General features: G+C 41.3%; 3 protein-coding genes and 1 long non-coding RNA gene across 10 annotated transcripts; 2 read left to right on the top strand and 2 right to left on the bottom strand.

Moving 5' to 3' along the window:
* Positions 1 to 1,984: 1,984 nt before the first annotated feature.
* On the bottom strand, positions 1,985 to 23,267 carry LOC146577459 (NACHT, LRR and PYD domains-containing protein 12-like). Of its 7 annotated transcripts, none has more exons than XM_085254156.1 (15): positions 23,205 to 23,267; positions 21,300 to 21,389; positions 21,117 to 21,215; positions 20,864 to 20,962; positions 20,147 to 20,239; positions 19,885 to 20,034; positions 16,821 to 17,062; positions 14,919 to 16,704; positions 12,717 to 12,890; positions 11,555 to 11,731; positions 10,241 to 10,417; positions 9,107 to 9,280; positions 6,014 to 6,190; positions 5,687 to 5,854; positions 1,985 to 2,986 (listed from the first exon to the last, which is right to left on the bottom strand). In XM_085254156.1, the coding sequence occupies exons 2-15, from the start codon at positions 21,386 to 21,388 to the stop codon at positions 2,977 to 2,979; spliced, it is 3,615 nt and encodes a 1,204-aa protein (XP_085110282.1). In that variant the 5' UTR covers position 21,389; positions 23,205 to 23,267; the 3' UTR covers positions 1,985 to 2,976. The 7 variants fall into 7 exon arrangements, with proteins under 7 accessions (XP_085110282.1, XP_085110263.1, XP_085110302.1 ...); XM_085254137.1 differs by having other exon boundaries at positions 21,300 to 21,431; positions 23,205 to 23,265; XM_085254176.1 differs by having other exon boundaries at positions 14,919 to 16,701; positions 21,300 to 21,431; positions 23,205 to 23,265.
* A 16,502-nt stretch (positions 23,268 to 39,769) lies between these two features.
* LOC146577458 (uncharacterized) lies at positions 39,770 to 42,834 on the top strand. The gene is made up of 7 exons (XM_085254532.1): positions 39,770 to 39,873; positions 39,970 to 40,063; positions 40,405 to 40,759; positions 40,855 to 40,974; positions 41,049 to 41,140; positions 42,224 to 42,338; positions 42,701 to 42,834. The coding sequence occupies exons 1-7, from the start codon at positions 39,770 to 39,772 to the stop codon at positions 42,832 to 42,834; spliced, it is 1,014 nt and encodes a 337-aa protein (XP_085110658.1).
* Positions 42,835 to 43,109: 275 nt separating this feature from the next.
* Positions 43,110 to 43,945, top strand: LOC146577457 (uncharacterized). The gene is made up of 3 exons (XR_014889516.1): positions 43,110 to 43,168; positions 43,294 to 43,449; positions 43,684 to 43,945. It is a non-coding gene; the product is annotated as an uncharacterized LOC146577457 (long non-coding RNA).
* Positions 43,946 to 48,033: 4,088 nt separating this feature from the next.
* On the bottom strand, positions 48,034 to 51,386 carry LOC146577456 (uncharacterized). The gene is made up of 4 exons (XM_085254519.1): positions 51,183 to 51,386; positions 50,572 to 50,737; positions 49,090 to 49,560; positions 48,034 to 48,513 (listed from the first exon to the last, which is right to left on the bottom strand). Exons 1-4 carry the CDS (start codon positions 51,384 to 51,386, stop codon positions 48,308 to 48,310), a joined length of 1,047 nt encoding a protein of 348 aa, XP_085110645.1. The 3' UTR covers positions 48,034 to 48,307.
* Positions 51,387 to 61,503: the final 10,117 nt, after the last annotated feature.

The following is a 61,503-nucleotide window of genomic DNA, read 5'->3' as shown; positions in this document are numbered from 1 at the left end:
CTTATTTGAGTAGCTTTTTTGTGAGAAATAAAAGCCTTGTGACTGTGAACGCTGTGTCTGTCATTTTACCTTGTCCTGAGTGGCCCGCACCTCTTCAATGGCTTCCTGAGTGAAGAAATCCCAGCTTCCACAGGGTGAGAGGCGGGTACATCCTGGACAGGTCGTCACTCTGATGCAGGGCTAACCATTCACAGCTATGGGCAAGAACCACCAGTGAACCTAACCCCACCAACTGCATGTGTTTGGAAAATAATTATTTTGTGTTATCACTCATCCTGAAAGAAAGCTTAAAGTTGAATCTCTAACCATCCCCTGAATCCATCCTGGCAGCTCATTCCACATGAGCGGCGTCTGAAAGCGCTAAAACGTCTAATAACTACAAGTAAGTTGGCAGTGTGAGAAAGAAGAGCTCTAATGGGTGATATGGTTCTGTAAGTTTGACACCTAGGGTCTCAAAATAATGAGACACTGAAGAACATCTGGACACTCGCTCAAAGTAGGCCCATGATAATGATCAGCAAAATGAAATTAGCTAATACTAAAATATTCAACACTGCTACAATCTAACTGTAAAAACAATGGATATTTACAATAAAGGATGTTTGAGCAAAAAAAAACGAGTGAAACTCGATCTGTGCTGTCATATGTATTCATCAAAGAATCTCCATCCATCCATCCATCCATCCATCTTCATCCGCTTTATCCGAGGCCGGGTCGCGGGGGCAGCAGCCTAAGCAGAGAGGCCCAGACCTCCCTCTCCCCAGCCACCTCCTCCAGCTTATCCGGGGGAACACCAAGGCGTTCCCAGGCCAGCCGAGAGATATAATCTCTCCAGCGTGTCCTGGGTCTGCCCCGGGGCCTCCTCCCGGTGGGACTTGCCCGGAACACCTCACCCAGGAGGCGCCCAGGAGGAATCCTTGTCAGATGCCCGAACCACCTCAGCTGGCTCCTTTCGATGTGGAGCAGCAGCGGCTCTACTCTGAGCCCCTCCTACTTCTCACCCTATCTCTAAGGGAGAGGCCAGCCACCCTTCAGAGGAAGCTTATTTACGCTGCTTCCTTCTCCCATCACTCGCGAACAATACCCCGAGATACTTGAACTCCTCCATTTGGGGCAGGAACTCATCCCCGACCCGGAGTGGGCACTCCACCCTTTTCCGGCTGAGAACCATGGCCTCAAATTTGGAGGTGCTGATCCTCATTCCCGCTGCTTCACACTCCGCTGCGAACCGTTCCAGTGTGAGCTGGAGGCCCTCACCCGATGAAGCCAACAGAACCACATCATCCGCAAAAAGCAAAGAATCTCAAGTGCCGTTATTATTATTATGTGTGGGGTCACTGTTCTCTCTGAAGTCGTTCCATCTCGCATTAAACTTCACTGAAGTCCAGCTTCAAAATCCTCCGAGGAACTTTTGACGGGAATCAAAGAAAGAAACTGTAACCTGCTCAAAGTTCAGTCTTTTTTCTTTAAAGAGCAAAACTCAAGTAAAAAGAACATAAAGTGTTAGACTTTATTCAGTGCTCACATACATACACACACACACGTGATTGTGGGGTTTGTATAAAATATTTGTATACTAAATATAGATATTTGCAGGCACGGAGCCCTAGGCAAAGTGTGATCCACTCGTCTGTGGAAGAGACAGGGAACATACAAACACTATGATCGTTACAGTGTGATGATGATGACTGATGAAATATTCTGTTCAAAGTCAAATTTGTTTCATAGAGATTAAAAAGCTTAGCAAAAAACCTGCTGGATGGAATCCAACCGAACAGCTTGGAAACTACACAGAATACAAGCAGCAACATCAATCAATCAGTCTTTATTTATAAAGCACTTTTCATACAGAAAATGTAGCACAAAGTGCTTTACATAGTTAAAAGCAGCCCACCCCATCCCGCCCTCCAACTCACTCCCCACACTCTCATTAACATAAATGATGTGAATACACACATACCCCCCCCCCCCCCACCACCACACACACACACACACACACACACACACACACACACACACTTAAAGAGTAAAAATTGGGCTGGGTACGCATGTGCCAAGTGCGGAAACACTATAACAGGGAGCCGTCTGCACCGGGAGCCGGTCACAGACCGCAGCCTCCGGGCTGGGCACAGTTGTGTACAGCACCAGAGAGGCCCACCATGTGTTTCAGTCTGTTTAAAAGAATAGCGTGGTCTACTGTATCAAAGGCTGCACTTAGATCCAGTAGCACCAGGACTGAGAGCTTTTGGGAGTCCCAGTTACATCTAAGATCATTTAAAACCTTTAGAAGAGCCGTCTCTGTGCTGTGGTTCACCCTAAATCCAGACTGGAATATCTCCAGGATCTGTCTATCATTCAGAAAATCAGTAATTTGAGTAAAAACAAGTTTTTCTAAGATTTTACTTAAAAATGGTGAGTTGGATACAGGTCTGTAGTTATTAAAATCATTACAAACCAAATTGCAATAATAAAAGACAACACATGAACCAAAACACTAGGTTACAGAACTGGACAATCATTAGAATACCCATAAAATAAAATGATCACATTATCGTTATTATAGACCCCAAATCACATTAACTACTTCTCACAATATATGAAAATAATACAAGAAATAACAACAGGAAACCAAAGGTTCACAAACAAAACCTGAAAAACTCTAGAACAGTGAGACAGAAATGAATCAAGACCTCAGTGAGACCACGAAAGTGCAGTGATAACAGTCACCTTCCCCCAACAGTACAGTGAGATTGGAGGGTTTGTGAATTTAACAGCTCTCTTCAGCCTGACTCTTCATCTCTGTTAGCGTCATTAAACACAGACTAAAAGCTGCTCTAATCACCTTCGTCTCTACTCCACCTCTTAGACACCTGGCCCAGTCCAGAGTGTTTCTATACACATGCTGCAGCTGATTCAGCCTCTCTGCACCATCAGGACACTGCCCATCCTCATTCTGCACATGCTCCACCTTATTTATCATTTCCACCTGCAGAGAGAAGAGAAAGAGCAGAGGGGACAACAAGTGGCAGTTATGCAGTTTAAGTTAATTTCATGGTTTTGACTTACAATTCAAAATAATTTATGTTTAATAAATCCATTGTTGTTTTTAAACACGCATTTAAAGGTTCTACATAATGTGTCCAGGATGGAACCAATGTTCAATCTGTTGTTAAGGTTTGACAATATTTTACATGCCACACTCGGTAGAGGGCAGCATCTTCCCTTTCTCAGTCTGTGGATAGACATTTGGGGATGTGTGCAGCAAGGTTTGGGTAAAGAGGGTGTTTTTATTAACCTCTTCAAGTTAATGCGGCCAATGGAGCATGTAATTAGTATTTTATGTGCTGGTATGAAAATAAGATCTTTATTTGTGACAGACCTGTCGAGTTTATGTTATTTATGTGTAATACAGTCGTCATTTTGTAAAGGTCAAATGAACTGATTGTGGATGTTTTGTGTTGGTGAATAATATGTTTTAATGTTTACTCGCTATGACAATGCCTTAATGTGAAAATTGATTATTTTATGTTGCTTTGTACAGTTTTCATGGCATCTAATAAATGCCAGTAGGAGTCAAGAACACCTTGTGTCTGTCATTCTACTTGGAGGGAGTTGCATCCAGTATAAAGAGCAGCAGGGACTTTAGTCCCATTCAGGGCAACAAGGTGGCTCAGGTTTGCACTATGAATTAAGTTCAACATACCCAGGATATTTTTCCATTATCTGTCTTTACTTAACCTGACTTCTTTTGGAGTATTAGCTTAAAAATCTACCCCAGATTCCAGCCTTCATCATTCAAGTCCAGCCTATTTGAAGCTGGAAAAACTCTGGCTGAAATGTTAACTATGTAAATCAACATTTAACTCAGTATCATGTCTTTATCATCAAGTCAATAATTACATCATCATGTAATTATTATTCTATTAGATTAATATCACAGTTTTCAGTCGCAGCCTCTGTGATATGTAACAGGACACAACACTATGATTTTTACTAATGCTCATCAGATAAAGACAAAGACTTAAGATGGTCATCTGTTTCTGAAATATCATTGGACTAATAAACATGACCGAATGTACTGAAAGAAAGACACATGTACAAATGTGATTCGTGGATGTCGGGGCTTCTGGTCTGTAAATCACGTCTGACACTGTGGTCAGCAGCACAGGAGCACCACAGGGAACTGTGCTGTCCCCTCTTCTCTTCACCCTGTACACCTCTGACTTCTGCTAGAACTCTGAATTATGCCACATTCAGAAGTTTGCAGATGACACAGCCATCATGGGGTGTATCTGGGATGATCAGGAAGAGGAGTACAGAAGTCTGGTGAGGAACTTTGTCGCATGGAGTCACACAAACCACCTTCAACTCAACACCTCAAAGACAAAGGAACTTGTTGTGGACTTCGGGAGGTCCAGAGAAGGTCCACTGCCGGTTCAGATAGAGGGGGAGGAGGTGGAGGTGGTCAACAAGTACAAGTACCTCGGGCTGTGGGTGGACAACAAACTGGACTGGTCATGCAACACAGAGCACCTGTATAAAAAAGCCCAAAGCCGACTGTACTTCCTCAGGAGGCTGAGGTCTTTTAACATCTGCAGGAAGCTCCTGAGGATGTTTTACCAGTCAGTGGTTGCTGGAGTACTTTTCTATGCTGTGGTTTGCTGGGGGAGCAGCACAGCAAAGAAGGACTCATCCAGGCTGGAGAAACTGATCAGGAAGGCTAGCTCTGTGGTCGGCATGAAGCTGGACACTCTGGTGACAGTGGCAGAGAAAAGGACACTAAAGAAACTGCTGGACATTATGAACAATGCTGGGCATCCTCTGCACACGGCCGTAAACAACCAGAAGAGTCTGTTCAGTGACAGGTTGCTACTCCCCAAGACAAGAACTAACAGACTTAAAAACTCCTTTGTCCCACACGCCATCAGACTGTTTAACTCCTCTCTGGAGGGGAGAGGGAGGGGAAACAGGAGGACAAAGGAGGGGGGGACAACTAAGCTGTAGTGCCTCTTCACCTCACTGTGCAATACCTTTTGTGCAATACTTTTGTTAATAGTCAATGGTGCAATAGACTCCATACTTGAAATGTGCAATTCACTTGTATTTTTATTTTTATTCCTATTTATTCTATTTATCCCTTTCGTATATTTTATTTATATTTGTCTCTGTATTTATATATGTGTGTGTGTGTGTATAATATTCTGTAACTCTGTAACTTCTGTCGGTGCTGTGCTTTTTGGAAACCGAATTTCCCAGAGGAACCCACCCGAGGGATTAATAAAGTTTTATCTTATCTTATCTTAAATATCACATGGATAATAAATTTAATGACAGTTCTCTGATTTCAGGGCTGTGACAAAAATGAAACTGACCAGGTGTTTAGTTTTGAAATGAGAAAACAAAGTGTGAGATCAGATTTAATCCTCCCACAGTTTGATGAGTGAGGACCAACGTCTCTATAAATCTGTAATGTCAGTTGGATTTCAAATGTATTTCGTGTAGACATGAACACAATAAAAACAGTCATTGTTCTCTTTGTGTTCTTGTCTCATAGGTTTCACTGAGAAAAGAGGTACTGAGAAAGCTGTAAATTTACAGGAAACAGTGGAGTTTTTCTTTAATTCTTCACTGTGTTAATTATAGTACTGCTGAAAGTACCATGGACTCACTCCAACAATTTATTCACCTCAGAGTTTCCAGTCTACAGTGTGGGCTCTCCACCAGATCAGACAGCTTCTTCACATCTGAATCCTGAAGGTTGTTTCTTCTCATGTACAGCTGTCTCAGATAGGAGGATTTCAATGCTGATACCAGATAATCACAGGCAATCTTTGACAAACCACAGTTTTCCAAACTGAAGAAGAAAAAAAACATTAGTTCATTAGTAAGTTTCAGCTTGAAGTCATTCAGTGTTTCATCATCTGTTGAAAGATGAAGAAGGTTAAAAATCTAGAACTATATAATCTTCACACACACATATTCATCTCAGCACAACTAAAACATGCTGACTGACCTCAGAGTTTCAAGTCCACATCCTGGACTCTCCAGGAAAACACACAGATGCTTCACTCCTGAATCCTGCACATCAGTGTTGTTACTCAGGTCCAGATGTTTCAGATGGGACAGGCTGGACTTTAAGGCTGAGACTAGAGAAGCACAGCTGACCTCTGACAACCAGCAGTACTCCAATCTAATTTCAATCAATCAATCAATCAATCAATCAGTCTTTATTTATAAAGCACTTTTCATACAGAAAAAAAAATGTAGCACAAAGTGCTTTACATAGTTAAAAGCAGCCCACCCCACCCTCGAACTCACTCCCCACACTCTCATTAACATAAATGATGTGAATACACACATACCCCCCCACCACACACACACACACACACACACACACACACACACACACACACACACACTTAAAGAGTAAAAATTGGGCTGGGTACGCATGTGCCAAGTGAGGAAACACTATAACAGGGAGCCGTCTGCACCGGGAGCCGGTCACAGACCGCAGCCTCCGGGCTGGGCACACAGCAGGAGGGAGGCAAAGAAGCCCCCCAGCCAGGCTGAGAGGACCCCCAGAGACCCAGCAGCCACGGTGCAGAGAGCGCCCTCCGAGGAAACACTGGAGATATGACACAATAGGATATATACAGGGTAAAATGATAAAATAAATAAGGACGGGATACAATATAAATATAAATAGAGTAAGAAGATTAAAAAATGAATAAGAATAAAATCAATAAATATTAGGTAAAGCCTAAATTAATAATAGAATAACAGAATAGAGTAAATAAGCATAAAATAAATAAACGCTAAGTAAAAGCTAAATTAAAAAGGTGGTTTTGAGCCTGTTCTTAAAAACATGTACGTTCTCTGCGGCCCTGAGGTCCTCCGGCAGGCTGTTCCACAGACGAGGTCCATACCACTGAAAAGCTGCCTCTCCGTGAGTATGTGTCCTGACTTTAGGGACAATCAAAAGGCCAGTACCAGAGGACCTCAGGGTCCGCGAGGGTTCATATGGTAAAAGCAGATCTGAGAGATAAGAAGGCCCAAGACCATTAAGACATTTAAAAACCAATAAAAGAACTTTAAAATCAATCCTGAAACACACGGGGGGCCAGTGCAGCGATTCTAAAACCGGTGTAATGTGGGCCCGCCCTCTGGTCTTCGTCAGCACACGAGCTGCCGAGTTTTGCAAAAGTTGTAAAGTTGAAATATTCTTTTTAGGAAGACCAGAGAGCAGGGCATTACAGTAATCAATGCGACTGGTAATAAAAGCATGCATCAGCATCTCTGTGTTGGCCTGAGAGAGAATAGGGCGGACTCTGGCTATATTTTTTAGATGATAAAATCCAAATTTGGTTACATGTTTAATATGTGGGATAAAACCAAGCTCAGAGTCAAAAATAACACCCAGGTTTTTCACTTGTAGCGAAGGACATAGAGAAAATGCCTCTAATTTAGACAAGAGTTTCTCTCTCTGAGCCTCAGGACCGACGATTAAAACTTCAGTTTTGTCCTGGTTAAGCTGTAAAAAGTTTTCTGCCATCCAAGATCTTATATCTAAAATACAGTTAAAAAGGGCATCCATTGGTCTGGTGTCATCAGCAGACACGGAGATGTACAGCTGAGTGTCATCAGTGTAACTGTGAAAGTTCACTCCATGCCTCCTGATGACACCGCCGAGAGGGAGCATATACAAATTAAAAAGTACAGGGCCTAAAACCGACCCTTGAGACACACCACATGTCATTTTATGGATCTTAGAGGAGCATGTATCCATACTCACCATAAAAGTTCTGTCTGAGAGACAGGAAGTGAACCAGTTGTGTACAGCACCAGAGAGGCCCACCATGTGTTTCAGTCTGTTTAAAAGAATAGCGTGGTCTACTGTATCAAATGCTGCACTTAGATCCAGTAGCACCAGGACTGAGAACTTTTGGGAGTCCCAGTTACATCTAAGATCATTTAAAACCTTTAGGAGAGCCGTCTCTGTGCTGTGGTTCACCCTAAAACCAGACTGGAATATCTCCAGGATCTGTCTATCATTCAAAAAGTCATTAATCTGAGTAAAAACTAGTTTTTCTAAGATTTTACTTAAAAATGGTGAGTTAGATACAGGTCTGTAGTTATTAAAATTATTACAATCCAAATTGCTCTTCTTCAGAAGGGGCCTCACCACTTCCGTTTTATAGGCAACAGGGAAGACACCCAACTGAAGAGAGCAATTCATCATGTATAAAAGCTCAGCCTCAAAAAATCCATAAAGTGTTTTAAAGAGTGAAGAAGGGATTGGATCTAAAAGACATGTGGTGGGTCTCACTGTGGAGAAAACTTTCTGAAGGTTCTCAGCATTAACCAGGAAAAAGCTGTCCAGTGTCTCCTCAGGTACAATCGAGCCCTCAGATGTGTTTAAAATCATATCGCGATTAGATAAAATATCAGATCTGATGGCGCTGACGTTTCCCCTGAAGTGGTCTGCAAACTGCTCACAGAGTGAGTCTGTTGGGGTTCTTTGGGAGATGTTAAAATCAGGGTTAAATAAATGATCTATAGTGGAAAAGAGGACCTTGGGATTATTTTTGTTATTATTGATTATTTTGGCGAAGTATGAATTTCTTGAATTCCTTAATGTATTATTGTACATTTTAAGTTGCTCGCAAAATATTTGATGGTTGATAGTATTTTTATTTTTCCTGCATCTCCTTTCTGCTGTCCTGCATTTTCTTTTGAGTTTTTTGACTTCTTCATTTCTCCAGGGTGATGCATGTTTTACATTAATCTTTTTGGTGGTGAGTGGAGCAACGGAGTCAATGCTTTTCTTCAGTTTGCTGTTAAAATGATTAAAAATCAAATCACAGGGTGCAGGTAAAATCACAGGGTAGCATTCGTCTAAAACCCTGGTAAAATTTGCAGCCACTTCAGAGGTTGGATAGCGCCTCCTCACAGTTCGCACGAGGTCTCCCGCTGAATAAAACCGGCGATGTTAAAAAACACACAGTAGTGGTCAGAGACAGCCAAGTCAATTTAAGAAGAAAACATGTAAAAAAAAGTTTCAAACATAAAGATTTGAAATATAGTAAAAACCAGTCAGTGAACTGACCTCAGATTCTCCAGTCGACAGTTTGGACTCTCCAGTCCAGCAGACAAACACTTCACTCCAGAATCATGCAGCTTATTGTAACTCATGTCCAGCTCTGTCAGATGGGAGGATTTGGACTTCAGAGCTGAGGCCACATTGTCACAGTGAGCTTCTGAGAGTCCACAACCAGCTAGTCTGTGGTTAGAGAAAATATAAAATGTGTTTTTATAACAGCAGAAAATCTGCATTATAAACACAAGACTGAATGTATATGAAGATAAAACAGAGTGACATCATAATCTGATGAACATCTGCTCCTCACATCTGTGTTTCAGCTTCTCTTACTGTGTTTGACATGTGAAGCTTTAGGGGGAAAGGTGAGCTTAACGTCAGGTTTGCATCCTGGTAAATAAATTGTTGGAGTGAGTCCTGGCCAAACCAGTAGGTAGAAATAGTCTTACGATGTGAAGTATCTTCAAACTCAGTCACCTTGAGCTCCCATCTAACTTGGATTGAGTATGCACACAACAGCCTCAGCTCTTCTGTTAACAGTTTCTTTACATTTGTAGTTTCTTTAAATCACCATCTTGACTGTAAATTCCAGTCAAGATGGTGAAGTGGTCCCATCTGCTGCAACACCATCTGCGACACTGGCATTGTGCCTGGAAATCGATAAAGGCTGTGTTTCTCAGATTGGTAGATAAGAATTGGCGCATGGAGAACAATCAGAGGACTGTCTACCTGTTCAAGAAACCTGTTGAACCTGTCAGCGGCTGTCAGTGTCTGATCCTTGGCTCTGATTGGCGGTTAAACATGACACAGTACCACTGTATTAAATTAAATGACGCACAACTGTACAGTGTATAGTGTCAAGTGAAAGTGAGATAATGAAGATTTGAATTAATGTTAGAAATAAGATGCAGAAAGAAACCTGCAGTTTCTGGCCATTCTTAGATTGCAGTAATTCTTTGCAAGAATTATCTGAATTACAAATACTAAATTTATGAGAATCCATTAAATTATGTTAAAGACCCATAAACACACACTGAAATTCAAACCTCATTGAAGCTCAGATATTCAGCTTTGAAACAAACTTAATTTGGACTTCTTCTTCTTCACATGTTTATCTCAGCACAAATAAAACATGGTGCTGACCTTAAAGTCTCCAGTATACAGTCTGGACTCTCCAAAAAAACACACAACTGCTTCAGTCCTGAATCCTGCAGGTCGTAGTTGCTGCTTAGGTCCAGCTCTCTCAGATGGGAGGGGTTGGACTTCAGAGCTGAGTTCAGGTAATCACAGCTGACCTCCGACAATCTGCAGTTTGTCATTCTGAATGAAGAAAAAAAGATGTAGATATTTAAGTTTCATTTTTTGATGTCCTCATCAGTGAGGTTATTTTTTTAATCAACAGACTTATTATCATGAATCATCATCAAGCCTTCTGTTAACATTAAGATTGAATCAAACTTTAGACACAAACAGGAAGAAGGTCAGACTCCAAACAAACCTGACCACATGACCTCATCTCTCTGAGGTGACCAATAATTGGAGTATGAACTTTACAGAGGTATTCGTATGAGTTTGTTTTTATCTTAAATTTAAGGAACACAGGATTTTTGACAGTTTGGGATTAATAAAGTTTAACCTGACTCAGTATTAATGAAAAGTTAAACAGATAGATAGAGGTTCAACCAGTAATCAAAACTGTACAAAGTTTTTGGAATCACTTGTACCAGGTACTGTACATAGCATACATTTTCACTGCTATGCTGATGACACCCAACTCTGTCCATGAAGCCAGATAACACACCTCTATTAGTTAAACTGCAGGAATGTCTTAAAGACATAAAGACCTGGATGGCCGCTAACGTTCTGCTTCTTAATTCAGATCAAACTGAGGTTATTGTACTCGGCCCTGAAAAGCTTAGAAATATGGTATCTAAGCAGATTCTTAATCTGGATGGCATTACCTTGACCTCCAGTAACACTGTGAGGAACCTTGGAGTCATTTTTGACCAGGACATGTCCTTCAATGCACATATTAAACAAATATGTGAAACTGCTTTCTTCCATTTGTGCAACATCTCTAAAATTAGAAATATCCTGTCTCAGAGTGACGCTGAAAAACTAGTTCATGCATTTATTACTTCCAGGCTGGACTACTGTAATTCATTCTTATCAGGAAGTCCTAAAAACTCCCTGAAAAGCCTTCAGTTAATCCAAAATGCTGCATCATGAGTCCTGACAGGGACTAGAAAGAGAGAGCAGATTTCTCCTGTTTTGGCTTCCCTTTATTGGCTCCCTGTTAAATCCAGAACTGAATTGACAATGATGCTTGTCTTTTTGAAAACACGCATGAGACATACTTTCATTGTATACTGATCATTGTTTTATATCTGCAGTTTAGTGTCACTACAACTTCCAAATCATATGCATCTTAGCACCCAAATAAATTTGGTGTCTGACCTCAGAGTTTCCAGTTGACAGTGTGGACTCTCCAGAAAAGCACACAGAAGCTTCACTCCTGAATCCTGCAGGTTGATATTGTCACTCAGGTCCAGATGCTTCAGATGGGAGGGGTTTGACATCAGAGCTGACAGCAGAGTAGCACAGCTGATCTCTGACAACCAGCAGTCCTTCAGTCTGAGTGAAGAGAAAAAAAAACACACACACACTAGTAAATCATCGATTAGCTATTAAGATATGTTCTCATCAATGTGATTTTCTCAAACACCATGCAGGTCAGACACTAACCACACCTGAAGCAACTGCAATATATGACTTCATCTTTGTAAGTGCAGAGCACTAAAATCATAAATATTACAGTTATCTGAATGTGTTTCACTTTGTCTCAAATGTAACAACCAAAGCAGTTTGAGTAAATTTGAAAGAATAAATCATGTAAATTAAAATCTAATTAGCGATGCTATTCTTTCAAGTATCTGTAACATTATCTGTAACATATGGGGTGATCGTGGCTCAAGAGTTGGGAGTTCGCCTTGTAATCGGAAGGTTGCCGGTTAGAGCCCCGGCTTGGACAGTCTCGGTCGTTGTGTCCTTGGGCAAGACACTTCACCCTTGGCCTACTGGTGGTGGTCAGAGGGCCCGGTGGCGCCAGTGTCCGGCAGCCTCGCCTCTGTCAGTGCGCCCCAGGGTGGCTGTGGCTACAATGTAGCTTGCCATCACCAGTGTATGAATGGGTGGATGACTGGATATGTAAAGCGCTTTGGGGTCCTTAGGGACTAGTAAAGCGCTATATAAATACAGGCCATTTACCATTATCATCACATATTTTTCCACACAATAGCATTTACTAAAGCTATCTATACTACAGGCTCAATCCTAATCCGTACCTTAGTCTGAGGTTCAAGCTGTGTGTGAGGATGATTTAGAAACCTGATTTTAAAGACTCTCAGTAATTAAATGAATCCTGCTACAGTCTGACAATGAGCCAAAAGAAAAAAAACAGTTGTTTGGTCTTTTGGATTCTGCAGGTCGTAGTTACTTTTGGTAAGGAAACATTTCCAAAGCAGACACATCCTGAACATATATGAACAGAAATAAGTTTCAAACTTTCCACCAAATATCTGAACTATAGAAAAATAACAGCTGCAGTCAGTGTACTCACCTCAGAGTCTCCAGTCGACAGTTTGGACTCTCCAGACCAGCACACAGAAGCTTCACTCCTGGACACGGCAGGTCATTGTAACTCATGTCAAGCTCTATCAGATGGAAGGGGTTTGACTTGAGAGCTGAGGCCACAACTTCACAGTGAGTCTCTGAGAGACCACAAGAATTCAGTCTTCAATTAGAGAAAATATAAAATGTGTTAGTATAAAAGCAGGTAAGGTAACATCATAATATGCAAACATCTCATCTGTGATTGTGTGTGAACAATTTGACGACTGAGCTCTAAAATTCTGATAAAATACAAAATAGCACTTTATTAAAAATGTCCTACTAAAGAAAAAGTAACATATGGGATATAAACGTAGCACAAAAGAAAAGGAAATTTGTGTTGGTAGAATATTCCTTTGCTATAACTGCTTCTTGGCAATAGATCTTATACCATGAAAATCCTGATTATCTTTCCCTAAATGTGGCCTATTTCTTAGGAAATGAAGGACAATCCATTTGTGGGTAGAGCAGCAGATTTGAGTATGTCAGTTGCAACCATGAAAAAAATCTTGCCAAATCTTCTATGCCAGTGCCAAACAGCTTATTCTGTTATTGACTCTTCTTTTGAGCTTCTAGTAGCCCAGGTGATGCTAATCAGGTTCTTGATTGGTGCCTGTGAGCATGAACCCTGCTACGGTGGTCAGTTGATGTCTGCTCCAAGTATACCATATTTAAATGATTTGGTTAAGGAGAAACTATGCTGACTGCTGCACCAATCGGGTAACAGCTTTCGGTGGAAGCAGTGTGATAGTGTGGGGCAGAATCTTACTCACTGGAAAAATAAGGCTTTGCATTATTGGAGGAAATCTCAATGCAGAGAGATACTGAGATACTGTAACCAGTGGCAATCCCATATCTCCACAGTCTGGGCCTGGACTCTATCCTCCAGATGACAACACTTGCACGCACAGAGTGGGGTTTATCAGCGACTACGTTTGGGAGTGGAGAGGAAGACCTGTCCGCAGTCCTAACCTTAACCTCATTGCACACATGTGGAATCAGCTTGGTTGTGCTGTCCATGCCAGTAACCAATACAACCACATTGGCTGACTTGTAACAAATGCTATGCCACACTAGTGTGTGACCAAATTGGTGACCAGGATGAGGTGGAGCAAGGCTGTTGTGCCTGTGTTTGGTTCTTCTGCATGCTAATGAGCTTTAAATTTCCCCGAAATGGGCCAATTGTTTCTTCAAACATTCAATCCAGGAAATGACAGCGGAAAAAGTAAATACCAGAGCAAGCTGTTTGGCATTGGCAGAGAAAATCTAACAAGTGTTTCATGGATGCAAACCACATAGTCAGCTGTGCTGCTGTAACACCAAAAGTGTTCATTTAATTGAAATGAGGAGTGAGTGCATATTTGAAACAGGTGGATGGATCAGGAGATTTATACCTTTTAAATTTAACTTTATCATCTATGCCTCAAAAATTAGCCACCTGGAAACAATGGGTTATAGCTGGTTTGCTATTTCAAATGATTGGCCTGCCAATGATAACAGTCATAACCTGGCATTGGTGAAATGTTGGGGACTTGGAGCTGATCAGCCTACAGATAGAGTACTGGGGGGATTTACTGGGACCTGTAGCTACTGGAAGATCAAGACTGAATGCAGTCAGACCTGGCCATGGGCTACAGGCCAACAATGGACAGGTGTTATTGTTCCAACGTTTTTATCAACTTTTAGCCAGTGCTATTGATCGTTATGGCCCTCATTTGTTCTCTTTGTGGATGATGATCAAAGATTCTAAAGGAGAGGGCGTGTAAAAGATCCACATCTCGGGCTTGGAATATGTTTGTTTTCAGCACTGCAACTCTAGCAGTAATTTTTTTTTTTTTTGGTTTGGTAGAGGCTGGAGATACAAACTTCTAATTACTTTTCTGAGTAGAATTGAGTACTAAAACCTGGTACTAAAGAGGCCCTGAAATTAAATTATTAAAGACTGAAGTATCAATAAATTTTGACTTTGCAGAAAATTTACGGAGAAATTCAGTTTTCAATGCTCACTTCATAGTTCATCTATAGTTGTCTAAGGAGCTTGGATAGAAAAGCATCTGGACTTCCCCTCTGAGAGGTGAAACATGAAACCTGACACTAACTAAACTACTAATTAGCAATGATCAATAATGCTAATGATCAGATCTGGACTCACCGAGCTTTTCTGCAGTTCCTCACAACTGGAATAAGTCTGCGTCGTCCCTCCAATGATGTGTTGTACCACTTTAGGTCCAACTCATCCAGAACCTCCTCTGACATCTGCAATATGTGGGCCAGAGCTGAGCAGTGGATCTCAGAGAGTCTCTCTGATCTGTTCTCTGACTTCAGGAACTTTTGGATCTCATGATGTACTGAGAGGTCGTTCATCTCCATCAGACAGTGGAAGATGTTGATACTTCTGTCAGGAGAGATTTTATCACTGTTCATCTTCTTCAGGTTGTTGATGACTCTCTGGATGGTTTCTGGACTGTTCTCTGTCTGACCCAGCAGACCTTCTAAGAGTCTCTGGTTGGACTCCAGAGAGAGGCCATGAAGGAAGCGGACAAACAGGTCCAGGTGGCCATTTTTACTCTGGAGGGACTTTTCCATGGCTTGTTTAAGGAAATCATCCAGAGCTGACCCACTGTACTTTTGTCCCAGGAAGTCCTCCAACACCTCTGTCTTCCTGTTGGTGAAACAGTGGAACATGTAGACTGCAGCCAGAAACTCCTGGATGCTCAGATGAACAAAGCAGTAGACTGGTTTCTGGAAGATTACAAACTCTCTTTTGAAGATCTCTGTGCAAACTCCTGCGTACACCAAGGCCTCTGTCACATCCAGACCACACTGCACCAGGTCTTCTTGGTAGAACATGATGTTTCCTTTCTCCAGATGTTCAAACGCCAGCCTCCCCAGCTTCAGAAGAACTTCCCTGTCAGCCTCCGTCAGCTCCTGTGGACTCGTCTCATGTCCCTCATGGAACTTGTTCTTCTTCCTCTTTGTCTGAACCAGCAGGAAGTGTGAGTACATGTCAGTCAGGGTCTTGGGCAGCTCTCCTCTCTGCTCTGTAGTCAACATGTGCTCCAGAACTGTAGCAGTGATCCAGCAGAAGACTGGGATTCTACACATGATGTGGAGGCTCCTGGATGTCTTCATGTGGGAGATGATTCTGCTGGACAGCTCTTCATCACTGAATCTCCTCCTGAAGTACTCCTCCTTCTGGGCGTCAGTGAAGCCTCGTACTTCTGTTAGCCTGTCAACACATGTGGGAGGGATCTGATTGGCTGCTGCTGGTCGGGAAGTTATCCAGACGAGAGCCGAGGGAAGCAGATTCCCCTGGATGAGGTTTGTCAGCAGCTGGCTGACTGATGACTTCTGTGTGACATCAGACAGCAGCTTCCTGTTGGTGAAATCCAATGAAAGTCTGCTTTCATCCAGGCCGTCAAAGATGAACAAAATCTGAGAGACAGCCAGCTTCTCTGCTGTGACCTTCTGTAATGTTGGATGGAAAACATGGAGCAGCTCCAGAAGACTGTACTGCTCATCTCTGATCAGGTTCAGCTCCCTGAATGAAAGCAGAACCACCACACTGACATGTTGGTTCTCCAAGCCCTCTGCCCAGTCCAGAGTGAACTTCTGCACTGAGAAGGTTTTTCCAACACCAGCCACGCCGTTGGTCAGAACCACTCTGATGGGTCTCTGTTGGTCAGGTAAGGCTTTAAAGATGTCCTGGCACCTGATTGGAGCGTCATGGAGGGCGTCCATCTTGGAAGCTGTCTCCAGCTGCCTCACCTCATGTTGGGTATGAACCTCTTCACTCTGTCCCTCTGTGATGTAGAGCTCAGTGTAGATCCTGTTGAGGAGGGTTCTACTTCCTGTTTCACTTCCTTCAGTCACACGTTCACATCTCCTCCTCAGACTGATCTTATGTTCATCTAAAACCTCCTGCAGACCAACATCTGCTGAAAGAAAGAAAAACAATGAGACTAAAGAGAAAGAAAACTCTTCAATGTCTGAACAACACAAGAAGTCCAGTTTTCAGAAATGAGTCCATCAGCAGACAGATGTTCAGTCTTACTTTGTACACAGCTGCTCTGACTGGCTGTCTGCAGTCCAGCTCTGCTTCTGGATCTTTCTCCACACTGGGGACAGGAGGAGTCTCCTGATGAAGCAGACTGGTCCCAGTATGAGGAGATGCACTGTCTGCAGAACCAGTGTCCACAGCTGGTAGAGACTGGATCCTTCAGGACGTCCTGACACAAAGCACAGCAGGATGGCTGCTCCTCCTCACAAACACCACTCCTCTTCCTCTTCCTCCCTCTGTGAACACATTTCTTCATCACTAAAATCAGTGACTGTTAGTGACAAACATCCAGATTTGATGACACTGTGCAGAAGCTCTGATGGTGACACTGAAAAGTCACAGTGGAGATACTTCTGTCCACCTTTGATTAGACTCATTATAAAAAGGAAAACAAAGTTTGAACACAGTCATGTTTCCAGTTCACTGACTTACATTTATTCCATGGACACTCACTCTAACCTGAACCACAGCTACAACCCAACATTGTTGAGGCCTCATCTCCTCCTTTCCTGACTGTAGAGGTTAAATATGCAACAACCAACAAATAAAAGAATTTGGTTCATTTCAAAGAAATTCACACGGTGACCAAGTAAAGTAACCGTAGTAAAGGAGACAACATCCCGTTGATGGTGGGATTATTTGAAAGATTTGCTTTAGTCACGTCACCAAATGCAGTTGAACCACCCGTGGATCCATGTTTGACCATTCTACCACTCTGAGCTCTGCTTTTGAATCATTTTATTATTATCATCATTCATTTATTCATTCTTTGGAGGGGGGGTATTTCCTAAAGCCGCCCTAATAAGGTGATGTTCAAGGGGAAATATAACAGAAACTCTTTCAGTGTTATTCATTAATAAATTAACAGATAAACTGTGAAGAAGAAAAAAAACTGAGATTTAAAGGAGAGAGTGAGAAACTTGATCATCCATCCTCATAATACATGTTTATCAGTATCTGCTGTGACAATACTGCAGTAATAACTACAAGTCTACATTTCTGTGACTGTTGATCAATCACAGCAGGAATCTGAGCTCATCTCTGCACACAGAGCAGCTTCAGCTCTGTGATAAACTGCTCGCTTCACGTCCTTCTCAGCTCACAGACACTCATCCTGATATTTTCCTTTAACATTTGATGGTATAATTCATCTGAGTTTACACTTTATCTGCATGAATACAGAAAAACAGACCCAAACTCCATAAACCATCAGTTTCACCATGTAGAATATATTGTTGTTTCCTTGCTTTTAATTCAGAGAAAAACTCTGATTTTGATTTTCTCTGTTCTCTTTGCCACAGCCCATCCCAGCAGCAGCTGAAGCAGCTGACTGTCACAACACTGAATAACACTTTAGGAGGAATTTCAGAGGTCAGTAAAGCTCCAGTTTCAACATCAGTTAATTAATCATAGTTAATCATAAATGTTAACCTGGCTGGCACACACGTTAATGTTAGCCATTTAAATATTAGCAGTTAGCTGAGGCCACAAGAAGAAGAGGCCCTAGAAGAACAATGGATGATAAGATTAGATTTTCAAGACTAGGCAGAGACGTGTTTTCCTTTACTGTCTCTTACAGAGGAGGGAGCAGATACCAGACGAGGTCACGGAGGTACGGGGAGGATTCGCAGCAGACAGCAAGACTGCCACGTCCATGCGAGAGAGCGATGGCTACGATAATCTCTGTTTTTGTCTCCCTATATAATGTTGTACAGCCCATGTGAGGGTTAACACAGACATCAGTCCTTCTACTTAAGTATGTTTGACACTTTGTTTACGTCTAAATTAACTTTACTGTTAACGAGTTTTCATGTTTCTGTAATCCACCAGTGTGCTCATGCTTTTTTAAGTGAAAACATATTTTTAATGATCAAATATAATTATGTTTGGTATTTGTGGATTTTAAATGTCCTTGACAGAGACAGATGATGATCATTATCCTGCACTGTGGTCTCAGGTTTGGTCGAGCTAGCACAAAGAATGGCTATGTTGAACTTCCTCCTGGGATCTACACTAAGAAGTGAGTCCAACATTAGCAGGGTCTCGTTCCTTTATCTGGATTCACTTTAGCATTCACAGTCACGTGAAGCTTGTTATTAACTCGATAAGTCAACCCAGGGTTTCAGCTGAGCGCTCACATGAAACACATGGTGTTTGGCAGCATCTGATCAATCATATTCATGGAGACGTGTATCAGCAACAGAGCAGCTGAGTTTACAGAAGGAAGTCAAACTAAACCACAGGAACAATATGTGGAGATTACACACATAATAAAATACTAGCAGTAACACAGCTGCTGCAGACAAATCAGTCGTGTGATCGTGTGTGAGAGGAGAAGGACTGTAAAGGAGTTTGGTGTTAAAAGCTCTGTATGAATGTGGGAGACTTTGAAGGGCTTTAAAAAGGCCAATATAAAATAAAAGGCAGCAAAATTGCTGAGTGTGAAAGTCACCAGACTTATCAGACCTCTGTGATTAAGACCTATTTGTACTTGTTGGCATTATATCAAATACACACGTATATTAAGCCTTTGTTTGAACTCTGGTTGAATTTGTTACTTTCAGACTGTGAAACATCACAGAGGCTGCAGCTGCAGATCTTTTATTCACCTGGAAATTTACTTTAAATGTTAGATGGAAAATGTATTGCTCAGTTTCACCAAAGTAAGAACAATAATCCATAAACCTTCATAAAGACAAACATCTCCCAGAACATTGAGCTGCTGAAGTGTCACTGAAGGGAAAAACTATTTGTCCTCCTCCATCCAGCAACACCTGAAACACCTGAGTGGAAGCTCCTCCCTACACTGTGTTTGAAGCAAAGCACAAAGGAGACACCTGCTGGAGCAGCTGGAGTCCTACAGACACTCAGCCTCTTCACTACACAAACACCTCCTACAACATCCACTCTTTCCACTCTGACTGCTGTGTTTGTGGAAACACTCCAACACACACCGCTTCACATACCAACATAGAAATGTGTGTGAAAAAGAGCTGAGCTGATATTAAACATGAGGATTTATTCAAAAATACAGCAACAACATCTAGACACACATTACCTCTCAGCAGCAGAAGAACAGCCTTTAAAGTCTTCACCAAAATCCTTCGAGTTGTTGCTCTTTAAGGAAACACAGCTGGGTTCAGGTCCAGGCTCTGGATTAGTTTCAGGGTTATGTCCAGCTGAGCCTGGTACGCCCCACAGCTCTCGGCTTTAAAACAACACACACAGAGGTATGAGTGTGAATAATGATGGAGCAGTGATGTGAGTGCTGAGCTGTGACATGGAGAAGAGTCATGGACAGTTAGAGATGGTCATCTCACCTCTGAGCTTTGGTCTGGCTCTCATGTTCCCCACACAGAGTGCTTTTAGAGGGAGGGACTCCCTCCTCTCTGTCCTCACACTGATCCATGCTGCTGAAAACGTCCAGATGAACAGAATCAACTCTTTGGGGATTTACTGGATGATTGAGCATCAAGACACTTTTTAATATTTTACTAATTTCTGAAGCTTTTTACCAACTTTGTTCAAATTGGTCTGCTGTCATTTTATTGTTGACAAAAAGAGATTTTGAGTTTGAGTGTTGACGTTTCCATGTGGGACTGTTGCTGCAATAAAGGCGGGATGGAGACGTGACTGTGATGGTTCTCCTTCATCCAGCTGTTACACACATCTGGGCTCACACGACGAGCCTTTGTCTAATACAGCAGCTGCTCTCTGAACACTTTTCTGAAGAGGAGCTGCACAAACCTTTGTTTGCTTTCTAGAGCAGCGTATCAAAGTCAAACTACCCACTGCTAGCAGCTGTTTGTATCATAGTTTAGGATCCAGATGTGTGAGGTCTGAATTTACACCTCTGATTAAAATACATAGTTAAAAACAGCCAATTGAGTCCAAATGTGTCTTAAACCAGATAAACTGACAGTTACAGCTGAGCCTCTGTGTCCTTGGAGACACTGCTCTGCTACAGAGATGCATTTTAGAAACCAGGAAACATCAAAATCATTTAAATCAGAGAGTTCTTGTTACTAACAGCTCACCTCTCTGCAGCAGACACAGGCTGGGATTTAAAATTAATTCCTCGATGATTGGACCAGTCACTCTTTAAGGACACAGAGCTGGATGGTTTCTGATTGACGCTAAAAATAAGTGAACATGAAACATGTGTCACATCCAATGTGTCCAATACATTAGATAAAAAGTATAAACTATGTAAATAGTATATTATTTAAATCGTTAAATAGTAAAAAGCTGATTAAAATTTCAAACATTTTAATACTGACATGAACTTACTTTTCGTCAGATGACTTCTTTTGCCCTAAATTACGAAAGAAATGCTTCACCCGTTTGCTCTTAGAGGACACAGAGCTGGGTGGAGGTCCAGGCTGGTTCCTGTGAATAATGATGGAGCAGTGATGTGAGTGCTGAGCTGTGACATGGAGAAGAGTCATGGACAGTTAGAGATGGTCATCTCACCTCTGAGCTTTGGTCTTGCTCTCATGTTCCCCACACAGAGTGCTTTTAGAGGGAGGGACTCCCTCCTCTCTGTCCTCACACTGATCCATGCTGCTCAATTCACATCAGCTCACACACACTTTCTACCTTCACCTGCAGAGGAAACACAAATCATTCATGTGCACATCAACTGAGAGCTGCAGAGGTCGTGTCTGATGTGTTGGACTAACATCCATCTGAGACGCAGCTTTCATTTCAGTAACAGTGCCCAGGACCAAGCTGACTGCTTACAGAGAGTTCGTACTGTAACTGCTAGCTGCTCTTTGGGCTCTGCCTCCAAGACTGTGTTGTAGGTTGAATGGCTTCTTTGTGAGCACGGCTGCTGAGTTATTGCTTTTATGTGCAAGGAATTTAATTGTACCCTTGAAATGAAATTATTTGCTCGGATCATGTTTTTGCTAATGCTTGTGTTATGACATAAAAAAAACTGAAGGACAGGTGAGAAGTGGGAGGAGATTTTCAAATTAATTTGTAGATGTTTATATTTGTCTTGTCAGAGTTAAATGTATCTTATATCTCCCTTTTTTCACTGAGCAGTTTCAACTTTTATTAAAAATGGAATGATATTTTTTTAAGTCTGCAACTTGTGGATTATCAATAAAGTGCATTTATTTTTTCAACATGAATAGTGTACCACTCTTCAACCTTCTGCATGACTTGACTTTCTTTTTCTTTTCAAACATACTTTACTAAGAGCATAAACAGGACATAATGCCAGCATAAAGATGATGATTGGTGATGGGTCTGCCTCGCACAACCCCTCGCTGGAACAGAGACAATTCAACTACAACAGCAAAAAGCTTTGAACACCAGGCAGAGCTCTTTGAGTTTCTCGTGCATGAGGGAGAGAACTGGTTTTGTGTGTGTGGGTCAAGATGTGACCCCATAAACTACTTCCCCAAACCTGCAGTCCAGCTATTGTTGGGATTTAAATATATATTCTTAATTCTTATTTTCTCATTATATTTTTTTTATTTATTTTAATATGAGATGCCTTCAGAAACTGAGCTCAGAGGAGACAAGACTAGGTTAAGGCATAAAACAATAAAAGAAGGTATGACCTCTCTCATGATCCCAAGTTGTGTGTGCATGCCAGAGCACTCTGGAAGGCACACAGAGTCTTTACAGACTACTAAGGATCAAACCTCTATCATCATGCAATCGATTATAAAACTCTAAGCATATATGAGTAAATATTTCTAAGCATAAATGACAATCAACAATATTAACCTTACAATTGGCATCAGGGATTTACTTTTAGGCAATAGGGCAGTTTTACTTGCTGCTCAGCAAAAACATATTTATGTTACAGTTTTTTCAGCTAAGAAGAGCTTAAAGACTCTCAGCTTTTATACTCAAGCCCCTGTAAATAGTTGGACAAAAAAATAATTTTCTCAGAAGTGTTCATGTTCATGTTCCTTTATTCACAGATTATTTCACAGATAGAGACTGAATAACATTTGTAACCCGGCACTTTGCAAAAACCAAAGACTTTAAATAAGTATTGTATTATTTTAAAAGTCAGAATATAGTATAAATACTATGCCTAACCAGAAACTTGTGACTTTTATTAAAAAAATATTTTTAAAAAAATTGATCGTTTAAATGCATTTATCTTTAAATACTTTTTGTCATTAACCAAAATGCAGTGAGTTTATTTTCGAAATGTAAAACCTGTCAAACCCGTTTATGGTGTGAACAAAGCGGACATTTTATGACGCAGTATTTTAAAGCAGAGTCAGACATGAGAATCTAGAAACTATCAACTACATGTAGGTAAAAGACTAACTTGTGACTTTTTTTAGCTTGTGCTGTTTCCATGAATACAAAGACAAACTGTTAAAGGAGGAAACAAAGCAAACTTACAGTTTCTTCACACACCAACAAGCTCCGCTCCACACCTGGACACTAAACACAGACACACAGGTGAGCTTCTTCCGGGAAGGAGGCGGGACTCCACCTGAAACTCAGCACAGGCGGGAGGGGCTAAGCTCTGTGTGTGCTGATGTGTTAACTTTAAAAATATGCCGTCTGACTGCTCAGACTGAGTCAGAGTAAAGTTCACATGCTGACGTGTGGAGACATGAAACCTTGTTGTAGCTGCAGGTGTGAACACACTGATCCCAGATCAGCTCTGCTGTATTTGTAACATGAACATTTCTGCTGCAAAGCTTCAAATGTTCAGCATGTTTCTTTGTTTCCAGTCTATAGATCCAGTCACACTTTCTACCTTCACCTGTGCAGTAAAGACTGAGAGCAGAGCTGAAACCAAGCGTCCAATCAGTGAGCAGCATCAACACTTGAGCTTCCTTCAGACTATTATTGAAGATGTTGTTGGTACAAAGTTCATCTGCTGCTCACATGAATCCTGTGATGAAAGCTTTGTTTCACTGAATGTTTCTTCAAAGCTCATTTCAACCTGTTGAAGTCATGAATGAAAGTGCAGACTGAGAGTGGATCACATGATGTTTAAGGTGTGTCATGTGACATGTTCAGTATTGTCACACATGTCTAGTTTGTCCCTGATATCATAACTGCTCAAACACTGATGATTATATTTGAAGAATTATTCCTGATGGCAGCAAAGTTTGAATTGAGCTCTCTGTCTGTGCGGATTTGTCGCCCTTTGGAGGTCAAAACACAAACTGCATGATGTCACTGTAACCAGTGACATCATGCAGATATATACATATACATATACATATATATACATATATATACATATATCAATGACTTTCAGCTTGTTGTGTTTGTGGATATATGACTGACTTTAATTATTAAACATTCGCACATAAATAAGTGATGTCATATTCAGTACTTTTGACAGTTCACTCTTCGGCCGCTCCATCTTATTAGGGAAATTCCATATACATAAATGTAAATTTCAAAACTCAACCCCATCATTTAATTTGTTTTTGATTGAAATTGAATATTACTTAAACTCTCTTAAATTAACTTCCAATAAAAAAGGTTTATCATTGATTTAAATTCATTCAGAAATGTTTAACGAATGAGCTGTCACAATTTTCAAGTACAAAGTTGTTATGAAGTCTGTCACATTCCCCCTTTTTTTTTCTTTTTTTCTCCTTTATTTATTTATCCTTCTTATTTCATTGTACTGTATATTGTTACTCTTATTTGCCTTGTATGTCTACTGTACAAACTGAACTGGAATGACTGACTGTTCACTTTATAATTTCAATAAAGTTTGGGGGAAAAAAAAGAAAATTTCTTCGGCCGCTCCCTTCTGCCGTATTTTGCGAAGCGTGCGCCGGACCATGCTTGATATTTGGGGAAATCGACGGCGCATTTGGAGTATGCGTTTGAAGTACACTTCGAATTGGGACAGCCGTCGTCGCGTGGCGGTGACGTAACCGCACTTAAAATGCGTACTTCAAGCATGCAGACCCTGAATTGGGACAGAGCCATCAAGCCATCCTGTCACACTGAGCATGTGCAAACACAGCAGCCAACATCCTGTTGCACTGAGCATGTGCAAACACAGCAGCCAACATCCTGTTACACTGAGCATGTGCAAACACAGCAGCCAACATCCTGTTACACTGAGCATGTGCAAACACAGCAACCAACATCCTGTCATACTGAGCATGTGCAAACACAGCAGCCAACATCCTGTTGCACTGAGCATGTGCAAACACAGCAGCCAACATCCTGTTACACTGAGCATGTGCAAACACAGCAGCCAACATCCTGTTACACTGAGCATGTGCAAACACAGCAACCAACATCCTGTCATACTGAGCATGTGCAAACACAGCAGCCAACATCCTGTCACACTGAGCATGTGCAAACACAGCAGCCAACATCCTGTCACACTGAGCATGTGCAAAAACCGCTCTCAGCTTCAATCACTCACAAGCTCCACCCTCCACTTAAAAGCCCAGAACAAAGCTTGTGACCAACACAGCACAGACAAAGGTGATGTTCACGCTCTGTTTCTGGGTGGGAAACTCACCTGTGGGTGTGGCTGTTCCTCCCCTACAATCTCTGATGTCACAGCTGCTAAATTAGACTGAACTGAAGCCAGACTCAAACAGGAAGGACCCATCCCATCCTGGCAACAAACTGTTCCAACTTCTGCAATCTGGTAGAAGATTCCGCATCATCCGGGCAAGGACAGAGAGACTCAAGAGGAGCTTCTATCCCCAAGCCATCCGGGCCCTAAACACACACACCCGCCCTCTCACATCATCTATAATTGACTGAGACAGGACTCTCTTCCAGACACTCTAAACCAAGGCACAATGTACATTTCAAATTCCTTTAATTTTAAATATCCTGTAAAATAGTCAGATGTCTATTCATATTAATGTACAGAATTCACCTGCTTGCTGCTACTACTGCACATTCACCCAGTGTATATACTATATATATATATATATATATATATAAAATGTTCTTCCTCCACACCCCCCCCCCCCCCAATTTTTGCACATGTCGAGGAGCGTGTCAGGCTACATTTCACTGTGTGTTATACTTGTATAACTATGCATGTGACAAATAAAGAACCTTGAACCTTGAACCTTGAAACAGAAAACATCCTCAAAGACTTAGAGAGAGCGCTGCTCTATCTCTGGACCCAAAATATATGTTCTACCACCACGCTGCAATGCATCTTGGGATAGGGTGGGCCCACCTGTGCTTCAAATCCAGGGAGAAGGTGGACATGTTTGTGGGAGGCTAGGATTCTGGACGCCCTTTGCGGCCACGCTGTGATGTCATGGACCTTCAGAGGAAGCAGAGACTGAATTTAAACACACCTGCTGACTTCATGTGTTCTGCTCTGACAGCTGCCATGTGTCACAGCGTGGATAATAAATCCATCAAACTTCACTCAGCTCCAATAATGATGTCCAGAGGATTCATCAGCTTTAACCATGATAGAAGCAGGAAGTTAAGATGAAGATGATAAACCACACTGAGCGACACACTGCGAGCAGGTTCGCAGAGATCTGAGCAAGAGCGAATGAAAAAACTGAGCGAGAGGGGCTGTTATTAAATGAATGAAGTCCTCACCTCCCAGCTTCAGTCAGACTGGTTCACCTATCCCCACACCAGTCACACCACTGGCTGAGAACATGGATCAGCACTTGCACTTGAGCACATGGATAATGTGACTTGGAGCTCTTTTGGTTCAGAGACAGCAAGCAGTTAGGCAAAGAGAGAAGAACTCAGCCTGTGGGATTCACTGAAAGATGTCATATAAATCCTCAGCACCATCCACAAGCATTTGCATTATTTGCAAAGAACATGGAGAACATCGGTGTATGAACGCAGCAGTATTCGTGTATATTGGAACACCTGCATTAGGAAAACAACATTTACAGCTACATTTACCAGAGGATCACAGACCCGCGCAGTAAACACAAGAGAGATAAACATGTTTGTGAACACAGGTTTGTTCTTACAGATTTATGACTTAATGCCAAACTATTCTGATCTCATTTTAAAATGAAACGTGTCCATGTAATGACTGCATTAACCTGATGGGCCTGAGGTCAAGTTTAGAATATATTGTTCATTTCTTCAAAAGATATTTCAGATTGGTCATACCTGATAAGTAGAAAAAGTAAAAATTATCTTTGAATGGTGTTTTTGTGTTTATTTATTTCTAAATGCTTGGACTGGCCAAAATGAAAAGGATTAGCAATGAGTATGTAACACTGGTGGTGCAATACTAGTAATGGGCATGTAAGACCTGTTAGTGCTACTTCTTGCCTTCGTTGCCTGTAGTACGGCAGTATAGTTACCTTTAACCACAGTACGAGGACAGAAGGGAAATATGGACCAGATCAGACAGGTTCTAGATTTGTAGGAGCTAAGGGTGTATGACAACAGAGGACTTGTACACAGTAGGTGTAGAAAACACAATTGCATTTATTAGCAATTATTAAAGTTGTGCACATTTAACAAAAGTAGAGTGCGCTTCTTGAAAACAAAATAAAATAAAATAAACCCCACAAATGGTCGACCCAAGGATATATTGTCTTTTGTGTCTTTTTTAAAGTCAATTTCAGTCTTTCAATGTTCAATAGTCACTCAGTGTGTTTGTAACCAGTCGGGTTACAATCTACCAGTTCATCCGGCTATTTGGGCTGGGCTCGCCATCCAGTACTGGAAAAGGGATCCTCGATTCTTCTCAGGTCCTCAAAACCAATCCAATTCAAATAAGCAAAGGGAAAAAACCTGACCTGGGGACCAGGCCAGAACACAGTAGTTCAACATTTAAGCTATCATGCCTGTAACTTATTATTACTACTGGTTGCTTGTAGTGCTTCTAAATTTCTTTCAAAATATTCTATGTTGTACAACAAATTATTCTCATTTCAAAGGGAAAAAGTGCATAGGAAATACACATTTAAAACAATACTAAATAGCTCAGCAGTGCATTAAAAATACACATTGGCTTGAGACTTATCAAGTTTCAGCTAAGTACAGTGCAGGTGAAGGCACTTAATTTCACGTTGCTAATACTTAATTGTGCAGAACTATAATTAGCACCATGAGAAAAGTGAACATGTGCTAACATAACAACTTCGCACAAAACCATACATCAATACCACAGTAATGTGACATAAACCTTTAAAGAACATCTCGTATAAAGTGCAGCAGACTCAGTGCTAATTGCTTTAGCCTCGGAAAAGGCACATTCATTGCAAAATGGCTAACGGAAGTTAGCATCGGAGCTAGCGGCAAGTAGCATGCTATGCTAGCGCACGTGTTTTTTTTTGTTTTTTTGCGATCAACTTTTTTTTTTTTTTTATTAACAATTGAAACAATACAGTCACAAACAACATAACACATTATAGTGCAAATGAACTCTCGTGGAGGATAAAAAAAAAACAGTCAATACAACAAAACTAACAGCAAGGATATGGGGGGACGGGGGCTAGACAAAAAATCCACAGTATTAACGGGGAAGAATTAAAAAAAGAGCACAGGTTGATACACAATAAAGGTAATAATCAAAACAGTAGCAAATGGGAAATGTCATCATAGATTGTGGCAAATTTGCTTGACTTCAGTTTTTTAAGTGACATGAAATAATGTTTAAAGTCATTGATGAACCATGTAAAGGATGGTTTTCTATTCCTCCATTTACAACAATGTATATGGTATTTACCTGACAGGATGACAATGTTAATCACAGTAGAGACAGATGGGTGTTGTTTAGCCATATAGAAAATAATATCAAAAATATTAAACTGGGGAATATCGTTGATCTTGAGGGATAACCAACTGTGTAGTTCTAACCAAAAGGCAGCTGATACAGGACATGAGAAAAACAAATGGTGTAATGTTTCACAGGCTGAATCACAAAATGCACACTGATCAACCTCAAATTTAAACCTCCTCTTCAAAAATTCAGACACAGGATATATATTATTAATTATCTTGAAATGAGTTTCTTTTACTTTTGGGGAGACAGGCCACTCAGTGAATTTTGAGAACGCCTTTTCCATGAGTGACTGGTCCCCATGAAGGGCCTGCAAATATCTACCTGAGTTAAACCCCTGGAAAAGAATAGATTTAAAATTCACACTGATAAATTTATTGTTACATTTACTATCATTTAGGATGCGGTTACCAATTTTTAAGTTTGGCAGCGCTGGATTGACCACAGAGAGTAGCATTGTGTTGCGTATCAGCTGCCTTAGGGCCAAAGGGTGTCACGGTCTGGCTGGGGCAGACCGTATGTTGCAGGGAAGGACTCAAGCGCAGACCGAAATGAGATATGAATAACAAAAACAAGCCGTTTATTAAGGCAAGAAACGAGGGTACAAAATAATAGGGAATCGATGAAAACTAAACAATGACCTAAACTGGGTGAACTAAAACGAAACATACAAAACTCTAAACATAACGAACTGACAGGGATACCTGGAGCGGAGACATAGGAACAACGGAGCAGTACAACGGACGAGTACAACAGACGACCTGACAAAGAATGACGGAGAGCACACAGACTAAATGGACACAGGAGGATAATGAGGGAAGTGGCAACACATGGGGACCCAGCTGATACATGAACATAATTACGTCACAGGGGGAGAGTAACTGAATATGATGAACACAGACACGCCAGACCTCTTCACAATAAAACAGGAAACACAGTGAGATATTGACATGACAACCTGAACTTGACAACATAAGCCACAGACATGAAATACATGAAAAGCAGGGGAGACTTAACATAGTGGAAACACGAGGGGAAAATAACTAGGAACACCTAGGCATGATAGACTTAACATAGTGGGAACACGAGGGGTAAATAACTGGGAACAACTAGGCATGATAACGATGAACTTAGGAAACCTGAAGGCTACATAAACTAAACACAAAACGCTGGGTCAGCAGACCCAGGATCATGACAAAGGGATAGCACAGCAAACTTTTCTGTATTCTTTTAATGGACAATTAAAGTCGTGTCTTTTTGAGAAAGACACATAATCCAATAGAGCACCACTCGAATCCAGCAAGTCAGTTACAAACAAGATACCACTCTCAAACCAGTTCCTGATAAATAGTGTCTTTTTGTTAGCAGTTATCACTCTATTGTTCCATAGGGTCGACATGTGAGGAGAAAAGTTGGGTGTAAACACCATTTTCCAAAAATGAAGAATCTGTTTGTGAAAATTAGAGAGTGTAACAGGTATTTTACTAGTCTCAAAGTCACATTTTAATAGAAAATCAATTCCTCCTAATTCCTTAAATAAAGATCTGGGTATATGAAACCACATGGAATCAGACTGAGATAAGCAAGCTCTGAGCCAGTTGATCTTAAAAGTTCCGATCATTGATTCAAAGTCTAAGGCTCTGACACCATCCTTCTCATAGTCTTTAACCAACTGTGATCTCTTAATATAGTGGGTTTTGTTTTTCCATAGGAATTGAAAAATAATTGAGTTGGCTTTCCTAATATTTTGGGGAGAAATATAAAGAGAATGACATGGGTAAATTAATTTAGAGATACCTTCAGCTTTGGAAAGGATGACTCTACCAAATATAGTGATATCCCTGGTTAACCAACGACTAAGGGATTTCTTCATGTCGATGATACGATTGCAGATGTTGTCTTCTCTTCGGGACATATTTTTAGAAATCACCATACCTAAATATTTAACTTCCAATTCAACTCTTATAGAAGCTATATTAGAATCAGAACACGTGTGGATAGGTAACAATTCACATTTGTTAATATTCAGACACAGTCCTTACGCCTGGGAGAATAATGAGATAGTGTTAAGCGCTTTAGCTACCATGGATTTATCTCTTAAAAACAGTGCAGTATCGTCAGCAAACTGGCTTATTTGGAATTCCTTGTCAAAGATGTTAATACCATATAAATCAGGGTCTTTTTGGGTGATAAGTGCCAGCAGTTGAGTGGTTAATATGAACAATTTGGGGGAAATAGGGCATCCCTGACGGATACCTCTCTGCACATCAAACCTAGGTGTCATTCCAGGGTTAAGTGAGACAGAGCTAGAAATGTTACTGTAAAACATTTTGATCACATTACAAAAGTTTTCCCCAAAACCCAGGAAATTCAAGGCTTTAAGCAGGAAGGGATGTTCAACCGTGTCAAAAGCCTTATAAAAGTCCAAAAACAACACTAAGCTTTCAGTCTTTATATGCTGGCGATAATCAAGCATATCAAAAATCTGTTAGGGGGTGGTGAGTAAGAGAACCCAGACGCGGACCGCTCGTTAAGGTTGAACAGTGTCTTTATTTACAGTGAAGCCAATCCAAAGTAATCCACAGTGCTTAGTCCCTTCCGTGCTCCCCTCGTGTGTCCATACGACTTTCATGAACAGTGACGTCTCTCCTCTCGTATCTCCATCTCACTCGTAGCCTGGAAAAAAGGCAAACAGACGCGGTTAGCCTCCCTCCGCTATCAAACGTTTGTCTAACACTCGCTGAATTCGAGTCACTACCAGGCTTGGTGGAATTCTCCAGCGCTGTCTGTCACTCAGCCACACCATTAAATAGCTCTGTCACAATGGTGGATGATTGGCAGCAGCTGGCGAGGAATCAGTTGCAGGTGGGACCGCTCAGAGTGGCGGCACTTCCGGGTCGGACATCTCCCGTTGCTACGCAACCTCGTAACAACTACAACGGAGACAAAAACAGAGGGGGAGAACAAACACACATACACACACACAGGTCGCCGGTCGGGGCACCGTCGGACCTGACAAAATCAATCTAATGTGATTGTGTATATGTCTTCCTTTTATAAACGCCGACTGACATTCATCCACTAAATGTGATAAACAATCATTTAAGCGGTTCGCATATACATGAGCCAGTAATTTATAATCATTACACAGAAGGGTTATGGGTCTCCAATTATCCAGAAGTAGTTTGTCTTTGTTGGGTTTTGGAATTAAAGTAATTAGACCTTGTTTCATTGTAGGTGAAAGATTAGTTGATGAGATACATTCTAAGTAAGCACTGTAAAGAGTTAATCTAATGTCATGCCAGAAAAAGGAGTAAAATTCCACTGTTAGCCCATAAATACCTGGTGATTTGCCCCTGGGCATTTGTCCGATTGCCTTGTCCAGCTCTTCGATTGCAAGTTTACTCTCCATACAAACCTTTACATCCACATCCAATGTCCCATTAAGGCCTCTAAGACTTTCCAGAAACACAGTGCCATTCTCCATTGAATAGGTTGACTTGTAAAGGTTACTGTAAAAATGAAGTATTTCCACGTTTATTTTGTCATGGTCCTCAGTCAAAACCCCCTTGATATTCAGTGATTGGATCTTCTTATTTGATTGTCTGTATTTCTCTAAATTAAAAAAGTCGGAAGAGTTTTTCTCACCCTCCTCAATCCACCGGGCTCTTGAACGAACATAGGCACCATTGGCTTTCTCTAAGAACATTTTGTCTAGTTGAGATTGAAAAGTGTTTAGTTGTATATGTTCGTCCAGAGATAAATCCTGTTTGCAGCATAGCCTGTTAATTCTTTCTATAATGCTTTGTTGCTCCTGTCTTTTCTGTTTAGCAATGGATTTGCTAATTTGAATTGCTACCTGTTTAACTTGGAATTTAAACCATTCCCATTTGCTCACATGTGACATATCTAGTTTAACAATTTCTACAATTAAATTTCTCACTTCAAGGCAGAAGTTGTCATTATGCAGGAGGTTGTTGTTGAATTTCCAAATAAGGGATTGATGTTTCACCTTGGTTAATGAAATGAATAAGGAAATCAAACAGTGATCAGTTAGAGTGGAAGCTGAGATTTCACACTTGGAAATGTTGTTGATCAAATTGTTAGAGACTAACCAGTAATCAATCCTGGAACACTGACCATTATTAGATGAATTAAACCAAGTAAATTGAGATACAGATGGATTTTTCAGCCTCCAAGCATCACAGAGACTAACTTTGTTGACCAAATTAAGGATACTTTCATCGTAACTGTGGCATGAGGTCCCGGATGGAAGACGATCAACAGAGGGATCAGGAGCTAAGTTAAAGTCTCCCCCCACAACAACTTTGTCAACAAGATAGCTCAATTTCCATTGCTCTAACTGTTTGCAAAGGAAGGTTAGAAGTTTCTTATTCTGAGCTCTATTAGTATAACCATATACACACAGCAGAATGTATTTTGAACCATTAATCTCTGACACTATCATCAGCCAATGACCATCAGAATCACTTTTACAGTCTATGACATTTCCCGGAAACCTATTAAATAAAATCATTACTCCAGCTGAGTGAGACGTACCATGACTAAAGAAAACAGATTCACCCCACTGTGTTTTCCAGAACTTTGTGTCTGCCTCTGCCGAATGGGTCTCTTGTAGAAAGACACAGTTAGCCTGTTGCTCCTTGCAAAAAAGAAAGATAGCCTTACGCTTCACAATGTTTCTTAGCCCCCTGACGTTCAAAGAAATAACAGATAACATATAACACTATTACAAAAGTATTGGGGGAAAAAAAAGAAACTTAAGAAGACACGCAGGAACGAGCAGCCGTGTCCTGTATAAAACAACTATTCAGTGCAATAACCCATAACAACCAGGAAATTTTTAATTAAATGACATGCTAAGCAATAGGCTTAATCAACAGCAGCATACCTGAGAGGTGAAAAAGGTCACACAAAAGAAAATCAGTTCGGGTCCACTCTTTGGTTATCAATCAGAGCGTAGCCGTCCTTCAAAAACGCTCTCTTTCCCTTACTCCTGGCGTCCTGGACCAGCGGCCACAGCTTAACTCGAGCCTCCCGATCTTCCTTGGAGAAGTCTTCCTTGAAGCAGATGTTCATCTCCTTGCAAACCCTCGCATGCCTCGATTTCTTCCAGACGTCGTCCCGGACCGTTCTCATGCCAAACTGGATAATTATGGCTCTCGGGGACCCGGAAGATGCAGCGTTCCCCTTCTTTCCCAGCCGATGAACAGTATCAACAGTCTCTCTCAGTTTATCCACCGACAAGGGCACAACTCTGGTGAGAATCCCGATAACTGACTCTCTCGTGTTTTCATCATCTTTCTCAGGAAGACCAGTCAGCCTTAGGTTCCATCTCCTCTTATATCGAGCATGTTTTCACAGGAGCTGCGCAGGGATTTGTTTTCTTTCTGCAGCTCACCAACTTTCTCCTGGAGTTCTACTATACTCTCTTTATTTTTTCTTATTTCCGCCGTGTTCATATCAATGCGCTTTTCAAACTTATGCAGCAACGCCGTCTGTTCATCCATCTTATGCTTTAACACATTGACTGCTTGCAAGATAGCTGCGGCGGTGTCCTCCTCCTCCAGCGGCTGCGCTCGCACCCCTCTTGCTTTCTTCGGGTTAGGGCTTTTCGTCGGAGTGTGAGCCCAGTTGATTCTGGAGTCATTGGAAGTCATGTCAGTGATCTCCAAATCTTGAATATCCTCCTCGTCACACGCCTCTCTCAACACCGAAACGTTGTAGTCATGATCCATCGTGGTCATAGGACAAGTATCAAAATTAACCCCGGAAAAATTACAACTTAAAGCTGGTTTATAGTTAATTCTTCAGTGGCTGGTTGAAGTGCACAAAAAGCGCAAGAGACGGGTTATTGCTTTTAATAAATTCACAGTTTCAGGACAAAAGAAAGCCAAAAAAGTTCGGACGCCTGCAGTAAAGTTGCTGCACACTCCGCCATCTTGTTTCCTCCCCTGAGGGAAGAGGTCTCTCAGTCCTGACAATCCACATTTTTTTTAATTTATTTTTTTAAGGAACTTTATTTACAAACAACAGTATAACATACAAGGCACCATCATTAATCCGAAAATGTAACATCCTCAGTTGAGCATTATAGCAAGAAAGAAAAGGAAGAAAAAACAAACAAAAAAATAAAAAAAATAAACACAAAGCGAAAAGAGCTAGCACAAAAAGAAAGAACAGTCGTTGAAGGATTTGAACCAAAGGCAAAAAATAACATGAACAAAAAAGGGCAGTCAAGATCATAAATTAGGGAGGTTTCTTTTTTAACATAGATTAAACTCTTTAAATAAAACAACAAGTTTATGAGCTTTCTTGTTATTCACAAGTTTCACTGATTTAGCCCAGAGTTTAAAGTCATTCAGCCATCTGTTTATACATGGTTTAGCTTTAAAGTATCTGCATTTCTGAATAAAAAAGATTTCCCATTAACAAAAACGTCCTAATCAACAGGTCAAAATCTGCATTCTCAGCAAGTATTCCAAACTTTATTACTGTCACCGTCAAATGTGGTAACTGAATTCTCCTGGACTGTAGCCAGCTCCACATGTCAGTCCAGAAGGAGTGCACTGATTCACAGTAGAAAAACAAGTGATCCAGACTTTCAATATCATTTTCACAAAATGTGCAGGCGTTCACATCTAAGTTTAATTTCCGTCTTAAGAATTCATTGGTTGGATAAACCTCATTAATGATTTTAAAGTGAACCTCTTTTACTTTAGGGGAAAGAGGAAGTGAAATATACTTTTTTCTTATCGCCTTAACCTCCATGGTCTCAAATTCTTTAAGGATAAAATTTCTTTTAACCGGATTAGGGCAAATTTCATTTATCAAAATATAACTGATCACTTTGTTTGTAAACCTGCTATCACCAAATTCAACTCCAGCTATGCAGAGCTGTTTGACAATCCACATTGATGGTACATGAGCATCTGGCTGCAGCCACAGGGGAGCGCCATACTGCGACCGGAAACACGTCACTTCAGTTAAATCGACTTTGACAGCGAAAACTAAATTGTATTTTTGTTACTATTGATGCTGCTGATAAATAAATTTGAGTCTAAGTGTTTTTTTTAACAATCTGGGTTCATTGAAAAAAATCACCATCCCTTCAGCTTGTTCGTGGCCAAAAGTGTCCATGTGTTATGTTTTTGTTTCTTTGCTACTTTTTCTGCATAAAGTTTTTTCATAAATATAAAATAGTCATTACTTTTTACATTTTTAATCCTTCAAACACCCTTTTCTAGTACAATGCATTTGTTTGAAGACAACCTCAAAACTCACCATTTCATATACCAGCAGTGCTACTGGAAATTATTGTACAGTGGTCCCTCACTGTAACGCGGTTCACCTTTCGCAGACTTGCTGTTTCACTGATTTTTTTTTCTTTAACAGCACATTGTGTTGTGCGTTCTGATTGCTGTAGACCATTGTCAATCAATCTAGTGCCGCGTATTTTTGTTTTAATTATTTAAAATTTTAACTGAAAATTTATGCGAAGTAACGGTGCTGTTAATTCTCATGTTGCAATGCTGATAATGTGGGTGATGACCGCGGTGAATGCAGTCACACACCATCCTCTACAGAATGGTTTGATGAAATTGGTGATATTGATGCCACACCTTCTGAAGGGCATTTTGACATTGATGAGCTTCTTTCACAATCTGTACTTTGGTATCAAGCAATTGACAGTGTTAATGACGACCTCCTATCGTCACCTACTGGCAGGTTTTGTCGTTTTACGCTTTTGAGTCGGCGGCGTATCACGCATGCATGCAGTGGGAGGGGTCTTAGAAGGTTTGGGTGTATACACATACAAGCTGTTGCCATCCTGCTCAGTAGATGTTGGCTTGGTTATGTTGGATATCACATCAGACACTATGCCTGATGCTGCTGTTTTTAGGTGGGGTTTGACTATGCTGACTCCTTTTTTAAACAACGGTACAGCAATTCTAAACAGGCTGCGGAACAAACTTCCCAGACCTGCGCCATATTGCGTGCTGGTCCCAATATAACCATTCAATTCTCCACCAGCCTGATTTAAATAATATCTTACATATTTTGCTTCATCTGTGTTGTAGACAGACATCCTTATTTTTTAAAAATGGTGTCTTATGGGTCGGAAGTGGAGTTTGACAAACACCTTCCCGTATAAAAAGGGTATGTGTTGATTTTGGTCGTCTTTCAAATCAATTTCTATGTCATCGATTAAGGATTTCAAGACTGGTGTGTAGTGTGGGCTGTCAAATTGAAGAACGGCTACCCGACGGTCATCGTCTGTTATATTTATTGCTCGTAATAGCCGCGCATGGGCGTCACCCACAAGCTGGTAATCAACGATATCTGCATAAATAAAAATGTTCTATTTTCCGCCGTATATGTCTGCAGGATGTGGTGCGTATGTGTTTTTACAATGAAGTACAAACGGGTCTTCTGATTTGAATCCTAAGATTCCTGCCAGTCTCCCTCTAAATGTGAGAACTGTGCCCCTAGGGCCCATAACACTAACATAGTTACTAACTTCACTGTATTGTGTTTTAATGTCGGTGTTATGTTTTAATGTTTTATTATCTGCGCCACAGATGCATAATGCCCCACAGACAGCTCAATCACGGTTATGGACAATGCTCCATCTTTGACTGGATCATAAATTTCCACTCGCAAATCTGATTGTGGAAAAGACAACCATAGTCTTGGGTATTGAAATTCTATAACACCGACCTCATACGGTTCATTTAAAACAATAGGTTTTGCTAGCTTTGTTCTAAAATTAGATTTCTTATTGCCTGGATAAACATGTGCTGAAGCATTGGAGAAGAGGCTCACATAAAAGCCTGCGTTGTTGTTGTTCGTTTTATCCATTCCTTCCTTCCTTCCTCAGTCTTTGTCTAGTGCAGAATGAAAGTATGCAGAGCTGCGGCGTCTCTGTTAATCACACTTCAACGATGTCTTTTTCAGGGATCCATGAATTCAAATGAGAAGGCCAACCGAGCCATTTGACCAGCGCTAACTTTTTTCGGTCCTCTTTTTTCCTGCCAAGTTATTTCTCTATTTTAAACCTTTTGTTTTTGTCAATAGTCACCTGCTGTATCTCAGGTTCATAAAATACACCTTTCACTGCAGCTCCTGTGAGATCCTCTAGTTTGTATACGGGAGGGTCTCTTCCTAAACGCTCCTTTATGGTAAAGTACTCGTCTGTGTAGGTCTGATGGTAACCCTTTCAGAATATGCCTCGTAGTTTAGATATTTTCTCTGTATCGCCCACATTAAATTTAAAAGTCACCGGTTTTTGGGGTTTCATTTTGTACAGGGTGTTAAAGACTGCTTTCTCATTAGCTTTGCACACCTCGGTGGGGGTCATTTTGATAGAGCTGTGATAAGACATGTTATAGGACTGTACAAGATCTTGGATCACATTAACATATCTTGGCGAGTTAACTGATGTTAAGTATTTCCACATTTTCCCCTTTAAGGTGCGGTTAAAACGCTCTACCACACATGATTTCATTTCACTAAAGGTTGAAAAATGTGTGATGTTATGCTGCTCCATTAGTTTTTTAAATGTTTATTATAAAATTCCTTCCCTAAATCTGTTTGGAGTTTTTCAGGCACACGGCCCTCTCTCAGAATATCACCAAAAGCCTCAGCAACAGCCTGTCCTGTCTTGGTTTCAAGGCACCTAACCCATGCATACTTAAAAAACACATCTATACATGTCAATAAGTACCTAACATTATCATTATATTTCTGTATCCTCTATCCTTGCAGGTTTATGAAGAGTATATGTGTCATCTCCTTTTAAAAACGCTCCACGTCAGGTAATGACGGCTTTAAGCCTGTTGCCTCACTGACAGCGATACGGAGCTTCTTTACACTTCCTAAACCCCCTGGGTGTGCAGGGTTGTGATATATTTTTCTCAGCGTGTTTTCCATAATCACTTTGACCAAACACAAATACAAATGACCAGAAAAAAGTGTTAGCATACGTTTTTATTAAATTTTCTGTGTAGTGCACAGTAAGGTTTTTATAACAGATGTACATTAAATCTTGTGTCTCCCAGACCAGTAGTTTCCAATCATGTGGAGCAGCGCTGATTTAACTCCGCGGGTGTGATGATTGGTATTTAGCAGGTATCCGACATTCTCATCAGTGGTGCAAACAATGTGCGGCACTGATCTCAGTTCACACAGAAGACGCTCTGCAGTGCTGATGATTTGTGCTTTAGCCTCACTGACACTGAGCATACAAACCGACGGATGGCCGGGATGAATCGGGGCGTCCGGAGCTTTTCCATCACCTCATCATAGTAGGTCTCGAAGAAAAACACAGGCAGCTCAAACAGGCAACTGTGTTGTAACTGGCTGGGGTGACCGGATTGGCATCCATAACATATCTCCTGCACATACTCATTCAGTGCCATCGACAGCAGGTGGAAGGTTGCGAGTTTAATGTTGAGTTCCGTTTTCTCAGACGGGTGTGATCCTGCAGAGTCCTGTGAGCATCCTGGAGAGGGGGGAGGAGTCGGTGGGGTCTGGATTAGCAGTGCTGGAGGGGGAGACTCTGAGCGGTCCACAATATGGCAGATGTTGTCTGTAAAAGAAATCCACACATTGCTTTTTTTTAAAATATCGGGTATAATGCCAACATCTCTCACACAGAGACAACCTACCATTTTCTTTTTTCTTTTTTCAGTCCTCAGGGTTTTGGATGATTTTTGATTTTGAAAACAACATGAAATCTTCACAACATGAAACAAATGAATGTCTTTGTTGAGCCATGACTGGATTTCTCCTTATCCTTCCTAAAGGCCGTTATAACCTTGCACTGCCAGTGGTGAGCTGCACCAGCTGTGACCTAATGTGGTCCCCCTCAGTTAAGGACTTCCAGGGTGGTGGATATTGGCCTGGCACCTTAAATTTCTGCACCCTGTTTTCAATGGATGTCTTTCAGTCTTTCTATGACATTAAGAAGCTGCACCAGGGATGTCACTTAAGGCATTTGTCAAAGTGCTGGATGAACGAACAGCCCATTTTGGAAGGGTGAGTTTCTAAATTTGTCAAGTTTAAGGAAATTATGCAAATCAATGTTTATGATGACTGTCCTTGAATATTCTGTTGTTTGTCCTCTACTTAAAAGACTGGCAGAATATCAGCTGATGCCTTCAGTAAATGTTTCTTGGAGTGGAGTGCTGTAAAGTGTGAGGTGGACAGGATGTGCAAGGAGCCATGCTTTAGCTGCCCTGCCTGCACTCCAGACATGCTCGCCGTGTCAGTTGATGGAAACCGCAAGCTTTATCGCTTTCAATCAAATGCAAGGTACGTTATGCATTGTGGACATAAATCAAATATGGATTTGTACAAAAATTGTATTTTGATGTTTCTTTTCAAACAACTGTCACTGTGTTCGTTCAGCACTTCAGAGCAGGGGAACTTTGAAGGTGTCTTCATTGAGAAAGATGAGGAAGTTGCTGAGTTTGTGAAATACATCCAGAGACACACAAATGATGTAAGATACACATATATATCAGTGCTGTCAGCGTTAATCTTGTTAAAATGACGTTAACGCCATAACCATATACTCATACGTGTGTGTGTGTGGATACATATTTGGATGGGTGGATATTTATTTTGTTTCTCTCTTGGTGTTGTTGTAATACTATTTACTTGACTTTATCTTAATGCATACTTCATTTTGTCACCTTGTGTATTTAAAAAAAAATAAAAACGTGGTTTTTATGAGGTGTTGTGTGAACGTGACTTAAGGCTAATTCAGCTAATTCTTTTGCATTTGTGTTAAAAAGTTTGTCCCTGATAGGGCGCAATCACGTCGTGTCTTTGAGTGTCTAGGTCCCAGGGAAAGGGTTGTGTGGATCTTCATCTTGGACTGCAGCAAAGGAGTCGACCAAAAAGTCCACTGGGAAGTTGGATGAAGAGGGCATGGAAAGAGCTGTTTGTTTGCTGTTAGTCCTCCTGGCTGCATTGAACATGTTTCGAGGGGAGATCTTTGCTTACCCCCTTTTTCTCCAGAGGAAGTCTGCAGCTGGCGTCCCAGGACATATTATGTTCCTTTGCTCCGATGTGGCCTGTAAATATTTCCCATATTTAACCAACGTGGCTCAGCAGTGCCCTGAGCTGAGGAACCTCTTGTCAATGCGTCCTTTTCTCTCCGTCATGCATGCTAAAGCTCACACTTGGATGTGCGAGCTATACTACAGCTTGTAGTCTTGGATAAGTTTAAGGCATTTTGTTATAAGGTTGAATGAATTCAGCAGTCATGTATTGTGACCTCCTTTCTATAGATCAAATGGGGAGGTGTGTTTCAGGATGGGGCCGGTTCTACAGTTGGAGAAGAGGTGGAACAAGTAAACAGTTTCCTGTCTAGGGCGGCCATCACAACGAAGTACATGTCTAAAGCAGGTGTGTGTCTGTGTGTGAGATTCCACTCAGTCTCCTGCTCATTCATTCTTATTTGTATACTAACTGAAATGCAGGGCGAACAGACATGCTGACCCTCCTGGCTTTGGGCTGGAACAAAAGGAAAGTGGAACAACTGGGCCGCACTTTGAGCCAGAGATATCTAAAGGTCATTTTTTCAACTCCCATTTTAATGTGTGTGGTAATCAGACTCGTTACTTTTTTCGAGTAACGAGTAAAGTAAGGGATTACTATTGCAAAAACGGTAATTAGATTACCGTTACTTTCCCGTAGGAACGCTGCGTTACTGCGTTACTAAAACCGTGATTTTTTTTTGCGAGAATGTCTCATGACAGTGACGTAAGCAAGGGCGACGTTTGTGACAACAGCTGTGTGCAGATCAACAATGGATCATATATCGAGTACTGGAGAGAGGATGAGCGTGCAGCGTTTAAAGCGTGGAAGTACTGACCTTACTTTGAGTTTGATTCCATAAAAAGTGACAAAAACAGTGTCCGTTGTGCGTGGGAAGAAAACTTCTTTTTACAGCGAAAAAAACCCCTAAACTTCCAAGCAAGCACTGAGTGCGCTATGACGTAATGGGAAATTCACAGAGCTGCCATATCCTTCCACTGACCGCTGCGGCACACCTGCACCAGGGTAAACCTCCGCCTACCCTGCTCCTGCTTTACAGGTGAAAATAGAGTAACAGGACCGCTAGTCTTTGACTTTATTTATTTTCTGCTGTGTTTTACTTGCATCTATTTGAAAGACTGAGTGTAAACACAAAAAAAAATAAATTTATGTGCTGGAATGTGCAGAAAATAGGCTTAAATATTAAACAAATTTCTTCCAGTCAGTGAATGTTGCATATAATTACATTTTTGCTTGATGCATAAAGTAAAAAGATTAAAACTAATAAAACAAGTTTTAAAAAGAGACTTTTCCATTTGATTACATTTTGTATGATGGATTATGCAGAAAAAGTAGAATTGGGGTGAAAGATCTATCGCTTTATCACCTATTCAGGTTGTAAATCGTGTTTTTAAAAAGTAACTAAGTAACTAAGTAATTAATTACTTTTGAAAATAAGTAATCAGTAAAGTAACGGGATTACTTTTTTGGGGAAGTAATCAGTAATTAGTTACTGATTACTTTTTTCAAGTAACTTGACCAACACTGGTGGTAATGGGGGAAAACACCAGTACTATAAAAATGTCAATATGAATGACATTTATTAATGTATTCTTAGATCATAAGGATCCTTAGAGAACAAGTGGAGAGCCTGAATGCGAGCAGAAATGAGCTGGGTGTGGATGACGACACACTGCAGCAATGGGTGGCCGATGTGCAGCAATGGGCTGAAGGTGAGTCTCAATATAATGCACTCGTGTATAACAACAGGACCCACCATGGCCTCATTAAAGAACTTAGAGTTAAGATCTTTCTGACAGTGTCAACAAACAATGAAAAATAAGCCTTGTAAAAGCAGAATTGATGGCAGAGTTGTTGCGTTTGATCAAATTGGATTGGACCTGGGTTGAAGTGATGTCGTACTAGTTGGTTTTATAAAGCTGAACACCAACATACTTGTTATCTCATGATAATGCAGCACATGAAGGCTCCAGATGTCTTATAATGAATATCATCAAGTCAGTGATTACAGAGTCCACTGTAGTTTGGTGACTGTTACTCATCCTGTGTTCTGATTAATATTCCTCTCACTTAGAAACGGATCAAACTGATGGCAGCCTTGGAGCGTTGCAGGCACGAGTAGAGGAGCTTGTCGTCATCATCAGAGTGCGAACACAAAGTCTTTACAGACAAAATGGTGTCACAGTTTCTTTGAAATGGACCGTTTGATGCTCAGTTTGTACAGCTTGTACAGCTACTTTGTAAACAGAATAAAATCAGATCCAGGTTTGTTTAAGCTGGATGTGATTTGTTCTAGCAAACAAATTGATGAGTGTAGATTAAAATGTAAATATATGCATTATGTGAAGGTGTTCCTTTTTATGATTATTTACAGATAGCAACAAGAGGCGACACAGAATTCACAAGGTCATCTTAGATGAGAAGAAACGCTTGGCGGCTGCTGTTGACGACTACAATAAGCTCGCTGAACCAACAAAGCAAATCGTATCCAGTGATGCTCTCATGCAGACCGACGTTTGGCCCTGGCAGAGCACAAGTGAACGTAAGCTCTTGATTTCTAAATATCCTTTTTAAACAAACTCCCAGTATCTGAGCAGTAGTTGAATGTTTTGTTCTTGAATCATAATATGCTACTATGTTTTCCCATCTGATGTTGTTAAACTGTAGCTGCTGCTGACCTCCGGACAAAGAGAAAGGTCTTTGAGAAGGTGATGGCTGTGAGGCGCCTGAGAGAGGAGGAGATGATCCTTTGCAGGGAGATGCAGCATCACTGGACAGTGTTGCGAATGCGATCTGTGGTGTTGGGGACAATCTCCTCAGACTGTAAGCACATCTTTTATTTATTTATACATTTGGTGATGAATTGATTGAAAATAATAGCAGATGCTAAAGTCTTACTGGATCTTTTACCTATATTTGGGTTGCTAGCTAACACTGCCTTCTCCCTTAAAAAATTTTTTATTACATGATCCTAACTCCTTGTGTTTATGAGGTAAGTTTTTTTATTTGTTTGTTTGTTTGTTTTACTTATATTTAATAGTTTTGTTGTTTTTACAGCCTCCCTTGTTGGCATGTCGGAGGATGCACAGAAAGGACTCCATAGCCTGGTTTAAAACAACAAAGTGAACTGAAAGCTGAAATGCTCAAAGTAAAGGACGTGTACAAGAGAATCCTCAGCCACCAACCACTCCTGGAAATGGACTCGGAGGAGGAGGAGGACGTTCCAGACGATGCCGCTGAGAGTGATTTGAGCACTTCTGATGAAGACTGATTGTGTCATCATTGATGTTATGTTTGATAGAATAAAAAGTTAATCACATCTGTTTAATGTGATTTTTATAATGTCTGTTTCAGAAATTGCTTATCAACAGACATTTTACATGTTGAGAAGAAAAATGTAATTCCCTTGGTGCAGTTGTTTACCCTGAATCATTCTTTCCCATCTAATTTAATGACTAGTGCACATGTTCAGATACGATAACATAATTTAATTCATGGGATGCTTTCTGGGCTGCTCAAATTACCACAAAATGTAAAAGCACCAGGCAGCACACTCACAAGGACATTTTTTGTTCAGTGTTTTGTTGAAGAAAGCAACAAGTACAACTGAGATGTTTGCTGTAGTGGTGTGTTTGTTAAGAAGCATGCCAGCACACTGGTGAACTGACAGTCCCAGAATGCACCCGAGCCAGTGACTTGCCCCAGAACAAATGACATTAATTATCTAGAAAGACAACTGTGATCAAAGACTAAGTAAAAGAGTAGGAAACAAAAGATAAGGAAAGGTACTGTGGGGTAGGAAAGAAAGGCCAGAGCTGTGCAAAATGACCTCCAGCAGGCCACAAATATGCACGTCTGTTCAAACGGTCAGATACTGACTCCATGAGGGTGGTATGAGGGCTCGACGTCCACAGGTGGGGGTTGTGCTTACAGCCCAACACCGTGCAGGATGTTTGGAATTTGCCAGAGAACACCAAGATTGGCAACTTTGCCACTGGCGCCCTGTGCTCTTCACAGATGAAAGCAAGTTCACACTAAGTACTTGTGACAGCGTCTGGAGACATATTGGAGAACCTTCTGCTGCCTGAAACATCCTCCAGCATAATGGTTGGGCAGTGGGTCACTAATGGTGTGTGGTGGCATTTCTTTGGGGGACCGCACAGCCCTCCATGTGCTCGGCAGAGGTAGCCTGACTGCCATTAGGTGCTGAAATTACATCCTCAGACGCCTTGTGAGACTATATGCTGGTGCGGGTGGCCCCGGGTTCCTCCTAATGCAAGACAGCGCTAGACCTCATGTGGCTGGAGTGTGTCAGCAGTTCCTGCAAGACGAAGGCATTGATGCTGTGGACTGGCCCGCCCATTCCCCAGACCTGAATCCATTTGAGGACATCTGGGACATCATGTCTCACTCCATCCACCAACTGCACCACAGACTGTCCAGGAGATGGCAGATGCTTTAGTCCTGGAGTCTGGGAGGAGATCCATCAGGAGACCATCTGCCACTTCATCAGGAGCATGCCCAGGTGTTGTAGTGAGGTCATACAGCCATGTGGAGGCCACACAGACTACAGAGCCTCATTTTGATGTGTTTTAAGGACATTACATCAAACCAGATGAATGATTCTGTATTGCACTGATCAAGGAACCAACCCAATAGGAGCTAAAGGCATCCTCTTCACATTACTTCACTCAGTAAGTTTATACTATGTTTAATGTGCATTTTCTTCATCAGTTTAGAACATAACATGTTAGCGCTCCCTGGTTCTTTTTGGAGACAGATCCTGAGACAGCAGGCAGCTTTGGAGAACTCATGCCAGCTGTGGTCATTCAGGAATACTTTGATTTAATATTGATTTTTCCTCAGGCACATATTCCTGGATATACACAATGACACGAGTAAACTCCCATTTTAGAATCATGGCCTTCTTTGATCTGACTTACTGCCTCAGACTTTGGCCCTGTGTCCCCAAAACTACAGAGAATCCATGACACTGGGTAAGAGGCCTTGATCATGTTATAAGTGAGAGAGTTTGGTGTAACAGTGGTTGAACATGCCAAATCAATCCACAACATACTGCCATTCCCCAGCTGTAACCTGCATATGCATCAAACCAAAACCCAGTACCACAGCCACATGATAGACATACAGATGAGGTTAAAGGGCTGTGTCATGTTGCCAGATAGCTTCATCCCAAAAAAGATCAGCATTCTTCAAAAACAAAAGTTTGTGAATATTTGCTGTATTGCCAGGCCTGAACCAACCTGTTAAACTTATCAAATTATTGTCATAGATATGAACCTATTGACTGAAACAGAATAATCCATTCAAGCCTCCATCATCATCCAAGATCACTGTTAGTATTCAGATTATTTTATCTCTATTTTCCTCTAGAATGTTTTGAAAATCAGTATTTGATCAACAGACTTTTTCAAAGTGTATTTTGATCCTATTGTTTACGCGTGTAATTGCATTTTTATTGACATTTTGACAGGAAAACCCTTAATCAAATTGTATCTTTGGTATCTAATAATAATATTAACAATAAAAGTAATGTTACATATGCAATATGCACACAATAATGATGTGCAAACAAACAAGAAAAATAGAAAAAATGACAATTAAAAGAAAAAAATAATACCCTGTATATAAAAACCACATATGACCACGACTCCAAATGTGCAATTGTCACTGCATCTAAACATGACAGATGACATATTACAAACAGGTAGAAACGTATAATATACAACATGTTGTGAAGCTGGTACTGGTGCAGTTAGCTTTGCTTTAGGCTCCCATACACAGCACTGCTGACCCTAATCACCTCATACAAGATGTTACTTACTTTACGTGCAGTGCAGTATTGCTTTAACTTGCAATATGTTATAATAGCCAAGTCACTTCTATATTTATGAGCATGTAGACAATAATGTTGGCTGATATGTAAAACTATGAGATATCGAGTGCTGGGAAGATATTATTGATGGATCAGATTCATGAGTGTTTTATGTACTTAAGCCACAGTTAGAGCGTGAAACAGAGACTGACACTGGTTAGAATTGTACAGTAAATATTTTATTTTGAACTTTTATGTTGAACTACAAACTGTGAACTGTGCGATCTCTGCCACCTGTGGTGCCTGGTTTACTGTGTGTAAAACTGCGCAGGTTCCCATGTGTCATCCCACACTTTGCCACTGACAGGAGAAAAACACAACAAACAACAACCACACACACAAAATAGGATCATTTAGGTTGTGACATATGACAATTTTTTAGGATGAAATATCTTCTATATTCATGTCATGCTTTATACACCTTCATTGTAATATAAATGAATCAAATCAAGTCAGAGAGTAATAATATATGAAGCAGACGTCAAGCAGGACCACAGCAGCAGCCACGATCCTTCAGAACCTGCTGGATGAGCGCGCACAGAAACTCCAGGGAAGAAGTTTAGTTAGTAACATGCATGAACTGCATTACTGAGACATGTGTGTTTACAGATGGTGGTGAGGGAGAGGGGGAGAGTTTTTAGTAAAAGGAGACGTGACTGCATCTTCAACCAATACTGAGCCTGCATAACCCTGAAAGAGACAGACAGAGAGGGGGGGCACTAACCCCCAGCAGTCTGGTCCTATGACAGCATAACTAAGGGCTGACCTGAACCAGCCCTAACTATAAGCTCTATAAAGAAGTAAAGTCTTACGCCAACTCTTAAAAGTCTTGACCATGTCCACCTCCAAAACTCATAATGGACTTTGGAGGTGGACAGCTATCAAGCTCCTCACAGAAGAGCAGCTCGACAGCTAAAAGCTCCCAATTTACTTTAGTCCAAATACATGAGTTCAAATTGAGGTGATAACTATTTATCAACAGTATGAATGTCTGTTCCCGTCCAACAAAGTTGTTACTACATACCATGTTGAGCAGGGCTTCCACTTGACTTTAACTTCTTCTTTTTCCTGAAAAACATGATATAAACAAACATTTAGTTAAGAAAGACATGCAAGTTGCATACAAAAAGGAGCCTACAAACATTTGTGTACTATTGAATGGCTCAATATATTATACAATTAGTTTACAAAAACATAAGAACCACTACAATGCTTGTACTGCCAGCATCGAGTGCATGTCAGCAAAGCAACACTGCTTACATTGTGGCTCACAAGCAAAACTAACTGAAGCAGATGTTACTGAATGGGAAGGAGCACCTCCACATCAATCACTCCTTCTGAGCATGATGTCAGGAGGACTTTAAAGAACGTAAACATCAGGAAGGCAGCACGACCAGGTCGTATCAGGTGGTATGTTCCTATTTAATGTCCTATTTGGAGCGAAATCCAGACTCAGTGGCTGAATTAGTGAAGATTCATCAAATACAAAAGCTTATGGACAGTCAGTCAGGCACAGTTCAAATCCGGGAAGTCCAAAGATGCAAACAAATCTGCACAGCAGCAGGCTAAATTACTTACATTTACAACTCTCCTGTCTACTATCTCTTCATATTTGAAAATCTTCTGTGTACGGTGTTTTCAGCATTCTGAAAAATAACAAAGGAAATATTTACATGAGGTCTGTAAAACTGGAGAAAATGAAAGAATGAAACAAAATGAAAAAAGAAATCTTATCAAACTTAACGAACCTGTCATGTGTTTCGTACATTTACAATAACATAACGTCTAACCTTTCCTTTTCCTTTTTTTGGTTGGGACATCCGAGGTGTACGCCGTAGAAATCGAGGGAGATGCAGGAAGTGGAGATGGAGAGGAGGATGCAGGAGGAAGCAGAGATGAAGAGGAGGATGCAGGAGGAAGCAGAGATGAAGAGGAGGATGCAGGAGGAAGCAGAGACGAAGAGGAGGATGCAGGAGGAAGCAGAGATGCAGGAGGAAGCAGAGATGAAGAGGAGGATGCAGGAGGAAGCAGAGATGAAGAGGAGGATGCAGGAGGAAGCAGAGATGCAGGAGGAAGCAGAGATGAAGAGGAGGATGCAGGAGGAAGAACAGATGAAGAGGAGGATGCAGGAGGAAGCAGAGATGAAGAGGAGGTTGCAGGAGGAAGCAGAGATGAAGAGGAGGATGCAGGAGGAAGAACAGATGAAGAGGAGGATGCAGGAGGAAGCAGAGACGAAGAGGAGGATGCAGGAGAAAGCAGAGACGAAGAGGAGGATGCAGGAGAAAGCAGAGATGAAGAAGAGGATGCAGGAGGAAGCAGAGATGAAGAGGAGGATGCAGGAGGAAGAACAGACAAAGAGGAGGATGCAGGAGGAAGCAGAGACGAAGAGGAGGATGCAGGAGAAAGCAGAGACGAAGAGGAGGATGCAGGAGAAAGCAGAGACGAAGAGGAGGATGCAGGAGAAAGCAGAGATGAAGAGGAGGATGCAGGAGGAAGCAGAGACGAAGAGGAGGATGCAGGAGGAAGCAGAGATGAAGAGGAGGATGCAGGAGAAAGCAGAGACGAAGAGGAGGATGCAGGAGAAAGCAGAGACGAAGAGGAGGATGCAGGAGGAAGCAGAGACGAAGAGGAGGATGCAGGAGAAAGCAGAGATGAAGAGGAGGATGCAGGAGGAAGCAGAGATGAAGAGGAGGATGCAGGAGGAAGCAGAGATGAAGAGGAGGATGCAGGAGGAAGCAGAGATGAAGAGGAGGATGCAGGAGGAAGCAGAGATGAAGAGGAGGATGCAGGAGAAAGCAGAGATGAAGAGGAGGATGCAGGAGGAAGAAGAGATGAAGAGGAGGATGCAGGAGGAAGCAGAGATGAAGAGGAGGATGCAGGAGGCTGACAGAGGGAAGATGTTGGTTCAGGCTCTAAATGAAGAATAAATTCCTGGTTTAGAGCCTCTGGGTCTGGGACTGGTCCAGCATCCACACTGTCAGCAGAGGATGGTCCAGCTGCTGGTGGAGAACTTTTAGCAGGAGGTGAAACTTGTAATTCTGCAAAATTTTAAATATTAAATATTCATTAAAAGGGGTTGAAAATGTACAGTACACATAAACACATAATAAGTAGTGATTTGCATGTTTTCAGTTAGGTTTTTACTAAAGTTACAACTTGTAAATATTGGCATCAAGTAAGTCATCTCACACCCTCACTGACCCAAATCATTCAGTACAAGTGCCCTCGGGGGTAGTGTGACATCTGTAGTGCTTTTCTACATTGTACATTAATAAATTAATGAGTGTGACTATAAATCCAGAGAGCTAATGACTTTTATCCTCTGATGACACTACTTTCCTGCATTTGTAGTGCACAACATTTGACACTTCAACCTAGTACTGTGACTTAAGAGTTTTGTACAGTGGTGATGCTAACGACCTCAGGGAGGTAATCAGGTGACCTCTTAAGAAGTATATAAGTGTATAAGAATCTTTGTGTTCATATTGGTAACATGTTTACATATGTACTTGTTATACTAGAAAGTCTCAAAGAGAATTATCAGGTGTGGTGTTCGAGAAGATTTGTACAATTACATTTGTATAAACATGAGTGTGAAAGACCATAATACACACACACACACACATATATACAAAATTGTTAAGTGAGGTAACAGCAGAGGTTCACGGTGGCTAGCTTTGGTGATGTGAACGCCACATGGGGAGGTAATAAGGCATATATAACACTATTTTCATGTTAGCCACAGGACATGTAGGGCAGCTGTCACCTCACAGCAAGAAGGTTACTGGTCTGAACCTTGGCTGAATAATAGAATAGAACAGAACAGAATAGAGTAGAGTTGAATAGAATAGAACAGAATAGAGTAGAGTTGAAAAGAATAGCTGGTGACTCTGAACTATCCTCGTCTTCACCATCTTGTTTGTCTCTATGTACCTCGTGGTGAACTGCCTACTTATCTAGGGTGTACCATGAGTATCACCCAAAGACAGCTAGGATAGGCTACCTGATAAGGACACCTGGTTACAGATAATGGACAAAGCATATCTTACTTCTCAGAAGGTGTTCATAAAGCTTCCTCATCTTCATGAGGATGTCACGTGCAGCACCTTCCGCTGGTTCGATGTGAGTGATCACGTCCCCTACTATACGGCCCTTACGGTCAAACTGTCCAAGAAACAGAATTGGCCGGTAGCCCAGGGCGTGTAGCTTTGAAACCTGCAAGAACAACAAAGAAAAACATGCAGCCAGTCTTTCATGTAAGCAAACGGATGTATAACAAACCTTTAAGTTTCACATCTTTGTTGTTTTATTGTTGTAGATAGTTAAAAAGTATTTATGGCGACCAAACCTGTAAATGTATGATCAAATCCATCTTGAAATGTTTTGTCTCTCAGTTAATAGCTGATTAAATTAAAAATCAGAAGTAGCTTAAATTAAAATAGTTGAAGTTTTTTCTAGTTTGATGTCTTTAGTGTGATGATGTTATTCTGATGTGAATAACTTTTTTATTTATGCTCTTTTATAAATTAATATTTAATGTGTATATACATGTCTTGTTAGTTTCTTACTTCATGATATACAAGAAAACATTGACAACTGTGATTAATAAAGAATTGTCTAGCAGACCAACCACTTATTAGATCAGAACTTTTAAACTTACTGACAACTGGGCTGAATTAACCACCCTGCTCGCATTTCTGTTGTTTTTAACAGAGGCAGCCCAGTTGCTGTTTTTAAACTGTTCTGGGTTTTTTTCCAATCCCTCCTTTATGTTCAGGCTGCCCAGGCATCCACTGCATGTCTTCCTGTTGCAGGTGTTTGCAGCCTGACAGGAAGGGCATGGTTTGGTTTTTGGCTTTGTCATTTCTGCAAATGAAAATGGAACATGTAGGGATTATTTCAGGTCTGTTTTGGTGAGATGATTAAAAAAATAATTTGTGACCAAAGAAATAAATAATATAATAATAGGCAGTATTACACCATATTTAGAAAAAAAAATCAATTAAGAGATTACAAGGGAGCCGGAGATCGACAGACGGATTGGGGCTGCAGCTGCAGTAATGCGGACGCTGCACCGGTCCGTCGTGGTGAAGAGGGAGCTGAGTGTAAGAGCGAAGCTCTCAATTTACCGGTCGATCTACGTCCCTACCCTCACCTATGGCCACGAGCTGTGGGTAGTGACCGAAAGAACGAGATCGCGGATACAAGCGGCAGAAATGAGCTTCCTCCGAAGGGTGGCTGGCCTCTCCCTTAGAGATAGGGTGAGAAGTTCGGCCATCCGGGAGGGGCTCAGAGTAGAGCCGCTGCTGCTCCACATCGAAAGGAGCCAGCTGAGGTGGTTCGGGCATCTGACAAGGATGCCCCCTGGGTGCCTCCTGGGTGAGGTGTTCCAGGCATGTCCCACCGGGAGGAGGCCCCGGGGCAGACCCAGGACACGCTGGAGAGATTATATCTCTTGGCTGGCCTGGGAACGCCTTGGTGTTCCCCCGGATAAGCTGGAGGAGGTGGCTGGGGAGAGGGAGGTCTGGGCCTCTTTGCTTAGGCTGCTGCCCCCGCGACCCGGCCTCGGATAAAGTGGATGAAGATGGATGGATGGATGGATGGAGATTACAGTCGTAAATATTGAGTAAATTGCGAGAATAGGGTTAAAAATACTGAATTAATTACAGAAAAGATGCACTGCTAAAATAGAGCAGTACTAACGGTAGCTGGGTGGCCAAGCAAGTGACTTACACAGGAGAATACATTACAAAAGGAAACATTAAATAAACTTTTGCAGAAGTAGTTCTCTTGGTACACAGACTGCTCTGTGAAAACATTTCAAGTTTGATATCAGCTGATTAATATTTTCAGTGAACATGCAAATTACCAACAGTTTATCACAACTTACTTAGCTAGGATCTGCCTCGTGTCGAGAAACCACTTGGCAGCAGGACCGTGAGTTGAAACATACATTTACTACGACTCCCAAGATGCATTGCAGTAAAAGCCATCCAATCGCCTTGCTTAAAATCTGTTGACAAAGGCGCGCTGCAGATAAATATTGCAATTTGTAAAAAAAAATAGAAAATAAATAAATGATAATTTAAAAAAAATAAAATGACCAATTTGTAATGACACCATTAAACACTGGGCCAGTTTATTTTCGTATTATGATGATAATTATCGCTGGTTATTATTTTAGAACAAATACAGGAATAACGGGTAGCGTCAAGCTGCTGATTGTCTTCATTTCCATAGCAACGGCGGTTGAGGATTATGGGTATGCAGTTATGGGATTAGTGCGCCGTTAGCCTAAATTGGTCTTGTCGAGATGAGAATATTATTTTACTGTTACTATTCATAACCATTATTATTACTGTTGCATCACTTATCATTTATCATTATCATTTCGTCAGAGCATTTATTGAAACTGTTGATGTTACATTAAAGTCTGTATTTCAGGTGTGAGCATAATTACATAACAATCTATCATTGCAGGTGCAACTGTAATCATGTTATACACATATTGCATTTTTGTACTAATTAAAGAGTTGAAGCCCGGTCAAGTTAATTAATGGCCTGAAGCTTCGGTCAGCGCGACGTCTGGCCGATCAATAGGAAGTTAAGGTGACCTGGAGCCACGACAGGATTGCATACATGCTTACAATTCACCACATATTATATAGGAATAGAATAAAGGCCTGTGTGTGTTCAGCAGCCTGCTGCATTGGAGTTTGCCTGGTAACAGATCACTCAAACAGAGTCAGGAAGTATACTTCTAAAATGTCTTTGTTTGTCGAGTGAGATCATGCACTGAGGTCAAGACACATAGTCTGCCTGCACACATGCACAGTATAAAGACTTGTTTTGCTTGTAAACGGCATGCTCATGTTCTGTTCTGAAGTGCAGTAAGTGAAATAACAGGAAGCATCTGGCGGTGGCGGAGGAACAGAGGAAGGAACTGTTCTTTTTTAGAATATGGAATTACTGGAATTGATGCATGTTATTTATCTGCTTTGACGCATAATGTTCGTCATCAACTATGTTATATATATGACACCCCATTTATTGTTCTGGGAAGATCGGTGCTGTTTGAGTGATCGTGCTCGGCTTCCCACATATATGTGCTTTAATAAAATCATTGTTTTGATGCACAATGGACCTCCAGTCGTTTGTCTCTCACCTCAAATACGAATTCAGGACAGTCTGATTGGTTGGAACCGAGCGCAGCCAAAACTAACAGGAATGGTGGATATAACTATAAATGTGTTTTACGTGTCAAATAAAATAATAAACCCAACCAAGGTTTATGTACGTTAAATCTGCGCACTTTCAGATCGTGAATCAATTTGGAAAACACTGTGTGATGGCCACAACATGAAGCGATTTTATTGTTGAATTATCAGTGACACGTTCATGTGTTTTTGTTGAGAAATGTTAACGATGTCATTAAAAGAAAGCTTTGAATTAGGGAGAAAAACACGTCGGGGGAGAGGGTCCCCGGTTCTCCAGTTAGATTGTGCTTCATGTTTCGCCGTGACGGGGTTATTATTGGAGTAAATCATTGACTATAGAAAAGATGGACGACGCGACACCGCCTCCTCCCATTGTGCAAAAATGAAGCCAAAATATCCCGCTTGTGGAGGCTGCCATCTTGCAAATTTGGAGCCAGAGTCTGCGCAGTAGTGACTTGAGGTGGAGCGACTGTGTAACGCTCCCGCCCACACACCCACTGGACGTGACCGCAAACACGCCCCCCTACACCTTTTACGTAGCCTGGCTGCTCGAGTTCTTTTGCTGGTTTTTCCCGCGACTGACATGAAGTGTGCCCCCCCACCTTCTTCAAATCCAACAAAAGTGGTATCAAACGTTTATGCTACGTTTGTGCTGCAAAAATTTTTGTTTGTGCTGCTATCATTTTAAAGATATTCAAGAAAATTTCTAGAGGTCCCCAGAGGTCAACCAGCCCCCCCACATTAATTAAAACAAACAAAACTGGTGTCAATCAACTGTGCTACGTTTGTGCTGGTTTGTGCTGCTAAAATTGTTGTTTGTGCTGCTTCTGTTTTAAAGATATTAACGAAAATGTAAAGGTCAAAAGGTCTCTTCAGTATCCTTCCTGATGGCAGCAAACTGAAGACGCTGTTGAAGAGATGAGTGGAGTCACCTGTAATGAAGAGTACCTTTTGAATGAGGCAGGCACAGTAGATCTCCTGGGGAGGGAGGCAAGAGAGGACCCTGCAATCCTCTCCACTGCTCTCACTACCCGTTGTCATATTTTTCCTGCAGGACCCAGTGCAGGAGTCATACCACACAGTGATGCAGTTGGTGAGGATACTCTCAATGGTGCTCTTTAGAAGGTGCTCATAGTGGGGGTTGAATCTCTTGTCAGCAGAGTGAAGAGAATTGTTATGTGCATTATTATTCACCCCCCTTTGGTCTGAGTGCAGTCAGTTGCCCATAGACATTGCCTGATGAGTGCTAATGACTAAATAGAGTGCACCTGTGTGTAATGTAATGTCAGTACAAATACAGCTGCTTTGTGACGGCCTCAAAGGTTGTCCCAGTTAGAATACTGGGAGCAGCAACACCATGAAGTCCAAAGAAACACTCTGATGGACATGTGGACAGCAATGCTGCTTTGAGCAGTACCGATGTTTCAGGGCTGGATGACGTTTTTGGGTGGGGCATCTACATCCTGACATATCAAGGTTACTTTACTTTTAGGTCAATTTGCTTTACAGAAAAATAATAGCATTTGTCATCAAGATATTTATATGACTGCACTTGCTCAGGTTTGTCCGGATTTCAAACTGTTCTAAAAGTCTTTTGATTCAAATCTGGGGCTGTGTTATTGAAAGCAGAAGAGAAATCGATGAACTGAAGTCCTTTACTCTCTACATGTTTGACAATCAGGTGAAGTAGAATCAAAAGCGCGTCCTCCACTCCTCTATTGGGCTTATGTGCAATCTGCATTGAATCAAGCTGAAGTTCAGTGTCTTCCATAATCACATTCCTGATGATTTTTTCCAAGACTGAGGTGAGGGCAGCAGGCCTGAAGTCGTTTAGAACTTTTGGACGACTAGATTTAGGACCAGGAACCACAACAGCTTCTTTCCAAAGAGAGGGCATGAACGATTTATTCAGAATAACCTAAAATATGGGACTGAGTTGTCTGTGATGGTTCTCAGTCATCCAGGTCATTGTAGACTAAGGAGCTTGCAAAGAAAAGCGTCTGGACTTCTTTGAGTTGCTTGAAGACGTTTCACCTCTCATCTGAGAAGCTTCTTCAGTTCTAAGGTCAATTGGTGGGGAGTCCCAGATTTAAACCCAGTGGGAGTTTCCCCCCAAAGAGGGACAAAGGACCCCCTGATGATCCTCTACGTAATCACATGAGCCAAGGTGTGAAAGCGGGTGGGGGTCCTAATCAGCCAGGGTTTCGGGTGAGCTCATTGTGAAACCTGGCCCCACCCTATCATGTGATTTCCTGAGATCAGATGGCCCAGGATGTGAGTGGGCGTTAAGGTTTCTGGGGAGGGAACTCAAAACTGGATTATAGATTATTTATATTATATATTGATATTATTTATCTGAATATTTATCTATCATAACTGTTTCTATACTCACTTTATATGAGTGCTTGTTGTTTCTTGTATATTTGCTGCTATAACAACTCAGTTTCCCTCCTGGATTAATAACGTTTCTCTGATTCTGAAATACAGTGAGCCATTATATTTGTAGTTTCTAACTAACAATATAAAGGCTCAGAAACCGATAGTGCCACAGCACATCCCACTGGCAGCTGAAGGAACTTTTAAACAAAGGACTTTGTAATTGAAGCTTTATTTATACAGGTCGGCTCATTGAGACTCAATGTCTCATTTACAAGAGAGACCTGTTCCAGACAAACATATTAAAATTACAACAATAAAAGAAAAGTTTGTGTAATGTACTCAGTCACATTAAAAATGAGAACAAGTTCCCAGAGATGGTTTCACAAAAACATGTGTACGTCTTTTGAAGTCTGCAAGTGAAATCAACGGAGAGCCTTAAATCCTTTGGTTATGTTCTCCATGAAGACGGAGCAGAAAAGGAGAACGCCTTCTTCCCAAGCTCTGCATGAACTGATGGAACAGTGGATGTAATGATGTCCTGAGACTGCAGGCTATGACTGAACTGTTTGCCTAACATGTACTCTGATAAATAGGAGGCAGTAACCCAGAAACAGATTGATAGATAAAATGATACTAATGGACCATCCTGTGTAAGACCAATGAGGACCAGTTAACCAGAGAACACAGAGTACAGTGGTGAGTTAAAGGTTTACAGACAGTTATAAATCTTAATGCCCCATGATGGACAAAATCCAACAGATGAAGAGAGCGAGCAGAGTCATTCATATAAATCATGTCACTGTAATCCAGGGCAGGTAAAAAAAAAAGGTGGCAGCAACAAGCTTTTTCCTGTGAAACATGATCTGTTCCTGGAAGAGAAGCCCAACTTCAGCCTCAGTGTCTTTATTAGATGTTCAGTGTGTGGCTTATAGGAACGACTGTCATCAACCACAATACCGAGGTATGTGTACGAGGCCACAGTTTCAATAGAAATACTTTGAGCAGATACAGGAGAAGGAAATAAAGCCGGACCCTCTTTCTGTTTGTGAACAACATGACTTTGGTTTTTTCTACATTTAAAGCCAGTCTGAGCCAGCTGAGACTGAATACTATCAACAGCTGCTGTAATGGTTTGAAAACTATGTTGATGGTAGTCAAAGGAGCTTGCAAAAAAAAAAGGGTCTGGACTTCTTTAAGTTACTTGAAGACGTTTCACCTCTCATCTGAGAAGCTTCTTCAGTTCTAAGGTCAAATAGTGGAGAGTCCCAGATATAAACCTAGTGGGAGCTACCCCCCACAGAGGGACAAAGGACCCCCTGATGATCCTCTAATCGCCTGAGCCAAGGTGTGAAACTGGGTGTGGGTCCCAATCAGCCAGAGTTTCGGGTGAGTTCATAGGGCAGGGATAGCTCAGTAGGTAGAGTGGTTGCCCCATGATCGGAAGGTCGGGGGTTCGATTCCCCTTAACAGCTACCCTGAGGTACCCCTGAGCAAGGTACCGTCCCTACACACTGCTCCCCGGGTGCCCAATGGCTGCCCACTGCTTCACTGAGTGAATGGGTTAAATGCAGAGAGCAATTTCCCCACGGGGCTCAATAAAGTACAATAATGTACACACTTTCTTCTCTTGTGAAACCTGGCCCCACCTTATCATGCGAATTCCTGAGATCAGATGGCCCAGGATGTGAGTGGGCGTTAAGGCGTCTGGGAAGGGATCTCAAAACTGGATTATAGATGGCAGACAGTTGGTGTCGTAAACCACCGCCTCTGTTCAAAGATGGTCGCTCACAGTGGACATAGATGGCTTCTTTCACTCCTCTTTCAAACCATCTGTCCTCTCTGTCCAAAATGTGAACATTGGCATCCTCGAAAGAGTGACCTTTGTCCTTAAGATGCAGATGGACTGCTGAGTCTTGTCCTGTGGAGGGGGCTCTTCTGTTTTGTGCCATGCGCTTGTGAAGTGGCTGTTTGGTCTCTCCAATGTAGAGGTCTGGGCATTCCTCGCTGCACTGTACAGCATACACCACATTGTTAAGTCTGTGTTTTGGCGTTTTGTCTTTCGGGTGAACCAGTTTTTGTCTGAGCGTGTTGCTGGGTCTGAAATACACTGGGATGTCGTGCTTGGAGAAAACCCTCCTGAGTTTTTCTGATACACCGGCTACATAGGGGATGGCAATGTTGTTGCATCTGTCTTTCTTATCCTCCCTCGCTGGTGTCTGATCTTCTTTTCTGTGCCTCTTTGCTGACTTTATGTTGATTGTATAAAATGAACAGATGCATCTAGATTTTGTGCCACACCGTTGACATAAGTAGCCCAGGACAGAACCCTGTGCACTCGTTTAGTGACATTTAAAAAGCTGGAAGAGAGACCATTGAGCTGAACGCACTGCTGATGTCCAAAAGAACATTAGAGAAGCAGCCAGCTGCTCGGTCTGAAAGGCCTATTTCCAGTAATCTATGACATAAAATGCTGTGGTCAGCAGCTCAGCTCATAAACCAAGGGACTGGGAGCAGCTGCTGCTGAGTGTTGCTGGAGTTCCTGTGCTGTTAGATCCTCATCCTCTCCACGCAGCTTGGAAGTAGGTGAAGTTGTGCCAGAAGATTTTTTGTTGTGGTCAACAGTGTCAAAGGCTTTGATAGATCAGTAAAAAGAGCTGCACAGTAGTTCTTTGCATCCAGCGCTTCATAGACGTCTTTGAGAACTTTTATCGAAGCAGTTCCAGTACTGTGCAGTTTCCTAAAACCAGACTGGAAGGGAGATAAAATCATATTTTCATCCAGATAACTTTGAAGTTGATTATTTACCAGCCTTTGAAGAACCTTAGATAAGACACAGAGTTTGGAAATTGGCCTGTAATCATTAACTGTTGAAGAATCACCAGCTTTCAGTGGGGGAGTGCAGAGGCACACTTCCACATCTGTGGTAAAGCCTTCTGTTGTAGAGAAAGATTAAAAATATAAGACACTGGCTCAGCTATGATATTTGCAGCCAAGTGCAAGAAGGAAGGAGAACGATTGTGAGGACGAGTTTCTGGTGTTGGGGCTATTCAAAGCCTTACAAACCTCTTCTACTGTGACAGGTGTGAAGGAAAAGGTATCAGTAAGCAGGAACTACGAGCAGAGTTGTGTGCAAGAGGTTTACCATCAGATACTGTGCTGAACAAAGAGCAAGAAGCAACAAAGTGTTTGTTAAAGCAACATTTCAGTTTTGTGTGACACAGGAGTGGAGTCGATATTTAAGTGAGGAGGAAGCTCTGAGGAGTCACAGCTGGCAGAGACACTTTATAGTTTTCCAAAACCTCCTACGGTCGTTTGGACTGTCAGTCGTTAAAGTAAAAAATAGTTACATTGGATCTTGATGATGGAGGCAGTAATCCGATTACACAGCTAATGAAAACGTAGCCAATCAGCATCAGAGCAAGACTTCCTGCCCACGCCTGGTTTCTCACATGTAGGAGATCGGCCGGTACTGAACCAAACCAGGCCTGTCCCGACCTTTCACCCTGACCTGGCAAAAAGGGGCATGTCTGTCCACAAAGTAGACACAACTCTCCTCTAAATGTTCCCAAACTGACATTGTCAGCCTGTTTAATACGACCCCAGTTCAAACTGATGCGGGCTCGGAGCGTGAGATTTTAGTGTTTCTCACAGCACCAACTATGCAGTGATCACTCAGGTCGTTGACAAAAACTGCAGATGTGGAAAACTTAGGTCTGTGAGGCTTTAAATAATTTGAGTCAGTTTTAAAAACAAGCAGCGTGCCTTAAAATCATCAGACACAGAAGAAAGCCAGTCCCAATGAAAATCATCCATCTGAAAGACGTCATTAAAATGCAGCTCAGATAAAAGTTGAACCAGAGACGGTGATGTGCTGGGGGAAGCAGGTGGAGGCTGATAGCAGCCAACAACAGTCTGATTTCCAAACAGATCAATAGTTAAGGCCAAGATTTCAAATGGCTGAGGTGCAGATGGAGAGAACAAGACTTGAGCAACAAGACAGACCTTCACATAAACTTCCAGACCTCCGCCTTTTCTGGGACAGTCTGAGTGCTAAATGTTGAATCCATCAGTTGCTACGTTTTTATCCAGTAAAGATTTGGAAAGTCTCAGAAACAACAACGATACCAGCACCGCTTGAACAGGCCCAGATTCCAATCATATCCATGTTAGGAAGCACACGACGTGATGCACGTGTAACCCAGACAGTTTTTAACATCTGCTGGTGTTTCACATTCAGCCAGAGGCCCAGGGTTAGGTTGGATACCAGACAATAATAAAAGCATCGTTATTAGACTCTAGAGCTCGTTTATAGCTGACACCACATGTAGAGTTTAAGTTCACACAGAGACGATGACATTTTTCTAAAACCAGCAAACAATAAACAAGAAATGTAACAAGAGTTTCAGAAGAAGCTGTTTTACAGAGAAATGATTCCCTGAAGACAAAATTATTATTATCATCCTTTATTTCTCCAGGTGAAAATTTAATTGAGATTAAAAATGTTGTTTTCAAGAGAGACCTGGTATCATGGCAGAAAGAGTCAGAAATACATCATAATTCAAACAAATACAAAATAGGAAAAACATCCTACATAAACTTCATAAAGTTTCATTAACAGACTTTGAACAATGGACTTCAAACTTCCCCCCAAAACAACAGAAACACATTTGAAGATAATGAATGACATTTATCCCTCTAAAGAAGGACTTAGACTACGATTTAATATGAATGAGAACATGTTCATAAATGGATGCAACCAAAGATTTCATCAATCCCTGATTTAGAGACAACAGAACATTTGGTTTGATTTCACAAGATAAGAATGACGACTGAGTTGGAAGCTTGTTTTATGTTTAGTCAAATCTTTCCTACATAAAGTCTGATTACAAAATCATCCCCTAAGTTTGTTGTTTTATTCAAGGAATTGAAATTATAGAGAAAATCTGTGAAATGACTTAAAGAAAACAAACCACAAAAACTCTATGATGCTCTAAACCCCCTGGTTTAGGTCGGCAAAACTTTCTGATGATGAGTGCATCTAAAATTTCCTCAGAAGTCAATGTGCCATATGATTGAATTAGCAATAAATTACACACTTTATAGGATTATATTTGTGCGCAGATGTTTGCAGCAAATAGTTATCAGCTACTTTGAAACAAAAAAAGACTTTTTATCCATAACAGCAAATGAACTGTACAACAGAAAATACAAATGCTATTTATGGTCTCCTCACAACAATGATAAGAAAAATAATCTGGGCCAATATGGCATGTTTGTTAATACAGGGACACACATGTTAATGTGATCTCTGGTCTCCTCTGAGTGGGAGTTATTATAACTGACTGTAAAAAGTCAGCACAAGGAAAATAAACTCCACCTAAACTT

This window comes from Mchenga conophoros, linkage group LG3, assembly GCF_057382185.1.
Source record: "Mchenga conophoros isolate Kocher_MC1m ecotype Shallow Benthic linkage group LG3, M_conophoros_male_GT1.1, whole genome shotgun sequence".
Taxonomy (NCBI): Eukaryota; Metazoa; Chordata; class Actinopteri; order Cichliformes; family Cichlidae; genus Mchenga; species Mchenga conophoros.
Note: the sequence above shows the minus strand (reverse complement) of the source record. Positions and strands in the feature narration are given on the sequence as shown.

Excerpts from the sequence above, each read along its gene's own strand:
- LOC146577459 (XM_085254156.1), bottom strand. The coding sequence starts at position 21,388 with ATGGATCAGTGTGAGGACAGAGAGGAGGGAGTCCCTCCCTCTAAAAGC. Across the intron at positions 10,418-11,554 it reads TGTCAACTGGAAACTCTGAG|AATGACAAACTGCAGATTGT; the intron begins GTCAGACACCAA and ends TTCTTCATTCAG. Across the intron at positions 6,191-9,106 it reads TGTCGACTGGAGAATCTGAG|ATTGGAGTACTGCTGGTTGT; the intron begins GTCAGTTCACTG and ends GATTGAAATTAG.
- LOC146577458 (XM_085254532.1), top strand. The coding sequence starts at position 39,770 with ATGTGCAAGGAGCCATGCTTTAGCTGCCCTGCCTGCACTCCAGACATG. Across the intron at positions 39,874-39,969 it reads CGCTTTCAATCAAATGCAAG|CACTTCAGAGCAGGGGAACT; the intron begins GTACGTTATGCA and ends GTGTTCGTTCAG. Across the intron at positions 41,141-42,223 it reads TGAGCCAGAGATATCTAAAG|ATCATAAGGATCCTTAGAGA; the intron begins GTCATTTTTTCA and ends ATGTATTCTTAG.
- LOC146577456 (XM_085254519.1), bottom strand. The coding sequence starts at position 51,386 with ATGACAAAGCCAAAAACCAAACCATGCCCTTCCTGTCAGGCTGCAAAC. Across the intron at positions 49,561-50,571 it reads TTATGAACACCTTCTGAGAA|AATTACAAGTTTCACCTCCT; the intron begins GTAAGATATGCT and ends AAAATTTTGCAG. Across the intron at positions 48,514-49,089 it reads GCTTTCTCCTGCATCCTCCT|CTGCATCTCTGCTTCCTCCT; the intron begins CTTCGTCTCTGC and ends CTCTGCTTCCTC.